Raw genomic sequence first — 58,410 nt, forward strand, 5'->3', positions numbered from 1 at the left:
CAAGCGACGTGAGCTGGCTGAAGGCGGCCGAGGTGGTGCTGGCGCCGCGCACGGCCAAGTCGCAGACCGTGACGGTGTCCACGAACGTGACGTTGGTGGACTCGGTGTCGTCTCGGTCTGTGGTGGTGGAGGTGTCGCACGTGGTTCGGAGTATCCCGGACCCTCGGTCTCTGGTTTCGGCGGCGATGCTGGAGCCGGTGGTGGTGGAGAGCACGGAGGACGAGGCGGCGCTGGTGTCCATGGGCGCGTTGGACGTGTTTGGCGAGTCGCTGGACAGCGCTGCGGTGTGGTTGGAATACTGGTCTGTGGACGTGGAAGTTCGCGGGCGCGACCTTGGCGCCTCCGTGAGTGGCTTGGTGTTCGACAGCAAGTTCGCAGAAGTTCAGGAGCGTGCTGGCGGCACGGCGGCGAACGTGTCAAATGTGTCCGCGGCGACGCTGGCATCAAACGGGTCGTGTGATTCTTCGGCGTGCGTGCTGGAGGTGTTGCCGGTGGCGTCATTCGCCGGCCGGTTCCGTGGCTCTCTGGTGCTGGTGTTCCGCGACAAGCGGAATGCGGCGCAGAAGGTGGAGGTGGTGCGTCCGTTGTCGATTTCGTGGCGGCGTGGCGACTTGGACGTGTCGGTGGAGCTGCACACGATGGTGTTCGTGAACGAGACAGTGTCGATGCCGCCGAGGCAGGCGGTGTCTGTGGCGCTGAGTCGCGCGTCTGGTTTGCTGACTGGCGCTCGGCTGGGTGTCCAGGGCGTGAGCATGGCGGTGCCTCGCTGGAGCGACTTCGCGCTGCTGCACCGCGTGGACAGCGGTCGCGAGTGGGTGGTGTCTGGCGAGCTGCAGTCAAGCGACGTGAGCTGGCTGAAGGCGGCCGAGGTGGTGCTGGCGCCGCGCACGGCCAAGTCGCAGACCGTGACGGTGTCCACGAACGTGACGTTGGTGGACTCGGTGTCGTCTCGGTCTGTGGTGGTGGAGGTGTCGCACGTGGTTCGGAGTATCCCGGACCCTCGGTCTCTGGTTTCGGCGGCGATGCTGGAGCCGGTGGTGGTGGAGAGCACGGAGGACGAGGCGGCGCTGGTGTCCATGGGCGCGTTGGACGTGTTTGGCGAGTCGCTGGACAGCGCTGCGGTGTGGTTGGAATACTGGTCTGTGGACGTGGAAGTTCGCGGGCGCGACCTTGGCGCCTCCGTGAGTGGCTTGGTGTTCGACAGCAAGTTCGCAGAAGTTCAGGAGCGTGCTGGCGGCACGGCGGCGAACGTGTCAAATGTGTCCGCGGCGACGCTGGCATCAAACGGGTCGTGTGATTCTTCGGCGTGCGTGCTGGAGGTGTTGCCGGTGGCGTCATTCGCCGGCCGGTTCCGTGGCTCTCTGGTGCTGGTGTTCCGCGACAAGCGGAATGCGGCGCAGAAGGTGGAGGTGGTGCGTCCGTTGTCGATTTCGTGGCGGCGTGGCGACTTGGACGTGTCGGTGGAGCTGCACACGATGGTGTTCGTGAACGAGACAGTGTCGATGCCGCCGAGGCAGGCGGTGTCTGTGGCGCTGAGTCGCGCGTCTGGTTTGCTGACTGGCGCTCGGCTGGGTGTCCAGGGCGTGAGCATGGCGGTGCCTCGCTGGAGCGACTTCGCGCTGCTGCACCGCGTGGACAGCGGTCGCGAGTGGGTGGTGTCTGGCGAGCTGCAGTCAAGCGACGTGAGCTGGCTGAAGGCGGCCGAGGTGGTGCTGGCGCCGCGCACGGCCAAGTCGCAGACCGTGACGGTGTCCACGAACGTGACGTTGGTGGACTCGGTGTCGTCTCGGTCTGTGGTGGTGGAGGTGTCGCACGTGGTTCGGAGTATCCCGGACCCTCGGTCTCTGGTTTCGGCGGCGATGCTGGAGCCGGTGGTGGTGGAGAGCACGGAGGACGAGGCGGCGCTGGTGTCCATGGGCGCGTTGGACGTGTTTGGCGAGTCGCTGGACAGCGCTGCGGTGTGGTTGGAATACTGGTCTGTGGACGTGGAAGTTCGCGGGCGCGACCTTGGCGCCTCCGTGAGTGGCTTGGTGTTCGACAGCAAGTTCGCAGAAGTTCAGGAGCGTGCTGGCGGCACGGCGGCGAACGTGTCAAATGTGTCCGCGGCGACGCTGGCATCAAACGGGTCGTGTGATTCTTCGGCGTGCGTGCTGGAGGTGTTGCCGGTGGCGTCATTCGCCGGCCGGTTCCGTGGCTCTCTGGTGCTGGTGTTCCGCGACAAGCGGAATGCGGCGCAGAAGGTGGAGGTGGTGCGTCCGTTGTCGATTTCGTGGCGGCGTGGCGACTTGGACCGTGTCGGTGGAGCTGCACACGATGGTGTTCGTGAACGAGACAGTGTCGATGCCGCCGAGGCAGGCGGTGTCTGTGGCGCTGAGTCGCGCGTCTGGTTTGCTGACTGGCGCTCGGCTGGGTGTCCAGGGCGTGAGCATGGCGGTGCCTCGCTGGAGCGACTTCGCGCTGCTGCACCGCGTGGACAGCGGTCGCGAGTGGGTGGTGTCTGGCGAGCTGCAGTCAAGCGACGTGAGCTGGCTGAAGGCGGCCGAGGTGGTGCTGGCGCCGCGCACGGCCAAGTCGCAGACCGTGACGGTGTCCACGAACGTGACGTTGGTGGACTCGGTGTCGTCTCGGTCTGTGGTGGTGGAGGTGTCGCACGTGGTTCGGAGTATCCCGGACCCTCGGTCTCTGGTTTCGGCGGCGATGCTGGAGCCGGTGGTGGTGGAGAGCACGGAGGACGAGGCGGCGCTGGTGTCCATGGGCGCGTTGGACGTGTTTGGCGAGTCGCTGGACAGCGCTGCGGTGTGGTTGGAATACTGGTCTGTGGACGTGGAAGTTCGCGGGCGCGACCTTGGCGCCTCCGTGAGTGGCTTGGTGTTCGACAGCAAGTTCGCAGAAGTTCAGGAGCGTGCTGGCGGCACGGCGGCGAACGTAGTCAAATGTGTCCGCGGCGACGCTGGCATCAAACGGGTCGTGTGATTCTTCGGCGTGCGTGCTGGAGGTGTTGCCGGTGGCGTCATTCGCCGGCCGGTTCCGTGGCTCTCTGGTGCTGGTGTTCCGCGACAAGCGGAATGCGGCGCAGAAGGTGGAGGTGGTGCGTCCGTTGTCGATTTCGTGGCGGCGTGGCGACTTGGACGTGTCGGTGGAGCTGCACACGATGGTGTTCGTGAACGAGACAGTGTCGATGCCGCCGAGGCAGGCGGTGTCTGTGGCGCTGAGTCGCGCGTCTGGTTTGCTGACTGGCGCTCGGCTGGGTGTCCAGGGCGTGAGCATGGCGGTGCCTCGCTGGAGCGACTTCGCGCTGCTGCACCGCGTGGACAGCGGTCGCGAGTGGGTGGTGTCTGGCGAGCTGCAGTCAAGCGACGTGAGCTGGCTGAAGGCGGCCGAGGTGGTGCTGGCGCCGCGCACGGCCAAGTCGCAGACCGTGACGGTGTCCACGAACGTGACGTTGGTGGACTCGGTGTCGTCTCGGTCTGTGGTGGTGGAGGTGTCGCACGTGGTTCGGAGTATCCCGGACCCTCGGTCTCTGGTTTCGGCGGCGATGCTGGAGCCGGTGGTGGTGGAGAGCACGGAGGACGAGGCGGCGCTGGTGTCCATGGGCGCGTTGGACGTGTTTGGCGAGTCGCTGGACAGCGCTGCGGTGTGGGCGGAGTACTGGTCGGTCATGGTCGCTTTGCGCGGAGTTGATCTGTCTCATGCGGTGCACGGAGCTGTGTTGTCGGGCTTGCCGTTGAAGGTGGGCGTTAGAGGCGGTGGCCGCCTCGTGGAATTGGCTTCTCTTCATATGTCTCCAAGTGATTTGTTGGATGGGGCTGAAGATGGCGAATGCACATTGGAGGTGCACCCGACGAAGTCGTTCGCAGATATTTTCAATGGCTCAGTGGTGTTTGCCTTCCACTCCAAGGTCGCCCCGCTGGGGACACTAGAGGTGGCGATTCCTCTTCGAATTGACTGGAGAGCCAAGGTTGTCGAGAAACCAACCAACGCCACTGTCAATGCGACGGGCTTCCTCGGCCCGTTCGAGTTACAATCCGTTGTGTTCGAGAATGATACACTGGAGCTGTCTCCAACGAGTGTTGTTAGTACTGCTTTTGATCGTCTCGTGTCAAAGGGTTGGCTGGATATGACATTTGAGAGTGTTTACTTCAGACTCTCGGATTGGTGTGAGTGGGTGCTGATGCATCGTGTTGGAAATGGACCCAACTGGTTCGTTGACAATGCATGGAATGCAACCAATTCCAGTTTTGTGAGAAAGTCAGAATTGGTGGTAACCCCAAGAGGACATTCGCTAGAACCGGTGACAGTGTATACAAACGTGTCGTTTGTGCACACAGTTTCTGGAGATCGTGTGGTTGTGCTAATTGAGCACGTCATTGCTGTTCTAATGGACCCAAGGCTGATCGTTGGTGCAACACTCAATGAGGCTGTGGTGTTCGAGGCAGAGTATCAGACCCTCATAAAGTTGCCTGCGGATCCTGTTGGTGTAATGCCGAACATGGCCAAGCGCAATCCTAACCCAGTGTGGATTGTCAATGGTGAACTACGAGACGTTAGATTCAACGGCATTAGAAACTTCACGGCAGGTGGGCGTAACTTAACTCGTCGAGTGCATCCCTATCGTGACGACAAAGCCTTGCTTATTCCTCGACAGGACATCATCGCAGGTAATTTCGTGCTGGTTGCTCCAGGTGACGAGTTTTCTGGTGTGATCAGTCAATCGTTTGCGTATATCTTTACGGAAGCTACAACTATGACTAAGATTGAGGTGGAGTTTACGATATTGCTGTATTGGCTGCCTCCTCCAAAGGAGGTCGATCCAGTTTCAATGGAATTGATTGGCGATGAAAGCCACAACACAACCATTTCGGGTGGAATGCTGGACGAGCTTATTTCAGCGGTATTTGTCGATGCGGCGTACAGAAGGGACTTCTTGTTGTTCATTTCGTCAACGCCTCTGACTTTTACTGTCAACAACAATACGCGTGATGGATACCAACTTGTACCGAGCAACCAGCACTTCTCTGGCTTTGCAACACTCAAGTTGAAAGCTGTTCTCCAGGATAAAAACATTCCGGTTGGACAGACATCCACCAGTCTCCGTCAGTTTGGAGCACTTCCTAATGTAACTCTCGTGGTAACCATAGACCTCTTCGTTGCTCCAGTGGCGACAATCCCGATTATCAACACCACAATTGTACAGTCCCTACCAAGTCTCGGTACGGCGATTGTCGTGTCAATCGACACCATCTCGCTGCAGGACGTGGACGGTTCGGAAGAACTGTCCGTCGAGTTGTCAACGGACGTGGGGTCGGATGTGGTGGCAGTGTTCTTCAACAGCCAACTGCTGTGGGCGGAACCTCCAGCTGATAGCGACAGCGACAGCGATACCGCTTTGCGGTATGCGTTACCAGTGGCGACGGCGTCATTAGTAGGCATCGTGAATGCTGAGGTCACACTGGTTGCGGTGGATACGCTGTTCACGGGAATGTTCAGCATATCCGTCACGGCGACGTCGCGCGAGCTTTACTTCACGAACGCGTCGGCGGCGAACGCGACAGTGGCGTCTGCGGTGATGACCGCGGAGGTGGGTTGGGCGCCGAAGCCTAGCGTGTATTACGCCAGGCCGCTGGACATTTGGCTGGATGCACAAGAAGACGCCGCCGTTATGGTCGCGCTGAGTAGTCTTCGCGACAGCTGGCTGGCTGACCTTGCGGTGACTGGCGCTGGCGATGTGGAGTTGGAATACGGTCCGTGCAGGCTCGCGTGGGACGCAGCTCAGATACAAGCGGTGTTCGTCGACGGCGAGAGGATGGAGCCGCCTGCATTCGTAGGTGCCGACTTCGGGCCCCTCGCATTTGCAGAGGATCAGTCGTTCGCGCTCGGGACATCGGACAACGTGAGCGTGGTTCTTGACCAGGGTTACTACGGCGAGGCAACCGTCGCGTTGTCGGTGGGCGCACATTCGCGTACGTTGAACCAGGCCTACGTACTTACTGCAAATCTGCGCGTATCGGTGGTTCCCGTGGCAGGTACGCGCTCGTTCTCTTCTGCTCCGAACGGGTCGGCGACGATTCACATGGGTTTCAACCGGGAATTGGCTGTGGGTGTGAGTGAAAGTGAGGTGTCTGGCGGGTCCTCTCGTGCGGATGCGGAGATTGTTTGGTTCCTTGCCGATGCGGCCGGCAACGTAGACGCCATGGTGGTCGGACAAGAGCCGCCGTATTGGCCTTACGGTCTCTCGCCAGACGCTGGAGCGCCGTGGCGATCAAGCACTGTGTTCGTGCTGGAGGAGGAAGAGCGGCGCGCGAGCATGAACAGCACCTTTACTGTCGCGCCTCCTCGAGACTACGTCGGCAGCTTGCCTCTCACGCTGCAATCTATGTCAGTGACGAGCAACTTGATTCCGTCTCAGTTGGTGGCAAGTGATGCGGTCGGTGACGCAAGCGGTAGTGAGCACGCGTGGCTAACGGTCTTCTCAACGTCCATCGTCGAGAGTGTGCTGCCGACGCAGTGGAATCATGCTCAAGCGCCCGTATTGACGGTGGCGAACGCGAGTTTGAGAGTGTACGAAGACGAGATGGGGGTGCTGTCGATCTCGGAGCTTGCGGTTGCGGCTCTGGATTCGACGGCTCCGGATGTGCATCTCTCTCTGGACGTGCTTCTGCCCGCGAGTTGCAACGTGGCTGTTTCTGTGAATGGCTCGACAATGTTGGCGATCGCGAACGAGACGCTGGACGGCATAGCCTACGCGGTTGTGCAGGTCTCGGTTGATTCCGAGGCCGTGAACATCACAGCAGGACCGAACCATTGCGTTCGCGTGGAAGGTCTGCTCCGCGCGTCCGTGTATGCGTTCAGCAGCTCGAACGCGACGGTGATTCCGGTGACGCTGGAATTCCTGACAGTGGCCGAGCAGCCGAAGCTGTCTGTTGCATTTGTGAATGCTTCAATTAGCGAGGGAGGCATGTTCTACGGCGACATCAAGATGACGCCGACGAAAGCAGAGCTGTACTATCGTATCCAAGTGTTTTACCCTTCGGATTACATAGTAGAAGTGGCCGACCGCAGTTGGACAGGTACAGTGAACAACAGCCAGGTTGCAGAAGATGGTATAGTCTCCGCGGCAAGCAACTCGAGCGAGACGTGGTCTACTGATGTAGAGGGTATTGCCGTACAACTTCTGTCGTCCCTTTCGACACAGTTGGGGTATGGGATTGGCGTGACTATCGCGACATCATTATCGCTGGTACCAATCGCGAAGATTTCAGGAAACCTAAGTGTGGATGTGGTGGTGGTAGCCTTCACCGTAGATGTGGACCCAGACTTCTTTGCATCCGATTGCTACCTGGGTGTTTCCAGCAGCAAAGACGCGTTTGATTGCCTTCCTTCCGAGCAGTGGAAGTCGATGACTATGGTGAACCAGTCGCTTGAGCTTTCGATTCTTCCGGTGGCCGAAGCGCCAAGATTCGTGGTGTCTCCAGAGGAGCTATCCATTGCGGAGAATGGCGTGGCTGCGGTCACAGTGAGCAATTGGACACTTGGTGATACTGACGGGTCTGAGGAAATGTACTTCCACCTTCGGTGCGAGAACAATGCTTGGGCGGAGGTGTCAGTTGATGGCATGCTAGTGCACGCCGTCAGCGATGATGTGGACAGTAATTCTTCATCAGCAAGTCAGTCGCCACCCCTCGAGGAAGACATTCTTACCATCACGTCTTTTGCGCTGCTTCCGCTTGCAGTGTACCGTCCTGCAGAGCATGGCGACTTGATGGTGCAAATGAGTCCACCAAAGTACTTCTCGGGGTCGGTTGATTGCCACCTCGTTGTGCACGCTATCGACCAAAGCGGAGCGCTCGTATCGGAAGACGTGTATGAGGCGCCGTTGAGTGTAGCGGTGACTGCCGAGGCGACGGTACCGCTCGTGTCAGTCGCGGCGACGGCTTTGACAGCGGTGGAAGATGGCGTGGTCGTATGCGACTCGGTTGAGGCGTCTTTGGTGGATGTGGATGGGTCGGAGGCGTTGTTCTTGGTGGTGGAGTTTGGCAAGTACGAGCAGTATGTGACTTCGGTGACGTGGCGATCCAATGTATCTGCGGTGGCGTTTTCGACGAAAGCGGACGCTGTCGTGCCAGCAATGGTGTACGGCGAGCAACCCCAGCGCATTGTGGCGGCGGGTGCGGGCCGCATGGAGATGCGCGGTAGTGTGGAGATTGGCTTGGTGGTGGGGTACAGCGGCGAGCTGCACTTCAATGTCTCGAGCGCATCGGTGGAGACGGCGTACTTGAGCTCGGACGATGCCAGCGACGTTGCCGTAGCTCGAACAGCCCCACTTACGATCGATACCATCGTTGCCCCTATCGCTAATATGCCGCTGGTGGATGTGACCGTCGTGCAGGGGGGTTCTCCTCTTGGTACGGCGATTGTCGTGTCAATCGACACCATCTCGCTGCAGGACGTGGACGGTTCGGAAGAACTGTCCGTCGAGTTGTCAACGGACGTGGGGTCGGATGTGGTGGCAGTGTTCTTCAACAGCCAACTGCTGTGGGCGGAACCTCCAGCTGATAGCGACAGCGACAGCGATACCGCTTTGCGGTATGCGTTACCAGTGGCGACGGCGTCATTAGTAGGCATCGTGAATGCTGAGGTCACACTGGTTGCGGTGGATACGCTGTTCACGGGAATGTTCAGCATATCCGTCACGGCGACGTCGCGCGAGCTTTACTTCACGAACGCGTCGGCGGCGAACGCGACAGTGGCGTCTGCGGTGATGACCGCGGAGGTGGGTTGGGCGCCGAAGCCTAGCGTGTATTACGCCAGGCCGCTGGACATTTGGCTGGATGCACAAGAAGACGCCGCCGTTATGGTCGCGCTGAGTAGTCTTCGCGACAGCTGGCTGGCTGACCTTGCGGTGACTGGCGCTGGCGATGTGGAGTTGGAATACGGTCCGTGCAGGCTCGCGTGGGACGCAGCTCAGATACAAGCGGTGTTCGTCGACGGCGAGAGGATGGAGCCGCCTGCATTCGTAGGTGCCGACTTCGGGCCCCTCGCATTTGCAGAGGATCAGTCGTTCGCGCTCGGGACATCGGACAACGTGAGCGTGGTTCTTGACCAGGGTTACTACGGCGAGGCAACCGTCGCGTTGTCGGTGGGCGCACATTCGCGTACGTTGAACCAGGCCTACGTACTTACTGCAAATCTGCGCGTATCGGTGGTTCCCGTGGCAGGTACGCGCTCGTTCTCTTCTGCTCCGAACGGGTCGGCGACGATTCACATGGGTTTCAACCGGGAATTGGCTGTGGGTGTGAGTGAAAGTGAGGTGTCTGGCGGGTCCTCTCGTGCGGATGCGGAGATTGTTTGGTTCCTTGCCGATGCGGCCGGCAACGTAGACGCCATGGTGGTCGGACAAGAGCCGCCGTATTGGCCTTACGGTCTCTCGCCAGACGCTGGAGCGCCGTGGCGATCAAGCACTGTGTTCGTGCTGGAGGAGGAAGAGCGGCGCGCGAGCATGAACAGCACCTTTACTGTCGCGCCTCCTCGAGACTACGTCGGCAGCTTGCCTCTCACGCTGCAATCTATGTCAGTGACGAGCAACTTGATTCCGTCTCAGTTGGTGGCAAGTGATGCGGTCGGTGACGCAAGCGGTAGTGAGCACGCGTGGCTAACGGTCTTCTCAACGTCCATCGTCGAGAGTGTGCTGCCGACGCAGTGGAATCATGCTCAAGCGCCCGTATTGACGGTGGCGAACGCGAGTTTGAGAGTGTACGAAGACGAGATGGGGGTGCTGTCGATCTCGGAGCTTGCGGTTGCGGCTCTGGATTCGACGGCTCCGGATGTGCATCTCTCTCTGGACGTGCTTCTGCCCGCGAGTTGCAACGTGGCTGTTTCTGTGAATGGCTCGACAATGTTGGCGATCGCGAACGAGACGCTGGACGGCATAGCCTACGCGGTTGTGCAGGTCTCGGTTGATTCCGAGGCCGTGAACATCACAGCAGGACCGAACCATTGCGTTCGCGTGGAAGGTCTGCTCCGCGCGTCCGTGTATGCGTTCAGCAGCTCGAACGCGACGGTGATTCCGGTGACGCTGGAATTCCTGACAGTGGCCGAGCAGCCGAAGCTGTCTGTTGCATTTGTGAATGCTTCAATTAGCGAGGGAGGCATGTTCTACGGCGACATCAAGATGACGCCGACGAAAGCAGAGCTGTACTATCGTATCCAAGTGTTTTACCCTTCGGATTACATAGTAGAAGTGGCCGACCGCAGTTGGACAGGTACAGTGAACAACAGCCAGGTTGCAGAAGATGGTATAGTCTCCGCGGCAAGCAACTCGAGCGAGACGTGGTCTACTGATGTAGAGGGTATTGCCGTACAACTTCTGTCGTCCCTTTCGACACAGTTGGGGTATGGGATTGGCGTGACTATCGCGACATCATTATCGCTGGTACCAATCGCGAAGATTTCAGGAAACCTAAGTGTGGATGTGGTGGTGGTAGCCTTCACCGTAGATGTGGACCCAGACTTCTTTGCATCCGATTGCTACCTGGGTGTTTCCAGCAGCAAAGACGCGTTTGATTGCCTTCCTTCCGAGCAGTGGAAGTCGATGACTATGGTGAACCAGTCGCTTGAGCTTTCGATTCTTCCGGTGGCCGAAGCGCCAAGATTCGTGGTGTCTCCAGAGGAGCTATCCATTGCGGAGAATGGCGTGGCTGCGGTCACAGTGAGCAATTGGACACTTGGTGATACTGACGGGTCTGAGGAAATGTACTTCCACCTTCGGTGCGAGAACAATGCTTGGGCGGAGGTGTCAGTTGATGGCATGCTAGTGCACGCCGTCAGCGATGATGTGGACAGTAATTCTTCATCAGCAAGTCAGTCGCCACCCCTCGAGGAAGACATTCTTACCATCACGTCTTTTGCGCTGCTTCCGCTTGCAGTGTACCGTCCTGCAGAGCATGGCGACTTGATGGTGCAAATGAGTCCACCAAAGTACTTCTCGGGGTCGGTTGATTGCCACCTCGTTGTGCACGCTATCGACCAAAGCGGAGCGCTCGTATCGGAAGACGTGTATGAGGCGCCGTTGAGTGTAGCGGTGACTGCCGAGGCGACGGTACCGCTCGTGTCAGTCGCGGCGACGGCTTTGACAGCGGTGGAAGATGGCGTGGTCGTATGCGACTCGGTTGAGGCGTCTTTGGTGGATGTGGATGGGTCGGAGGCGTTGTTCTTGGTGGTGGAGTTTGGCAAGTACGAGCAGTATGTGACTTCGGTGACGTGGCGATCCAATGTATCTGCGGTGGCGTTTTCGACGAAAGCGGACGCTGTCGTGCCAGCAATGGTGTACGGCGAGCAACCCCAGCGCATTGTGGCGGCGGGTGCGGGCCGCATGGAGATGCGCGGTAGTGTGGAGATTGGCTTGGTGGTGGGGTACAGCGGCGAGCTGCACTTCAATGTCTCGAGCGCATCGGTGGAGACGGCGTACTTGAGCTCGGACGATGCCAGCGACGTTGCCGTAGCTCGAACAGCCCCACTTACGATCGATACCATCGTTGCCCCTATCGCTAATATGCCGCTGGTGGATGTGACCGTCGTGCAGGGGGGTTCTCCTCTTGGTACGGCGATTGTCGTGTCAATCGACACCATCTCGCTGCAGGACGTGGACGGTTCGGAAGAACTGTCCGTCGAGTTGTCAACGGACGTGGGGTCGGATGTGGTGGCAGTGTTCTTCAACAGCCAACTGCTGTGGGCGGAACCTCCAGCTGATAGCGACAGCGACAGCGATACCGCTTTGCGGTATGCGTTACCAGTGGCGACGGCGTCATTAGTAGGCATCGTGAATGCTGAGGTCACACTGGTTGCGGTGGATACGCTGTTCACGGGAATGTTCAGCATATCCGTCACGGCGACGTCGCGCGAGCTTTACTTCACGAACGCGTCGGCGGCGAACGCGACAGTGGCGTCTGCGGTGATGACCGCGGAGGTGGGTTGGGCGCCGAAGCCTAGCGTGTATTACGCCAGGCCGCTGGACATTTGGCTGGATGCACAAGAAGACGCCGCCGTTATGGTCGCGCTGAGTAGTCTTCGCGACAGCTGGCTGGCTGACCTTGCGGTGACTGGCGCTGGCGATGTGGAGTTGGAATACGGTCCGTGCAGGCTCGCGTGGGACGCAGCTCAGATACAAGCGGTGTTCGTCGACGGCGAGAGGATGGAGCCGCCTGCATTCGTAGGTGCCGACTTCGGGCCCCTCGCATTTGCAGAGGATCAGTCGTTCGCGCTCGGGACATCGGACAACGTGAGCGTGGTTCTTGACCAGGGTTACTACGGCGAGGCAACCGTCGCGTTGTCGGTGGGCGCACATTCGCGTACGTTGAACCAGGCCTACGTACTTACTGCAAATCTGCGCGTATCGGTGGTTCCCGTGGCAGGTACGCGCTCGTTCTCTTCTGCTCCGAACGGGTCGGCGACGATTCACATGGGTTTCAACCGGGAATTGGCTGTGGGTGTGAGTGAAAGTGAGGTGTCTGGCGGGTCCTCTCGTGCGGATGCGGAGATTGTTTGGTTCCTTGCCGATGCGGCCGGCAACGTAGACGCCATGGTGGTCGGACAAGAGCCGCCGTATTGGCCTTACGGTCTCTCGCCAGACGCTGGAGCGCCGTGGCGATCAAGCACTGTGTTCGTGCTGGAGGAGGAAGAGCGGCGCGCGAGCATGAACAGCACCTTTACTGTCGCGCCTCCTCGAGACTACGTCGGCAGCTTGCCTCTCACGCTGCAATCTATGTCAGTGACGAGCAACTTGATTCCGTCTCAGTTGGTGGCAAGTGATGCGGTCGGTGACGCAAGCGGTAGTGAGCACGCGTGGCTAACGGTCTTCTCAACGTCCATCGTCGAGAGTGTGCTGCCGACGCAGTGGAATCATGCTCAAGCGCCCGTATTGACGGTGGCGAACGCGAGTTTGAGAGTGTACGAAGACGAGATGGGGGTGCTGTCGATCTCGGAGCTTGCGGTTGCGGCTCTGGATTCGACGGCTCCGGATGTGCATCTCTCTCTGGACGTGCTTCTGCCCGCGAGTTGCAACGTGGCTGTTTCTGTGAATGGCTCGACAATGTTGGCGATCGCGAACGAGACGCTGGACGGCATAGCCTACGCGGTTGTGCAGGTCTCGGTTGATTCCGAGGCCGTGAACATCACAGCAGGACCGAACCATTGCGTTCGCGTGGAAGGTCTGCTCCGCGCGTCCGTGTATGCGTTCAGCAGCTCGAACGCGACGGTGATTCCGGTGACGCTGGAATTCCTGACAGTGGCCGAGCAGCCGAAGCTGTCTGTTGCATTTGTGAATGCTTCAATTAGCGAGGGAGGCATGTTCTACGGCGACATCAAGATGACGCCGACGAAAGCAGAGCTGTACTATCGTATCCAAGTGTTTTACCCTTCGGATTACATAGTAGAAGTGGCCGACCGCAGTTGGACAGGTACAGTGAACAACAGCCAGGTTGCAGAAGATGGTATAGTCTCCGCGGCAAGCAACTCGAGCGAGACGTGGTCTACTGATGTAGAGGGTATTGCCGTACAACTTCTGTCGTCCCTTTCGACACAGTTGGGGTATGGGATTGGCGTGACTATCGCGACATCATTATCGCTGGTACCAATCGCGAAGATTTCAGGAAACCTAAGTGTGGATGTGGTGGTGGTAGCCTTCACCGTAGATGTGGACCCAGACTTCTTTGCATCCGATTGCTACCTGGGTGTTTCCAGCAGCAAAGACGCGTTTGATTGCCTTCCTTCCGAGCAGTGGAAGTCGATGACTATGGTGAACCAGTCGCTTGAGCTTTCGATTCTTCCGGTGGCCGAAGCGCCAAGATTCGTGGTGTCTCCAGAGGAGCTATCCATTGCGGAGAATGGCGTGGCTGCGGTCACAGTGAGCAATTGGACACTTGGTGATACTGACGGGTCTGAGGAAATGTACTTCCACCTTCGGTGCGAGAACAATGCTTGGGCGGAGGTGTCAGTTGATGGCATGCTAGTGCACGCCGTCAGCGATGATGTGGACAGTAATTCTTCATCAGCAAGTCAGTCGCCACCCCTCGAGGAAGACATTCTTACCATCACGTCTTTTGCGCTGCTTCCGCTTGCAGTGTACCGTCCTGCAGAGCATGGCGACTTGATGGTGCAAATGAGTCCACCAAAGTACTTCTCGGGGTCGGTTGATTGCCACCTCGTTGTGCACGCTATCGACCAAAGCGGAGCGCTCGTATCGGAAGACGTGTATGAGGCGCCGTTGAGTGTAGCGGTGACTGCCGAGGCGACGGTACCGCTCGTGTCAGTCGCGGCGACGGCTTTGACAGCGGTGGAAGATGGCGTGGTCGTATGCGACTCGGTTGAGGCGTCTTTGGTGGATGTGGATGGGTCGGAGGCGTTGTTCTTGGTGGTGGAGTTTGGCAAGTACGAGCAGTATGTGACTTCGGTGACGTGGCGATCCAATGTATCTGCGGTGGCGTTTTCGACGAAAGCGGACGCTGTCGTGCCAGCAATGGTGTACGGCGAGCAACCCCAGCGCATTGTGGCGGCGGGTGCGGGCCGCATGGAGATGCGCGGTAGTGTGGAGATTGGCTTGGTGGTGGGGTACAGCGGCGAGCTGCACTTCAATGTCTCGAGCGCATCGGTGGAGACGGCGTACTTGAGCTCGGACGATGCCAGCGACGTTGCCGTAGCTCGAACAGCCCCACTTACGATCGATACCATCGTTGCCCCTATCGCTAATATGCCGCTGGTGGATGTGACCGTCGTGCAGGGGGGTTCTCCTCTTGGTACGGCGATTGTCGTGTCAATCGACACCATCTCGCTGCAGGACGTGGACGGTTCGGAAGAACTGTCCGTCGAGTTGTCAACGGACGTGGGGTCGGATGTGGTGGCAGTGTTCTTCAACAGCCAACTGCTGTGGGCGGAACCTCCAGCTGATAGCGACAGCGACAGCGATACCGCTTTGCGGTATGCGTTACCAGTGGCGACGGCGTCATTAGTAGGCATCGTGAATGCTGAGGTCACACTGGTTGCGGTGGATACGCTGTTCACGGGAATGTTCAGCATATCCGTCACGGCGACGTCGCGCGAGCTTTACTTCACGAACGCGTCGGCGGCGAACGCGACAGTGGCGTCTGCGGTGATGACCGCGGAGGTGGGTTGGGCGCCGAAGCCTAGCGTGTATTACGCCAGGCCGCTGGACATTTGGCTGGATGCACAAGAAGACGCCGCCGTTATGGTCGCGCTGAGTAGTCTTCGCGACAGCTGGCTGGCTGACCTTGCGGTGACTGGCGCTGGCGATGTGGAGTTGGAATACGGTCCGTGCAGGCTCGCGTGGGACGCAGCTCAGATACAAGCGGTGTTCGTCGACGGCGAGAGGATGGAGCCGCCTGCATTCGTAGGTGCCGACTTCGGGCCCCTCGCATTTGCAGAGGATCAGTCGTTCGCGCTCGGGACATCGGACAACGTGAGCGTGGTTCTTGACCAGGGTTACTACGGCGAGGCAACCGTCGCGTTGTCGGTGGGCGCACATTCGCGTACGTTGAACCAGGCCTACGTACTTACTGCAAATCTGCGCGTATCGGTGGTTCCCGTGGCAGGTACGCGCTCGTTCTCTTCTGCTCCGAACGGGTCGGCGACGATTCACATGGGTTTCAACCGGGAATTGGCTGTGGGTGTGAGTGAAAGTGAGGTGTCTGGCGGGTCCTCTCGTGCGGATGCGGAGATTGTTTGGTTCCTTGCCGATGCGGCCGGCAACGTAGACGCCATGGTGGTCGGACAAGAGCCGCCGTATTGGCCTTACGGTCTCTCGCCAGACGCTGGAGCGCCGTGGCGATCAAGCACTGTGTTCGTGCTGGAGGAGGAAGAGCGGCGCGCGAGCATGAACAGCACCTTTACTGTCGCGCCTCCTCGAGACTACGTCGGCAGCTTGCCTCTCACGCTGCAATCTATGTCAGTGACGAGCAACTTGATTCCGTCTCAGTTGGTGGCAAGTGATGCGGTCGGTGACGCAAGCGGTAGTGAGCACGCGTGGCTAACGGTCTTCTCAACGTCCATCGTCGAGAGTGTGCTGCCGACGCAGTGGAATCATGCTCAAGCGCCCGTATTGACGGTGGCGAACGCGAGTTTGAGAGTGTACGAAGACGAGATGGGGGTGCTGTCGATCTCGGAGCTTGCGGTTGCGGCTCTGGATTCGACGGCTCCGGATGTGCATCTCTCTCTGGACGTGCTTCTGCCCGCGAGTTGCAACGTGGCTGTTTCTGTGAATGGCTCGACAATGTTGGCGATCGCGAACGAGACGCTGGACGGCATAGCCTACGCGGTTGTGCAGGTCTCGGTTGATTCCGAGGCCGTGAACATCACAGCAGGACCGAACCATTGCGTTCGCGTGGAAGGTCTGCTCCGCGCGTCCGTGTATGCGTTCAGCAGCTCGAACGCGACGGTGATTCCGGTGACGCTGGAATTCCTGACAGTGGCCGAGCAGCCGAAGCTGTCTGTTGCATTTGTGAATGCTTCAATTAGCGAGGGAGGCATGTTCTACGGCGACATCAAGATGACGCCGACGAAAGCAGAGCTGTACTATCGTATCCAAGTGTTTTACCCTTCGGATTACATAGTAGAAGTGGCCGACCGCAGTTGGACAGGTACAGTGAACAACAGCCAGGTTGCAGAAGATGGTATAGTCTCCGCGGCAAGCAACTCGAGCGAGACGTGGTCTACTGATGTAGAGGGTATTGCCGTACAACTTCTGTCGTCCCTTTCGACACAGTTGGGGTATGGGATTGGCGTGACTATCGCGACATCATTATCGCTGGTACCAATCGCGAAGATTTCAGGAAACCTAAGTGTGGATGTGGTGGTGGTAGCCTTCACCGTAGATGTGGACCCAGACTTCTTTGCATCCGATTGCTACCTGGGTGTTTCCAGCAGCAAAGACGCGTTTGATTGCCTTCCTTCCGAGCAGTGGAAGTCGATGACTATGGTGAACCAGTCGCTTGAGCTTTCGATTCTTCCGGTGGCCGAAGCGCCAAGATTCGTGGTGTCTCCAGAGGAGCTATCCATTGCGGAGAATGGCGTGGCTGCGGTCACAGTGAGCAATTGGACACTTGGTGATACTGACGGGTCTGAGGAAATGTACTTCCACCTTCGGTGCGAGAACAATGCTTGGGCGGAGGTGTCAGTTGATGGCATGCTAGTGCACGCCGTCAGCGATGATGTGGACAGTAATTCTTCATCAGCAAGTCAGTCGCCACCCCTCGAGGAAGACATTCTTACCATCACGTCTTTTGCGCTGCTTCCGCTTGCAGTGTACCGTCCTGCAGAGCATGGCGACTTGATGGTGCAAATGAGTCCACCAAAGTACTTCTCGGGGTCGGTTGATTGCCACCTCGTTGTGCACGCTATCGACCAAAGCGGAGCGCTCGTATCGGAAGACGTGTATGAGGCGCCGTTGAGTGTAGCGGTGACTGCCGAGGCGACGGTACCGCTCGTGTCAGTCGCGGCGACGGCTTTGACAGCGGTGGAAGATGGCGTGGTCGTATGCGACTCGGTTGAGGCGTCTTTGGTGGATGTGGATGGGTCGGAGGCGTTGTTCTTGGTGGTGGAGTTTGGCAAGTACGAGCAGTATGTGACTTCGGTGACGTGGCGATCCAATGTATCTGCGGTGGCGTTTTCGACGAAAGCGGACGCTGTCGTGCCAGCAATGGTGTACGGCGAGCAACCCCAGCGCATTGTGGCGGCGGGTGCGGGCCGCATGGAGATGCGCGGTAGTGTGGAGATTGGCTTGGTGGTGGGGTACAGCGGCGAGCTGCACTTCAATGTCTCGAGCGCATCGGTGGAGACGGCGTACTTGAGCTCGGACGATGCCAGCGACGTTGCCGTAGCTCGAACAGCCCCACTTACGATCGATACCATCGTTGCCCCTATCGCTAATATGCCGCTGGTGGATGTGACCGTCGTGCAGGGGGGTTCTCCTCTTGGTACGGCGATTGTCGTGTCAATCGACACCATCTCGCTGCAGGACGTGGACGGTTCGGAAGAACTGTCCGTCGAGTTGTCAACGGACGTGGGGTCGGATGTGGTGGCAGTGTTCTTCAACAGCCAACTGCTGTGGGCGGAACCTCCAGCTGATAGCGACAGCGACAGCGATACCGCTTTGCGGTATGCGTTACCAGTGGCGACGGCGTCATTAGTAGGCATCGTGAATGCTGAGGTCACACTGGTTGCGGTGGATACGCTGTTCACGGGAATGTTCAGCATATCCGTCACGGCGACGTCGCGCGAGCTTTACTTCACGAACGCGTCGGCGGCGAACGCGACAGTGGCGTCTGCGGTGATGACCGCGGAGGTGGGTTGGGCGCCGAAGCCTAGCGTGTATTACGCCAGGCCGCTGGACATTTGGCTGGATGCACAAGAAGACGCCGCCGTTATGGTCGCGCTGAGTAGTCTTCGCGACAGCTGGCTGGCTGACCTTGCGGTGACTGGCGCTGGCGATGTGGAGTTGGAATACGGTCCGTGCAGGCTCGCGTGGGACGCAGCTCAGATACAAGCGGTGTTCGTCGACGGCGAGAGGATGGAGCCGCCTGCATTCGTAGGTGCCGACTTCGGGCCCCTCGCATTTGCAGAGGATCAGTCGTTCGCGCTCGGGACATCGGACAACGTGAGCGTGGTTCTTGACCAGGGTTACTACGGCGAGGCAACCGTCGCGTTGTCGGTGGGCGCACATTCGCGTACGTTGAACCAGGCCTACGTACTTACTGCAAATCTGCGCGTATCGGTGGTTCCCGTGGCAGGTACGCGCTCGTTCTCTTCTGCTCCGAACGGGTCGGCGACGATTCACATGGGTTTCAACCGGGAATTGGCTGTGGGTGTGAGTGAAAGTGAGGTGTCTGGCGGGTCCTCTCGTGCGGATGCGGAGATTGTTTGGTTCCTTGCCGATGCGGCCGGCAACGTAGACGCCATGGTGGTCGGACAAGAGCCGCCGTATTGGCCTTACGGTCTCTCGCCAGACGCTGGAGCGCCGTGGCGATCAAGCACTGTGTTCGTGCTGGAGGAGGAAGAGCGGCGCGCGAGCATGAACAGCACCTTTACTGTCGCGCCTCCTCGAGACTACGTCGGCAGCTTGCCTCTCACGCTGCAATCTATGTCAGTGACGAGCAACTTGATTCCGTCTCAGTTGGTGGCAAGTGATGCGGTCGGTGACGCAAGCGGTAGTGAGCACGCGTGGCTAACGGTCTTCTCAACGTCCATCGTCGAGAGTGTGCTGCCGACGCAGTGGAATCATGCTCAAGCGCCCGTATTGACGGTGGCGAACGCGAGTTTGAGAGTGTACGAAGACGAGATGGGGGTGCTGTCGATCTCGGAGCTTGCGGTTGCGGCTCTGGATTCGACGGCTCCGGATGTGCATCTCTCTCTGGACGTGCTTCTGCCCGCGAGTTGCAACGTGGCTGTTTCTGTGAATGGCTCGACAATGTTGGCGATCGCGAACGAGACGCTGGACGGCATAGCCTACGCGGTTGTGCAGGTCTCGGTTGATTCCGAGGCCGTGAACATCACAGCAGGACCGAACCATTGCGTTCGCGTGGAAGGTCTGCTCCGCGCGTCCGTGTATGCGTTCAGCAGCTCGAACGCGACGGTGATTCCGGTGACGCTGGAATTCCTGACAGTGGCCGAGCAGCCGAAGCTGTCTGTTGCATTTGTGAATGCTTCAATTAGCGAGGGAGGCATGTTCTACGGCGACATCAAGATGACGCCGACGAAAGCAGAGCTGTACTATCGTATCCAAGTGTTTTACCCTTCGGATTACATAGGACAAGTCGAGCCTAACCGTACCTCGAGCTGGTCGACGAGTGCCATCGGAATTGACGGTCACTTGGTATCATCATCTTCGTCGTTGAAGGGATACGGTGTTGGTGAGGCTTCATTGATATCATTATCGCTGGTACCAATCGCGAAGATTTCAGGAAACCTGACTGTGAATATCGTGGTGGTAGCCTTTACTATGGATGTGGACCCAAATTTCTTTGCGTCGGAGTGCTACCTGGGTGCTTTCAGCAGTAACGGTGCATTGGCCTGCATTTCCTCTGGGCAGCAGAAGTCGATTACAGTGATGTCTCAATCATTTGACCTGGTACTTTATCCAGTCGCAGAAGCACCGCGATTCGGTTTTTCTCCAACAGCACAATCGATTGCTGAGAATGGAAACGCAACTATCATGGTAAGGAATTGGACACTCGGTGATACTGACGGATCTGAACAGATGTACCTCGAGCTTCGTTGTGAGAGCAGTGCATGGCAGACGGTGTCTGTAGATGGTAATCCCAGCAACGGTTCTGTGACCAAAACTGGTACGCTTTCCACAACTACATTCGCGCTGCTTCCGCTTGCAGTGTACCGTCCTGCAGAGCATGGCGACTTGATGGTGCAAATGAGTCCACCAAAGTACTTCTCGGGGTCGGTTGATTGCCACCTCGTTGTGCACGCTATCGACCAAAGCGGAGCGCTCGTATCGGAAGACGTGTATGAGGCGCCGTTGAGTGTAGCGGTGACTGCCGAGGCGACGGTACCGCTCGTGTCAGTCGCGGCGACGGCTTTGACAGCGGTGGAAGATGGCGTGGTCGTATGCGACTCGGTTGAGGCGTCTTTGGTGGATGTGGATGGGTCGGAGGCGTTGTTCTTGGTGGTGGAGTTTGGCAAGTACGAGCAGTATGTGACTTCGGTGACGTGGCGATCCAATGTATCTGCGGTGGCGTTTTCGACGAAAGCGGACGCTGTCGTGCCAGCAATGGTGTACGGCGAGCAACCCCAGCGCATTGTGGCGGCGGGTGCGGGCCGCATGGAGATGCGCGGTAGTGTGGAGATTGGCTTGGTGGTGGGGTACAGCGGCGAGCTGCACTTCAATGTCTCGAGCGCATCGGTGGAGACGGCGTACTTGAGCTCGGACGATGCCAGCGACGTTGCTGTCGCGCGTGGTGCGTCGGTTCAGATTTCCGTTGGCATTCGAGCGATCTGCCATTCCCCGGTGGTTGTTTTGAATCCGGTTTCTGCTTTTACGAGGCCTTTAGTTGTTGTTCCTATTCAAGTTATAGGCTCTACGATCGACACTGACGGATCTGAGGTTCTATCTACTCAAGTTTCAGTGAATCGATCGGCGGTTTTGAGTCTCTACGGTTCAAATTCGTCTGAAAACTGGCTGTCGAACAATGATACAGTCGTGCTTCCCCGCTTGGAAGCGGAGGCTGTATTCCGCGTGGAACACGTTTTTAATATTGTGGCTCGTGCTGACTTTGTGGGGTTCTTTATGGTGAATGTGTCGGTAACGGCTATAGAATTGGAAACTGGAGAAACAAAAGTGACATCTGTTATGACAACCGTTCTGGTGACGCCAATCGATCCAGTTGTACGTGCGAGCGCAATATCACGCGCATATTGGAATGAGTTTGTACAGCTACCCTTCGAGAGATTGGATGTTGAACAGGAAGTTGTTAGCCGCGAGCATCTGCTGCTCTATGTGGAGAATAGGACCCAAATCGCTGATATATATGCTGGCTTCAGGCGACTGTCACCTCTTACGCTTGGGGCCGTCGATGTATACACGATTCCGTATACCCTACGTGATGTAATTAGCGTACGACCTCGACAGTATTGGTACGGATACATGAAGCTGTTTGCTATCTTGACAACGGTGGCTTTTGATATTGCGGCGAGCCCAAATCGAACAGCATACCAAGGTGCTGGTGACGGTATTGTGATCATGGACATTCCTGTGGCGATTCATCCGCGACCACTTGTTCCGTCTTCGCATCTTGCTACATCTGCCAGTGGACACATTGTTGTGGCAGGAAAGCCGATCTCGCTTTCGTTTAGTGGTGTCTTCCCCAATGACGCGTGGGGCCGATCACCGGTTGGAGGAATGGCGACTCAGACGGTCCTCGCGCCTTTCAGTGCTGTGGACTCATTGTCACCAAACCTCTCTATGGCGGTGAGTAAGGCCGATCTGAGAGGTGTTGGAGCGTACGGATATTATTCGACGGGCAATATTTCGGGTGATACACACCTCTCGTTTTCATTGAATGCGAAGCCTGCGTATTCAGGGGCTGTGTTGGCAACTGTGGTTACTAAAACAACCGATGTCCTTCGACAGACCATGTTGACAAATATATCCAATGTCAAGCTACAGGTTGTTGGGGAGGCAGACGAAAGTGCCCTTGGTTTTGACAAAGCTGTTCGCTTGTTCCAAGTGGGTGATAACCAGAGCGTTAGTTTCCGCCTGGCCGACTTTGGTTTGATGAGCGAGCTGACTGATCTCTTCAGCGTGCAGGCTTTCATTGCTGAACATGTTGTTGATTCTGTGAGTGTTGGCTCAACGCTGGTTAATGGTGAGTCAGACGGTCAATGGGGTTCAAATGTGAACTTTGGAGATTTGAGATATGAACTTTATGGAAACAAGAGCCCAGCGTGCCTGCCTGCCGTTGAGCCTTCATGTCTTCTTGGCCGAGTTATGTCAGTGACACCGCGAAAATATGCAGCGCAGACTTTCAACGTAACGATGAGGGTGGTGTCGAAAGTCTCAGCCAACGCTACGGCATTTGGTTCCCTGTCGGCGGTCACAACTTTTGCGAGATGCCGAGTAGTTGTGTCCCCCATTCCAAATACCCCCACGTTAGTACTGAACAGTTCGGCATTGACAACATCTGAGGATATCGCTGTAGCATTCACAATCGTGGAAGCCTCAACACCTGATAGAGATGGATCGGAGGTTATTGAAGTGGAGATGAGTTTTGATCCAGCTTATCTGGGTGGGATCCGGGTGGATGGAGTGGCTGTAACGACGCCAGCAGTTGCTGCCACAGTATTGCTCATACCAAAGAGCTCTGCATTCTCCAGCACTACAAACAGAGTGGTGTCGCTTATCCCTCACTGGAATTTCGCCGGAAGCTTTTCGGTTCAGATTGCTGTCACAAGCATCGAGAGTGCAACAGGTGAAAGCAACCGAGTGTCGAAGACAGTATCTGTTAGCGTCGTCGCAGTTGCAGATGCCCCCGTACTGCGCACGAATACAACCGAAGTTCGCGTGAATCAAAACGTATCGGGCGAGTTTGTTATCACCTCTGTGGCTCTGACGGATAACGATACCTCAGAGGCACTTCGTCTCGTGGTTTTAGATCCCAGTGGATTGGCGCTGAAGTCTGTCGAAATTTCAGGGGGTGCACAATTCTTGAAATCCCCCTCGAGCGGGAGCTTTGTACTAGCCCAACTCCCACTGGTGTCGAGTAATCTTTTAATTCGTGTTACTCCGGTTGCTACGTGGTTTGGTTCGACGCAGCTTCAGATAAGCGCGATATCGAGGGAGTCAAGCAATGGTGACGAGTTTACAACCTCGATAAACATGCCGTTTACCGTCCTCCCAGTGGCTGAAACGGCAACTCTTGTAGTGGAAAACACCCGTGGACAGCTCGCTCAGCCAACGCGTATTGGTATCGTGACTGTAGGCCTTTCAAACGAAGCCAAGATGAGCGTGACGTCGCTGGCGGTTTACTTGATTCCACGGTCAAGTGATGCGATCGAAGTGAAGTGGGAGTCTCAAGCTCTGTCGCTGGAAAAGGTGGCCGATGTGCCTTCTTCGGCAGCGTATCATTTACCGTCGAACACTACGTTACAACAACCTACACTTGTCGTAAGTACTACGAAGTGGGTGAGTTCTGTATCTTTTGAAGTAGTGGTCGTGGCATCCATCGGTTCCTCAAGCACTTCGCAGCGCACATCACAAGTAACAACGGTTACGTTCGCAGCTATTCAGTTGTCTGCAACCAGTTTCAATCTTACTGAAGGCGCAACAGGCTCTCTTTCGCTGACGATGCTCAGTGCACCAGTCAGCCCAGTCACTGTGACGCTGACAAGCGCGTTAACTGCCAAGGCAGTCACTGCACCAGGATCTGTTACGTTCACTAGCACAGACTGGGCAGTTCCCAAGAGCGTTCAAATCAGCGCGGTGAATAATTTCCTGGAAGATGCAAATGCAGTTGCGACCATCGCGGTGGTCACTACTTCGACTGACACAATGTATTCCGAGTACCCTCTTTCGTCACTCATGGTGCAAGTTCTTAACGACGATACCTCTGGGTTCGCCGTCTACCAAGGTTCGACGAAAACGACTTCCCCCGCGTTGGTTGTAGCTGAGGAACGCGTATTCACGGACACGTACAACATTGTGCTGACGTCGCAACCTACTGCCGACGTCTCGGTAGTACTCTCGGCGTCTCTTACGCTTCTTGTTGTGTCACCAGTGAGCATAGTCTTCACGTCTACAAACTGGAATGTCCCTAAAGCGATCGCAGTAGCCGCTGATGATAATTTTGCGGTGGACGGCGATCGCACAGCTACTATTTCCGCTGTTGTGACGAGCAACGATAAGCTGTACGCTTCTAAAACGATTTCCGATTTAAGTGTTAAGATTGTCGAGACCAAGGATTCGACACCGCCCCCGAAAATCCTGGACGTGAAGTTCCTGGATACTGCAGTCGGGTTGATAATCACGTTTGACCGGGCTGTTAACCGTACGACGTTAGCGTCGGACAATTTCGCTTGCAGTGTGGTGTTTGATCTGCCAACGGCAACGGATTCGGTAAATTACTGCGGCGCATCTCCAGCATGTACGTGGCAAACTGGTTCTCTCTCGATTCGGTTCGTGTTCGGTCAAGGAGTTAATGTCGTACCAGGAAGTACTCTCGCATTACGAGGGAACCTGCTAAAGTCTACAGCAGCGGCGGAAATGGCTGCACCTGCGGCTACGATTACCATCAGTGCACCCGACAAACCACCACAGCCTCAGGTTCTTGTGAGTGGGTCAACATCTCTTGGTATGTGTGATGACCTCTTCCTGGACGGCTCAGCCTCGACAGGATCAGGTGGTCGCACTATGACGTATACTTGGATGCTGGTGAATACCACAAGCGTGTCTAATACCTCCTTCAACACTATCACAGCCCTTCTTTCTTCGGCAGTGACCACAAACAATGTCACCGTAAAGATTCCCACTGCTACCTTAGAAGCGGATGGCGCGTATTCGTTTGTACTTCTGGCAAAGAACTTTTTCGGTAAAACTGGCAACTCAAATGAGATTGTGGTGAAAAAGTCCGGTCTGGCACTACCGTCAGTCTCCATTAAGGGTGGCGGGGTACATGGAGCTTATCGAGCGAACGAGCTTGTGATCACTGCATCAGCAAGTTATCCTTCCTGCTCGGGAATAGTTACCACAGATTCGACAGATTCCGCTGCAGTTTCAGCAGCCGTTGATATGACATTTACGTGGCTACAAGTCTCTGGGGATCTTACCGCAGCACAGTTTAAATCCACGAGCCCGAACCCACGCATTCTCAAACTGCCTTCTGGAACGTTGAATGTGGGCGTGACTTACGTCTTCCGCCTGCAAGTGGCAATGGCTAGTAACTCGAAGGTGAACAATACTGCCGATGTGCAAATTGGCGTGGCACGCACAGACTTGGCTCCTGTGATAGCGGCTGGTAATCGGTCGATAGGCGTTGAACAGAATGTTGCTCTCGACGCTTCGTTGTCTGCGGACCCAGATGACCCTCAGAATTCTGTGCCGATGAAGTACTCGTGGACTTGCTTGACGCTAAACCCTACAACCCAGGCCTACGACGTTGCATGCTTAACTGTCGCGGGAGACGCGTTAGCGCTCGATGCGCAGGCCAAGATAACGGTGGTGGCTAACACGGTTAACCCGAATGCGGTGTACAAGTTCGTTGTCACCGTATCGAAAGACTCGCGGTCGAGTACGACCAGTGTCTTTATTACCGTGACTCCAGGATCACCACCTCAGGTTTCGATTGAGCCACTGAGCACCGCGAAGGTGAATGGGAATGATCGTGTGGTCCTGAAGGGCAAGGCTACATCAAAGCTTCCGATCACGAAAACAGACTGGTCGATTGTAGGAGCCACGGACGCGACGATGAAAACTATCTTCGCGGTACAACGAGACCGTCTTACGATGCTATTGAGCGAGGGAAAGCTCACAGCCGGAGTATCGTATATGCTTCAACTGAATGCGACTGATTCGTCTGGCCAGATGGGCTCAGCTACCATTAACGTGGTCGCCAACTCGCCTCCCAGCAGCGGAACGCTGACTGTTACGCCATCCCTAGGATACGCACTTGAAGACACGTTTTCTGTACTCGCAAGCAATTGGGTGGACGAGGACTTGCCGCTGAAATATACGTTCAAGTACATCAAGGGCTCGACGTACTCGGGGGAAGCTGAAATCGCGCTTGGGGCGTCGACGCCAGATGCGCTTTTCCTCTCTCAACTAGGATTAGGTGGTGGTGACAACAACACCATCACGCTCGTGGCCTACGTTCAAGATTCGCTAGGGGCGACAACTCGCGTCACAAAGGAGATCCAAGTCACGCAAATGGTCGTTGCTGCCGCTGACCAGACTGCATATCTGGCAAACAAGACAAACGCTGTTTTGGCGGAGGCACTGAGCGGCGACCCTGGTAAAGTGCTAAACACCATCAACGCACTTGCTGATATGGTTAACGGCAAAGAGGAAACGATAGCGACAACGCCCACAGCTGGCAACGCCACGACTCCAGTCCGGACGGCGTTAAAAAGCTGTCCGACTTCAAACTCGGTCGAATGCGCAGGAAACGGTACCTGTGTGCGAGAACCAGTTGGCTGTCTGACGTCGAGCTTGGATTGCATTGTGACGTGTGCGTGCAAAGATGGTTATTACGGTGATAACTGCGGATTGGACAAGGTAGCCATGGCTGCCAAGAGTGCGGCGCTGGGGAGCCTTCTGGGCGCTATGTCTAAGGCGTCAGCATCAGTGGATATGACAGATGTGGGCGCACTGGAGCAACAAGCTGCAAGTGTGGTGACGCTTACCAAGAGTGCCACAATTCTCGATACCAACTCGCAAAAACTGGTGCTGAGCGTCATGGACAACATCTTGGCTGCTCCAGTTCTTACACCTGCGGCTACTACCGCAGTGGGAAATACCATCTCAAACCTCCTAGAGGTGGACAATTCTGGTAAGAGTAAAAGCACAACCAAGACTACAACCAAGACTACAAAGAATCGGCGCCTAGCAACTGGATCGAGTAGCGGAAGCTCTACGGTTGGTACGACTAGTGGATCAACCACTGCTAGTGGGAGTGGCGGTAGCGCGTCGAGTTCGAGTGACAGCACCAATAGTTCCGATGATTTTGTCGCTGAGAAAGCGCGTGTAGCTCAAGTGGCACATACTATCAGCAAGCTGCAGTCCGCGATGATTTCGACTGCAGTTGCCGGTGAAGATCCTGTGACGCTGGTGACAAAAAACCTCCGACTTGTCGGCCAACGCGATACGGCCTCGAAGTTTGAAGGGCAAAAAGTTCAGCTACCGCTTACCGATGCTCAGATTGCAGCGAACTTCACGCCAGCGTCTACGACAATTCCAGCCGGCTTTGCGGCCTATGTAACTAGCCGCTCAAGTGGAAGTGGCAGTAGTGCTGGGGCCGTAAATGCGGGTGACGAAGACGACCCTGTCATTGATGTGCAGTCCAATGTGTACGCGAAGAATCCGTACGCGTTCGATAACACATCAGTCAACTCGCGCGTCATGACCGTCAACGTGACTCGCGATGGAAAAGATGTTGCCGTGAGTGGTCTGGACGCCCCCTTCAGCATATTCATGCGCAACCTTGTCCCTATAACCATGCCAGCAAATGCCAGCAGTGGAAACACAACATCGACTAGCGGAAGCGGTGGTAGCAGTTCGAGTGGTGGTGCTCAGCGTTATACGTTCTACTGCCTAGAGGGCACCGTCGATATCAAGTACTTTAACTGCACTGATATCGAGGAGCCCATGACGGTGGAGTGTAACGGCACAGCTTACGCGGGCGAGGCAACATGTCCAGTTCGCCAGCCATTGTGCACCTATTGGGATCTAGAGATTGGAACATGGTCGTCTGAAGGCTGCCAAGTCGCTGGAACTACCGACGACGGTCTGTACACGATATGCAACTGTACCCATCTTACGGATTTCTCCACGGAGGTGTCGCAATCAGTGAGCCTAGTGACTGAGCATTTCATGAACGTTGTCACGCACGAGGTGACAGCAGAAGATATCGAGCAAAATCTGCTCCTGATCCTTACCATGGCTGGCTTTTTCTTCCTGTACGTCGTTGCAGTGCTCTACGTGAATCGCTGGGACCGCCAGGATCGTTTCAAAGCAATGCGTACTTCTCGTCAGATGAAGAGAGGGTCAGCGCCGCCTGCAAAGGTGAAGCTACGCTCTCTCTTCCAAGAACCCGAGTACTTACAGGCGAAGACTTGGCGCTCTAAGCTGCGTGCGATGTTAATCGGCTTTGGTCGCGGCTTGAAGCAGAATCACAAGCTGCTGTCCATCGTGTTCAAGTATAACGAAGGCTTTACTCGCGCACAGCGTCTGACGGTTGTCTTCACGCTAGTGGCGAGTCAGATGTTCACGAATGCACTACTTTACCAGCTACGGAAAGGGCCCAAGACAGTGGGCTCGGCCGTCGTATCTGCAGTCATTACGACGGTATGTATGCTACCTGTTGGCTTCATTCTCATGATGATGTTCAAGAAGGCTGGACGCATGCAGAGGTATCTCATCCGCTATCAGGTTGAGGATGACGCTGGCAACATAGTGGACGTCGAGACAGACGCTTACGGTCGTGCGAAAGAATACTCACCAGCTGAGCAGCTCTCTATGGACCTTGCAGCCCTTGCTCGTGACGTGAATATGAGCTCCTTGCAACTCGTTCATGAAAAGCTTAAACAACCTGAAGGCGGGTCACGGAGAGACATACTGGAGGCTCGTAGCGGTCAAGTCTGTCGTGGTATCTTCCTAGCGCTGTACAACCGTGATGCAGATGCCAAGCCGCCGCAGCACCTCGAAGGAGAAGCGGGTGGTGACCCACTTGCTGATGTGCTGGTTCAGATCAAGGCGCAATTACAAGAGCAGAAGGCTCGGGAGCCTAGTGAAGATGGTCGCCGGCGTACGCGTTTGCTTAGCGCTCTACCTTTGAAGCGCAGCTCAGTGATAGCCAGCACAGACGGAGGGGCGTTAGCAGTATCTGTGGCAAATGCAAATACTGCGGTGGTTCCACCTGCCGCTCCTACGATGCTAGGCCCGCTCATGAATCCTTCACAAATCGAGGAGAATGAAGAGGAGGAGGAGAAAGCAATTGATCCAGCGGTTCGCAAAGCGTTGGCAATGAGTCAGTTGTGCAATATGCTAACACGTCAGAAAGGGGAAGCCCTGATCAACAGCATGCTCAAGTTCGACCCTCTGCTGGTTTCTGCAGCGTCAGCAGCAACTATCGCGGAGATTTGCGAGCGGCTTGACGTCCTCGAAGAAGAAGAGGAAGAGGAGGAGGAACAAAACGAAGATGCAGAGGACGACGAAGGCCGACAGGCACGTCCGCAGACAAGGGGGGAAGACGACGAGACCAAGACAGTACTTGCGCTACAGGCGTGGCTCGTAAAATGCAACGAGTCCTGCGAGGCCCAGCAGTCCAACGCACGTGTCGTAGTTGCTAAGGCTCAAGCTGAGCTGGAGCGTACTGAGATGCAGCTGAAGAAGTTGCGTACTGCTATCGGCAACCAATACGATCGGCGAGTCTCTGAGGCGATGGCTGTCGAGCTGAACGGTCCCAATGTGAACGATATCATTGCTAAGACGCGCCAGAGTGTACGGCGCGTATCACGACGACCGACGGAGGCTCGAAAGGCCGAAGCGGCTGTGAGAGAGGACAAGCGGCGTATCACTGTGAGCATCAAGAAGGAAACGCAGGCCGTTTTGCGAACCAATAAAGAGCAGGTCGCCGAAAAGCGCAAGGCAATCAAGAAAGCCAAGCATGCTGCTGCAACTGAGCAACGTCGGCTGAGACGAGAGGCCAAGCGCGAACAGAAGAAGCTCCTTGAAGGTCTGCGGGGCATTTCAAAGCTCAAGAAGCGCCTGGAGCTTTACGTGACAGCGCGGGAGGAGCGCAAGATAGCGGCGTTGCCATTGCACGAACGACAAGCGTACCTCACCGAGAAGGAGCAGCTGAAGAAGATCCGCCGCACGTCCCGACTGCTGTACAACGCCTTCCTGCGACGGCAGCCGGCGCAGCAGGCCAAGCCTCTCTTCCCGGAGTGGGTCATCTACTTTTCGTACACAGTGTGCGCTGTCTGGAGTGCGTGGAGCGTCTACTTCGTGCTCATGTTTGGCTTCACCATCGGGAGCTTGGAGGCGCAACTTTGGGTGACGTCTCTCCTCTCTGGCCTGGCGCTCACTTACGTGATCTCGGACCCGCTCAAGGTTTTCTTCCGCATGGGTCTCATGCCTATCATGGCAACGGGAGTGCTAGCGAACTCAGGCCTCTTCAGCGCTCTGAGCTCTGAGCCGATGGCGTTGGGTGTTGCGGCAGTCGCGGCAGGTGCCGGCGGCATGGCAGGCTACATTGCCAAGCACCGCGCAGACAAAAGGGAACGTCACTACCAGCGCAAACTGGCCAAAGCGAGATCGAACCGCTTGGTGCCGGTCGCAAGCGCGGCCGACGAGAATGTAGTCGTGACGACTGAAGTCGCTCAGAGTCCCGACGGCGACCAGGAGGACGTGGTGGAGGTCGTGGAAGTGGTCGGCAGAGTCGAGCCGTACGACAGCGGAGACGACAGTGACGGCGAAGCTGCGCGACAACCGCGCTCCAACTCGTTTACCGATATCGCGCGGCTCGGTGTGCGCGATAGTGTGTTTAACGAGGCTGCTGCGAGCACCAGTCCATTGCGCGTAGAGGTCCCGCAACTCGCAGTGAAGAAAGGTCCTCCTGTGCCGCGGTCGAGTATCGTGTCGAATCCGGAGCCGTCTGCTATGACTGCAAGGGCTTCGGTGCTCGCACCGGTTGTCCCCACACGCGAATGTGTCTGTGGCAAGAAGATGCTAGAGACGGAGTGGGCGGAGCACCAGACGGCACGCTGCTCACTGCGTTTTGTGGCGTGTCGTGCTGGCTGCGGCATGCCCATGCAAGCACGAGGCCGCGACGCGCACGAACGAAGCCACTGCCGCCTTGTAATGTGCATTTGCGGCAAGATGGTGTTGACGCCGTCACTGGAACTGCACCGCATGCACGAGTGTGCTGCTGTAGATGCAGCGGCGGCAGAAGATGACCGACTGAGGGCGATTCCAGTGGATCTGGACCCTGTGCTGCCTTGCAGACTGCCTGGTTGTACTGCGAGCTTGCTCGTGTCTCGACGTGAAGCCCACGAACGGTATGACTGCTTGTTCCGCCTTGTGCCGTGTCCACGCTGTGGCGTAGAGATATCAGCGGGCGAGATGGACACGCACGTGAGTAGTGAGTGCACACAGCGGCGGCAATCGATGCTCTCGCTGTGCGCATGCGGAAAGATGGTAAGGCGTGAGTCTTTGGAAGCCCATCTGCTCAACGAGTGCAGTCGTAGGAGGCCAAGCACAACCGCGAGTGTGCAGCTGACATCAGCAGCAAGTGGTCTGCCGATTCTTGTGGTTTGCAGGATGCCTGGGTGCGCTGCGCGGATGACAGAGATGCAGCGAGACAGCCATGAGCGGACCGACTGCGACTACCGCCTTGTGGCGTGTCCTCGTTGCTCGACGGAGCGTCCGGCGGTGGATATGGACGAGCACATGGCGAGTGAGTGTGTGCAGCGCCGGCAGTCGCAGCTTTCGTTGTGTGCGTGCGGCAAGTTGGTGATGAACGGATCCGGCCACAGCTGCGGCGCCGTTGCAGAGAGCGATGTCCCAACACCGTTGTTGGTGGCCTGTCGTGTGCCTGGCTGCAACGTCCGACTGCGCGCTGCCCTTCGAGAGGCGCACGAGCGCCACGACTGCCCCTTGCGGATGTCAACGTGCTCTCAATGTGGTGTGGAGAGGCATTCGGCGGATATGGAGGCACACGTTGCCACCGAGTGCGCGTTGCAGCGCGCACAGCAGTCAGTGCAGCGCTCCATGAGCGCGTTCGTACCGTCGACTGTCGCGGCCCCAAAGCTGAACAAGAAGTCCATTCGAGGACCTCCAAGCCCAGCCAGCAAGAAGAGCCCGGATGTCAAAACCAGCCCGGACGGAAAGAAGAAGAAGGGGTCTACTACCGTCTCCACGACGGTCATCGACATCGTAACGGAGGCGCCGCGTCGGTCTCCGCCGAGAGGAAGTCTGCTGGCCAGTGCTTTACCAGGTAGTGTGCAGACCACAGACGAAGCCTTGAAGGTCGCTAAAATGCGGGAGAAGGTGCTTGCTCGACGAGGCCCTCGCGCCCCGGATTTGCCTGTCTCTCATCGGTCGCAATCCGTGGCCGTGTCCCCGACGAACCGATCTCAGGTGAAGCCGCAATTGTCACCGCCCCGAGGCCGACCTGTAGGCCCGTTGTTTTCGCCGCCTACGGACGACGAGGTGACTGACAGCGCGGCCATTTCACCCATTCGACGTAAGATGATGTCGGAGCGCGGAGGTCCTCCTGGCCCCACGGCGCGAGTCGTGCCATCCCCTCGGGAAGACGAAGTGGCAGCGGCAGTGGCAGCGATACCATCGCCAGCCGCTGCAGAGTCGGTTGCGCCTGTTACGCGCTTCACGCTGGAAGAAGAGCTCTCGGCTGCAGAATCGGAGTCCAAGCCAGCTCCGTCAAGAAGTAACAAGGGCCCACCGAGGCCCAAACCGACCTAGTGGAAGGTGCTGATTTGCATGGTAAGCTAATACATGTATATATTTCACATTGTGAAGGAACTACAAAACCTACGCCGTGAAAACTTGTTCTTCTTGGTCGACGACTCGGCTACGAACTCTGTCGGTCTCTCGTCGTGACTCGGGGTTTCTGCTACCCAATCCGCCGTGCTCGACGTTGAAGTTGCCCTTCGCAGTAGAGGACATCGAGTCCAATCTCAAACCTTCATTGCATCGGAGTTGACGTCGCTGACGCCTGTTAAGAAGGCGAGCGGCCATATTCGTAGGCAGAATCCACTGATTGTTTCCGTTTTCAGTGAGGTCACTTAACTCTGTACACTAATGACTTGCGCATGAGGAAATTGAGAAATGTGGCCACGCGCTGCCGCTGGAGTTGTAGCTGTCCCGATCGAAAGACACGGTGTACTAATGTTGTTGGACGTTCAGTAACAGGGTGAGAGATCCGCAGTGGATAACACGAAGCAATGAAACTCAAGATTCGAGGTTAAGCAAATACGTAGAAGAGATTTCTGCAGCAGCAAAATCCAGTGGAGGATTGACGTATATTCCCAAGCCACTTCGTCATCATGGCGGCCATTGCTCACAAAAGTGGTTAGGACCGCCACTTACCTTTCTGATCGCTTCGTCAACTTTAAGAATTCCAGGTAGTACTCATAGTCCGGGTCCGCTTTTTGCTTAGCTTTGGACAAATCATCAAGCCCCAGCATTTCCTTCACGTACCAATTCTTTCGATTCGCCTTGGCCCAAATCTGTACTTTCACCTTCATCTCAGCTGCACTGCCTCCGTAGTAAATCGGGGGCTCGAAAATGCTGTTCTTGTGGTTCCATATCGCGTTGTCGTACTTGGTTGCATAACGCACATACATTCTGAGTTCGTCGCTACTCTTCCGTTGCACCTCCTTCATTTTCCCCAGCTCCAGTAAGTACCACAAGGTTTGCGTCGGGATTCCATGCGCAACCCAACCGTCCATCTCACGACCTTCGCGCTTGTACATGAATTTCTCCAGTTGCTTGTAATTCGGGTGGGCCTTCAAAGCAGCACCCGTCAGAGTTTCCATCTTCAGCGCCTTCTTGACTTGGTCGTCGGACTTGCCGACTGCCAGCCAATACTGTATTTTCCCCCAATTCTTGATGGACGACCAGACACCCCGCTCTTCGGTGTCGATGGTATTTGCCGTATCAGCGTCAGCCTTGCGCAGTAGCCTTCCACGGCCGTATGCAACATTGGTAGTAATGCTGGATCGGGTAGACTTTTCCGCGGTCACGGTGATCGCGAGGAGGATCAACAGACTTGCCAGGAAGGCATTGCAGAAACGCATTACGGGATGGCGCCAACGCGAGGGTTACCTGGACAGTTGTGGAGTGAAGTCGATCGAAAGGAGAGAAATACCAACAACAAACGATTTGTCAGTCTTAGAACACTAATGTAATGGCGACGGTGATCTGCAAGAGAATAATTGTTAACATAGCTCGTCCAAGGAAACATATTTTGATGGGACTTCTGACTTCAATCTGCCTCAGTCACGAACATGTAAGCCTTCTTTTGAAAACTGGCTCGACTTTTAAGTGCCGGCGCTGTGAAACGCTAGAAATGTTTACGGGACTTCCGTCGCGAAGCACGCTGTTATGATGGTGTGGTCACTGACGGGTCAGGTGCGGGGTCTGCATGGGCATCATCATTACTTGCTGAGCTGGCTGAAGGCGGCCGAGGTGGTGCTGGCACCGCGCACGGCCAAGTCGCAGACCGTGACGGTGTCCACGAACGTGACGTTGGTGGACTCGATGTCGTCTCGGTCTGTGGTGGTGGAGGTGTCGCACGTGGTTCGGAGTATCCCGGACCCTCGGTCTCTGGTTTCGGCGGCGATGCTGGAGCCGGTGGTGGTGGAGAGCACGGAGGACGAGGCGGCGCTGGTGTCCATGGGCGCGTTGGACGTGTTTGGCGAGTCGCTGGACAGCGCTGCGGTGTGGGCGGAGTACTGGTCGGTCATGGTCGCTTTGCGCGGAGTTGATCTGTCTCGCGCGGTGCACGGAGCTGTGTTGCCGGGCTTGCCGTTGAAGGTGGGCGTTAGAGGCGGCGGCCGCCTCGTGGAATTGGCTTCTCTTCATATGTCTCCAAGTGATTTGTTGGATGGGGCTGAAGATGGCGAATGCACATTGGAAGTACACCCGACGAAGTCGTTCGCAGGTATTTTCAATGGCTCAGTGGTGTTTGCCTTCCACTCCAAGGTCGCCCCGCTGGGGACACTAGAGGTGGCGATTCCTCTTCGAATTGACTGGAGAGCCAAGGTTGTCGAGAAACCAACCAACGCCACTGTCAATGCGACGGGCTTCCTCGGCCCGTTCGAGTTACAATCCGTTGTGTTCGAGAATGATACACTGGAGCTGTCTCCAACGAGTGTTGTTAGTTCTGCCTTTGATCGTCTCGTGTCAAAGGGTTGGCTGGATATGACATTTGAGAGTGTTTACTTCAGACTCTCGGATTGGTGTGAGTGGGTGCTGATGCATCGTGTTGGAAAAGGACCCAACTGGTTCGTTGACAATGCATGGAATGCAACCAATTCCAGTTTTGTGATAAAGTCAGAATTGGTGGTAACCCCAAGAGGACATTCGCTAGAACCGGTGACAGTGTATACAAACGTGTCGTTTGTGCACACAGTTTCTGGAGATCGTGTGGTTGTGCTAATTGAGCACGTCATTGCTGTTCTAATGGACCCAAGGCTGATCGTTGGTGCAACACTCAATGAGGCTGTGGTGTTCGAGGCAGAGTATCAGACCCTCATAAAGTTGCCTGCGGATCCTGTTGGTGTAATGCCGAACATGGCCAAGCGCAGTCCTAACCCAGTGTGGATTGTCAATGGTGAACTACGAGACGTTAGATTCAACGGCATTAGAAACTTCACGGCAGGTGGGCGTAACTTAACTCGTCGAGTGCATCCCTATCGTGACGACAAAGCCTTGCTTATTCCTCGACAGGACATCATCGCAGGTAATTTCGTGCTGGTTGCTCCAGGTGATGAGTTTTCTGGTGTGATCAGTCAGTCGTTTGCGTATATCTTTACGGAAGCTACAACTATGACTAAGATTGAGGTGGAGTTTACGATATTGCTGTATTGGCTGCCTCCTCCAAAGGAGGTCGATCCAGTTTCAATGGAATTGATTGGCGATGAAAGCCACACCGAACGTATGACACTCTAGATAGGAACTTCCTTCAACGAGTTCTACGAGCGTTTGGATTTCCAGAAAGTTTTATAAATGGTATTAGGACTCTCCACGAAGGAACGACAGCATAATTTCTCGTGTACGGAAAGCTTTCATCTGAATGGCTGGTCAATTCAGGAATTAGGCAAGGATGCCCGCTGGTGGTTTGGCTAGCCGTTGAGCGACTCGCGTCCACTCAGGCAGAGTTTTCGTGCAGTCGTTGCTCATTTCAGTTTAAACGTCGCAGCGAGCAGGCCACGCATGGGCCTTCGATCAAGTCATCCTGCGACTCAGCAACGTCACGCAAGCTCTCGACGGTCAACAGAGCAACAATAGTCTCCACCGCCTCCGAGTTGCGACATGCTCCGGAGTTTTCAACCCTCCCACCATCCCTTTATGGTTGCCTTGCTTTCCAAGCAAGGCCCCTCATGCCAATGGCCCACAACCGAAATGAGCCACTTTTCCCCAATGCCTGTTTGATTGATATGGAAACATTCAAAATCTGCTTGACGACGTCGAGCTCACACAGGGATCTCATAAACACAGTGCTATCATCCACAAGGCGGAGAACTTGTGGGCTGCACAGTTTGATCCAGGCAGAGTTATCCCTTGTAGTACTGGATGGTGTTCGATCGTTTGACCGAGCGTATCTACTGTCAGTATGAAAAAAAGTGAGTACAACCTCAGAAAAGCATTGCGATTGGTCTCAACCGACACGACACACCAGATAAATGGAACGGGTTTCCCGTTCTCAACCTCACAAGTACAACGCGCCAATTGGGGTACTGGGTCGGCACCACACCAGCAGTCACAGGCAACTGGGAGATTCGAAAAGAGAAAATTCAGCGCAGACTATGGATAGCAACCACGATCAGCATCACGGTGGTCCAGCGTGTGGAACTGTTCAATGCAGTGGCACTACCCGCTATTTTATATACAGGAAAACAGTTTGTACCGACGAAGCAGATACTTCGACGACTACAAAACCTTCAGCAATTCATATGGAAAGGACAGACGAGCACTGCAGCGATGAAGAATAAGTTTAAGTTTGCATGTATGTTTACCCCACGCCAACGAGGAGGACTTGAACTTCAAGACGTCAAATGGTAACCCGAAGCAACCTTGCGGAGAGGTGGCTTCAGGAAGAGCCTGACCTTTATTCGGTAGCACGGCACTCAACAGTACATCCATACGAATCTATGAGTTCAGGATACTGCTCGTTCCAGCCAACTAGCCAAACAATGATTGAGTCAATTTTGCGAGAGAAGCGTGCGTGAAAGCTAACGACAAATGTCCAACAATCGGGCAAATGTGAACTGTGGTGGGCACAGTCGGAGCGATTACTACCCAGTGAAAAGCAGAAACAATTCTTTCAGCTAGAAGCTGAAAGCTCCCGGCCGTTTCTAAAGCACCGTACTTCAGCTTGTAGACTTTCTGGGGTGTTTTAAAACCATTATTGCAAAAACCGGCGGTGACTACACGTGTTTTGTACGGATGTGTTCCAAATCGCTTCTTTCAATCACTTGGATTTTGTAAATAGCAAGCTCGTATGGGACGATCCCTCAAATGTGTGAATGTGGTCAAATCCCCCCCCCCTATCACTCGAAAAGTTATCCAATGGAAGCCAACCACTTGGGGTGGAACTTCACGGTAGTTTCCTGAGCAGAAGTAAGGGTGGTAAGGCGGCCTTCTATTTTGTAACCGGGTACACCGACGTGTACCCATGTTACATAAAGAGTGACGGGATGTCTCTCTTGTGTGCCCATGGTACGTGGTACCGGTTGGCGGTGAGCCAACCATTGGGCACTTGTTTAGCTTTTACTATAGTTGACTTAGAGTTTGTAAGGATCAAGCTTGACTCACCTATAAAATATATTCAGTCTTTAAACCTACCGTCTAAGTCGTAGTCGGTTCCCTTAGACCGGGAACCGTGAACTTGTTGTTCACCGAGAGCTTACGCTTTCTAGCACTTCCTCTGTGCAAGCTGCTGTGTGCCCCGTCACACTTGGTAGCACTTGTAGTCAATCCACGCCTACGCGGGTAGGATTGAACTACCTGAATCCTCTGTGACCTCAAAGCCTGAGCCACTATGGAACGAAGTGAGTTTCCTCACGTGAACGACTCGCAGTTCGAGTCCGTTCGAAAGATGGGAGGCATCTTTGGGAGGGATGTCCTCCGAGGCTTGGCGTCCTTGACGCCAGCCGAGCAAGTTGAACGCGTGAACGCGTTCGACACGTATGAACGTGAGCTCATTGCTCACGTGCAGAGAAACCTGGAGGCCTCTGTGGCCGAGCCGAAGCCGGTCCAGCCGAAGCCTTTGCGGCTGGCTGTGCCTGCGTTCGAAGGAAAGGAAGGTGAAAACCTTCACTTCTGGATCCGAGAAGTTGAGATCGCCATGAGGGCGGGTCTCATCTCGGATCAGGGACTTCGCATTGCGTTCGCGTTGTCCAACCTAAGCGGTCGTGCCAATAATTGGGCGTACACGCTGGAGACGACGTCTCCTGAATGCTTTGCATCCTGGGAACAGTTGTGCGAGCGGCTTCGCGCTGCGTTTCTCCCGGCGAACGATGGGTTTCGCCAGCGCTCACGCTTCCTCGCCTGTAAGCAAGGGAAGCGCGAGCTGTACGAGTACGTACAAGAGATGCGCACGTTGGCATCATCGTTGGTGGGGAACCCCCTGCCCGAAGACGTCAAGACGACGGTCTTCATGGACGGCCTGAAGGTCGGTCCCGCACGCACGCAGTTATTCCGCGTGCATGAATCCACTATGGAGGAGGCGATTAAGATCGCCCTCCAGGAGGAGTACAGCCATAAACACGCTGGCACTCCGGTTGTTGCGCAACTTGTCGCTGCGAACAACGAGCTAGAGCCTATGGACTTGAGCTCTGTTGAACTTGGCTCGGTCCGCTGCTATAAATGCGGCGGACTAGGACACTACCAACGTGTGTGTCCTTCGACTGGGGTGGGGAAGAACCAATCCCTCAAACCCCGAGGGCCTAACGGTCGCTGGCGCAAGCCGCGGCCAGGTGGCCGAGGGAACGCCGGCCACAAGTAATGGTGGGTTCCCCAGAGGGGGGAGAGTTGAGTCTCCGTGACGGGTGTGCGGGTAGTGCACACCATGGAGGCTTAGCCTACGAGAGACATTATGTCTCGAATCGGTGATGGCAACGCTGGGTTGCCGTTAGTACACGTGAGTGTACGGGGATGTTAATATCCCTAGGAACGTTTAGTTCCAGGGGCGCCGAATGCTTTCGTACACTGCCGGAGCGATTGCCAACTCTCTGTGAGAGAGCATCGGCAATGGTCTGCATAGACCTTGCTGTCAGGTTCACATACCTGAACAGCTGCGACCCGTACGTGGTCGTGGACAAGTAGGGCGTCCGCTTGGGTGCGCCGTGCCATGGACGCACGCACCCTGAAGCAATTGGTGTCGGAAAGCCATCTAGGCTAACCGGCACCCAGCTTCTGGCAGAGCATTGGTGAGTCATGACCCCACCTCTGCCAGAACACACGGTATCCGAAAGGATTACCTGGACGCAATGGCGTCCGCCGACGTACGGAAGTCGTCGGAGTAGTTGCAGCTGCAACAGGTGTTGAGACACCGTCCACTGCGGGCAATGGACCGCCACAGGCAATACCGGTGGACAGGACTAATAGTCCAGCGAGAGGAGCTGCAATGCCAGCAGCACCCACCGCTCCTGATCGTGATGCCATACAGGCCTCGACTGTATCAACGCCAGGGGATGTCAGCTCCCCAGTAGAACAAGTCCACGTGAGGCCAAGACGGTCGAGACCGTGGCCAGGGCTGAGGTTTCCGAGAGCACCTCCTGTGTGGGTAACAATGTGCCACACGGAGTCGATGAGACTCCCGACTCTTCCCTTGAGTCACCACCGGCCGTGGGTAACGAAGAACCACGCCGGGGTAGGCATTGACGACGTCGTCGCCGCCGTAAGCCGAGTCTGTTGAAACAGACTGGAGTCGCCACGAGCGACTCGGAGTAATCAACGCTCCTCAGGCACGGCCGGCTGAAGATGCTATCACATCTTCGACCGCGAGACCTGTCAGGTCAAGGCGGCGGTCATAAGTTTGACCGCCCTGCCGGAGGTGTCAGAGTTTTGACACGAGACTGAGTGCAATTTCTCGGTTGGAATCAATGGGTGACTAGTGACGTGGATATGTGCTGATATTTGATTGGCTACTGAAATTTTTGAGTACTGGTTATGCGCATTGCGCATGTTGAATGTGGAATTCGGCTGTGTTCCGCGGAGCGGATGCGCTCAGGCTTTAAGATACCCCCCCCCCCCCCCCCCCAGATTTGGAAGGTCAGATTAGGCTCCAAACAGCCTGAAACTGGATCTATGTCTGAATTAACCCCGTCCTTAAGCGGGTTAACCCAATGGAGTTGAAAATGCCTATGTGAATGTATCACATATGGTGTCCCGCCTTGCCTAAAGCCTGAGCGTGTGAATGTCCGTGTACCCGGAGTGCACCGTAAGTCACCAGACGCCAGACAAACAAAAAGCCCGTTGAAGAAATGCCGTCTGGACACTCACAATGAAGTATGATTTTGGTCATGAGACCTTGATCACATTAGATGTCTGAACGCGGATGTCTGAACGCATGTATTATACGTGCTCAAGACTACCCGGTGCTGTGAGGTCGTACACACTGGTTTCAGCTAAATGTCTAAGTTGAAGAACCCTGAGCGTGAGTTCGAAGTATCTACGTTCAAGAAATTGGAACCTGAAAATGATGTTCAAGGTCAAGTAACTTGAAAGTAGGTTTGAAGAACCCACGTTCAGACAACCCAGAACCCAATGCGAGGATTTGACTCCTTGAAGATGGAAAGTGAACCCACGAAGTGACAGCCAGTATACTCAAGTCAAGTCAAAGTCAGAAGGTCGCCAGGAAGAACACAGAAGAACACAGAAGAACACAGAAGAACGAAGACAGACAGATACCCTTTACGAAGAAGCTAGCGATCGGCTAGCAAAGATAACAATCAGAGTTCGTTTAACCACCTACTACGCAAGTCGCTCAAATAAGTTATCTTCTGACAAGCAGGACACGGGTCCGCCGTTCAGTTAAGGGCAGTTCGGTGCGGGGCTCTCTACAAGATTCAAGCCCAGTTGCGAGGGGATCATTCACGTAAGTATTTGACGTGATCCTTGCATTCCCTATATTAGTTGGACCCGCTGCGCGTATGGTAAGGGCGGGGTTTTCATTTCATATTAACAAGGCCTTCTTGGGTGATAGTAGCAGTCATCCCCAGGAATATTTGATAGACTGCGTTTGAGATAGGATTGTATTGGTGTGTATTATTTCCCTCATCTGAGGGTGGTGCGCGTGTGAAGAAAAGGCTTCAGGATTGACCAGTATCCTGGAATCAGCCTTAGTTGACTGGCGTTCAGACCCACCGTTCAAGGGTCTATAAGTATAAGTAACGGCAGTGTGTTGTATATAACTCTGTATTTGTATTGGGTATCTGAAAGTGGTGTTTGTTCCGAGTTCTCGATACCGGTTCCAGACATTGGAGAAGTGCGTTCAGAAAGTGGACGTTACGCTCAGCATTTCCAAGGCCTATTTGTATTTGACAACTCACTGTGGTGATATATCCGGGCTTCCTCCGAAGCAATCGACGCCGATAGGGATTACACAAGGTGCCACGCCACTCTCAATCACGGTTTCAAGGAACCGCGTTCAGGGTTTACACCCCCCAGACTAAGAGTTTCAGGACTACGTCGAGGCTACCGCTATACACTTGGGCGAGAAAGTATCGCCGACTTCGTCACAACTGGTGCGCGTGCCCGGATTCGAACCAGGGATTTCACCGGAGTTGTTTATATTAGTAGGAATTGATTAGTTGGGTCTCGTTAACTTCTAACTACTCTCTGATGGCGGGAGGACGAGGCAAACTGAAAGGAGGACGTGGAGACGGCGGACAAGCAACACGTGTGTCGCGCCGAGCGCAAGAACTGCCTGCAGAAGATCATAAGGACTTGGACACAATCGCCCGAGAACGACGTGCGCGCATGAAGGCAAATCGAGAGGCGAAGAAGGCTGAAACTAAAGACCAAGCAGTTATCGAACCGGAAGCTGCGGAAGACGTAATGCCGACTGCGGAAGCTGGTACTGGTAACCAGCGGTCAGAGGTCAAGCCTCAACGCATCTCGGTGGAGCAGTCTCAGGCAATGGAGACTGCACAGGCGTATATGGGAGGCGCCAACGAGGTTGAGACCCCAGCAGCAGATCGAGTTTCGGACACTCTGCTGCCGGTTGAAGAAGAGGAAAGTCATGCCAAGGAAGAGTCACCTTTGGGGAGATTGATAGCTGAAGACGTCAGGGACGCATTGCGTCCAGTACCAGCGTCTCAAAATCCCTCGTCGCACGACTTAGCACCCATGCCTGAAACGGCACCGACACACACACTGAGTGAAGAATCTGCGCGCCAGAACCTGAACGCGGATCCGCGTTCAAGCTTGAATGTGGAAAGTAACTCAGAGTTGGTGGCGAGAGAGCCTGATTCTGTAATGGGTCTGCTTAGACCCACTACTTAAGCTTACACGTGTGCGCACGTGTAGGAGGAAGCGTAGGAGTAAATTACTTAAGTTCAGTATACTTGTATCCACAAGTATACTTAAACCTAGATAAATGAACCAAACGGAAGCTTTGGTGGTAAATGAGAACTGTATTGATTGTAAATGGGGTTTCCTCCTAAAACTGATATTTCTAATGAGAGGTTCTGCCATTGGATGGCTGGCAGAACCCCTATCTATTGAATGACTCTCATTGGTAGAAAGGTGTTACTTTCTACCAGTCATATGCCTTTTGCTATGAATGTGGACCACCCTGTGGTGGTCACCTGAATGTATGCCTTAGTGCATGTTGCACTAAGGTAGGAGGTGAACCGAATGTGTAGCCCCGCTACACCATCCCCCCGTTAGGATTTGACGTGCCGGTCTTGACACGTCAATCCGTATTTTCTTCGGGAGAACACGTGCTCATTCCCAATGAGCACGCCAACGACGTCTTCGTCCAAGACGCCGGCCGCTTCGGCAACAGCAAGTGCTGTCGTCGCCTCCAAGGCGACGACGGCCGCTGCCTCAGCCACGACCGCTACTGGCATCGCCTCGACGGCGATGCCGACAAGCGCGGCAACAGAGAGTCGCCTCTCTGTTGCTGGATACCACTCGAGATGGCATGAGAAACATGCCATCCGAAACAAGACAGGCAAGATCATTGCTGTCGAAACCGGAGTGGGTATCTACTCTCCGGGTGGAGAGGGAGTTCCCCTCGACTACGGAAGCGAAGTCGAGGAGGGGGAACTCGAAGGAGACAAGGACACCTTGTCTCCGGGCCACACTGACCCCAATGTGGGTCTGCGTCGTCCACGCGAGGACGACCCGAACGCTTCGAGCTCGAAGCGTTCGTGCAGCGGCAGTGGAACACCGCTCGCTGCCGCTGGAGCCTTGTCGACTCCGCGGGATGGAGATGACTCCACTCCATCCGCTGCTGTTGCGGCCTCGCGCACTGAACCAGTGCGTGAGCCGTGGATGCCGTCTCAGTCTGAGATCGGCAGCCGATTCGGTGCGACCGCGCCACCGAATCTGTATGCGCTGTACTCGTGCAACGCCATCGTTGACGATGACGTCGCGAAGCGAGTACACTTTGATCCGTTAACGAATCAAAGGCGCGACTACTACATCGGGCTCTTCCATGAGCTCCGATGGTTTGCGAGTAAGAAGACTTCTCGCAGAAGCAAAGTGCCCGAGTGGCAGGCACTTTGTCAAAGTTGGAGTGCCTTTGTTGAGAACTTCAACAAGAACCCCGCTGGCTATCGCGACCGGATTAGCCAGGCGCGGGAGCGCTACGAGAAGTTCTCGAAGCGTGGTAAACTTGAATGACTGCACCATGGTGCAGTCGGTATTGGACTTCCTTGCGCAGTGCCTTATGACACTGCTTGTGAGTACTGCTACCCTGGAGCAGTACGCATCACCGAACGGGACGTCAACGGGTACACGTCCATGTGTGTACCTGATGACCTCAAGACCCTGCGCGCCAGTTTTCAGGCGCAGGCGTCTTCTAGTGCTGCGGATAATCGCAGCACTTATCCGAGTGCTGTAGGCGACTACAGCGCTCGCCCAAGTTTTACGCCCTTCGGCGGAGGTGGCGGTGGCGGCCTTCGTACGCCGTCACCATTTCCGGAATGTCCTCCATCAGGACATTCCGTGATTCCCACGTATCGTGTTGGGGAGGAAATCCTCTCCAACGAATACGAAAATGAACCGGACCTTGGGTCTGGTTCCGATGACCAACAATTCGCTGGACGATCCAGCGAGTTGCCCCGCGTGCGTCTCGCAACGGGGGTGGGGGGGGCGGGAAGACGCCCCGGGTTTGGTCAACCAAACTTTGAGTCTCGCTTGGAGGCTGTTGAGCGTCTCCAAGCGTCGCAGTTCGCTGCTCTGCGTCAGGAGCTGAGCTTGTTAAAGGCTCAGCTCGCGGAGGTTGCGCAGACGACCTCGAACGTAAAGGTCGAGGTCGGGACGAGACTCTCTGGCGTCTCGAAGCGCGTCGCCGCGCTCGAGAGTGCTTTGGCGAGTCACCAGACGTAGGTGACTCGTGCTGCACGTATGGCTTCAGTCGCCCAACGTAAAACGTTGGGTGCAGGCGCATGCTGGACGGTATGTCCAGTGTGTACGCGTTGCCATGCTTCGCCAACACGGTGAATGGCCCAATGAAGCGCGGAGCAAGCTTGCTTGCTCCGAAATCGGAAACTGCATGTTTAGCTAGGTTCTGCGTAGCTAACAGAACTAATGAACCAACTTTGAATTCATTTGTGTTTCCCCTGCCGGTGTTATCGGCATTCAGCTTCTGTCGATCGACAGAAGCTGCTATTGCATCTTGGACAAACCGAATTACGGCTTGTCGACGCTGGACAAAGTCCATTGCATCCGAGCTGAACCCCTGGTTCAGTTCGTGCTCCTTGTTCGCAGCAGGCCCGGCCTGCGCGTGATGTCCGTTGTGGTTTAAAGTGTCTACGCCCGTCGTAGACACTGTCTTTTCGTCGCCATGACTGCGCGCAGTACGTGCGCGAGTCGTCACAGCTGATACATTGCTTGTATCAGCGTGCTTATCCGGTTGTTTTGAATTAACCGGATATCCTCCCCCACTTAAGGAAGGAGCTACCGCACCGAGTACGCTCGGTACGCGTGGGTGCCTCATGGCATTCACGTAGAACGGTGTGTGTCCTGTCGAGACATGCACCGAGTTGTTGATGGCGAACTCCGCCATCGGCAAGCAGTCGCTCCATTGATGGAACGAGTGCGCGTAGCTCTTCATGGTGTCAACCAGCACGCGGTTGACACGCTCTGTTTGTCCGTCGGTCTGCGGATGATCCGCAGTCGACATGGACAACTGCGTCCCAAGAAGTGTAAACACTTCTTGCCAGAATCGCGCTGTAAAGCGCGGATCCCGATCCGACACGATGTCGAGTGGCATACCATGGTGTCTAAACACCATGTCGACAAACAGACATGCCGTCTGTTTGGCTGTCACCTCGGCTGGTACTGCAGCAAGATGTACCATCTTGCTGAAGCGGTCAACAAAGACCACAATACCAGTCCTCCGCTTGTTGTCTTGCGGAAGACCAAAAACAAAGTCCATTGAAATGGACTGCCAGCACTCCGACGGGGTCGGTAGTGATTGAAGCGGAGCCTGCGAGTTGGGCGCAGGCTTCACGCGCTGGCATACCTCGCAAGCACGAACGTACTTGCGTACCCACTTGTACTGGTGACTCCAATAGAAGTCACGCGTGAGAAGCAAATATGTCTTCTCACGGCCAGGATGTCCCGATGTCGGGGCATCGTGGTACTCATACGTGATCTTGAGCTTCAGCTCATGATCATCCGGCACGACAATGCGATCTGCGTTGTCGTCGACTGCGCTGTAAAGCAGCAGACCATTGTGTACACGATAACGGTGTACACGGGCACGAAGGTGTTTGGCCAGCTTCTGACGAGACTTGTCAGAAGGTGTGGAGAAGTACTCCACCAATTGCTTCGCATCCGCATCATGTGCGTATGCGGCCTTCACTTCGTCCAGCAAGGACGACGAGGGTGTAGTCGTCCTGACGACGCCAACTGCGTTGGCGTCGGCCTCTTGCACCGCATAATCTGGTCGACGCGAAAGCGCGTCGGCCACGACATTCAACCTTCCAGGTTTGTACTCAACCTGGAAGTTGTATTCAGCAAAGAATGACAGCCACCGTGCCATTCTTTGTGATATGTGCGGCGACTTGATCGCCGTACGCAACGATGCGTGGTCGGTGTAAACCACGAATGGTCTACTCCCAAGTAGATACACTCGAAACTTTGCGAGTGCATACTTCATGGCAAGGAGTTCCTTGTCATGTACCGGGTAATTGCGCTCAGCTGGCTTCAGCTGACGCGATTGGTAGTAAACCACACGATCACGACCTTCGTGATCGAGTTGCATCAGTGCGCATCCGATCGCGAAATCGGATGCATCGCACACCACGTGGAATGGGCGATCTTGGTCGGCCACCGCCAAGATCGGCGCCTCAGTCAAGCCCTGCTTGACTGCTTCGAAGGCCTGCTGACAATCAGCAGTCCATTCCCATGCAGCCTCTTTCTTTAAGAGCTGCGACAGCGGGCGAATCTTGCCCGCGTAGTTGCTCACGTACTTGCACAAGTACGTGGCGAGTCCAAGGAACTGCCGCAGTTCCTTTACGTTTGAAGGCGTAGGCCATTCATTGATCACTCTGACCTTTCCTGGGTCAGGGCGTACGCCGTTCTTCCCCACGAGACACCCAAGTACGGGTATCTCGGTTGCCCCGAAGATACACTTCTTCAGGTTCGCGTAGAGCTTGTGCTTTCGCATGAGCTCAAGCAACTTGCGGAGATGCTCTGTATGCATCTCCACATCCGATTTCCCATTCACAGCCCGGCTGTGAATGAACACGTCGTCGAAATAGCTCGGTGCGAAGTCGCGCACCGAGCGCAACAAGTGCGTGACGCACCTGTTGAACGTCGCTGGGGCGTTCTTCAGCCCCTGCGGCATCACGAGCCACTCCCAGAGCATGCCGCTCGGAGTGCTTACCGCCGTGAGAGGGATATCACTCTCACGCATGAGGATCTGATAGAACCCGTCTCTCAGATCCAGAGTACTGAAGATAGTACTCGAGGTCATCGAATCGATGATCACATCTTTTCGAGGTATCGGCGTTTGCGCCGGTACCGTCGCATCGTTCAGCTTGTTGTACGCATGAACGATGCGCCACCCGCCCTGTGGTTTCTTCACACAGAACGTAGGCGCGCTGTGCGGGGACTTCGATTCCCGCACTTGTCCTGCATTGCGACGACTTTCAAAGAAGTCGTCGATTGCCTTGACTTGCTCACGCGGCAGTGGCCACTGTCGCGTGACGCAGTACTTTGTTCCCGGCACGAGATCAATCTCGTGCTGAACACCCTTATCCTGCGGTAACTCCGCAGGAATGTCGTCCGGGAGTACATCCTTGTACTCACGCAAGACCTTGTAAAAGGGGCTCGCCTTGAGCGAGTCCCAGCCTTGCTCGTCGAAGCGTTCTTTCTTCGACTTCGCGCTGAGGGCGTCCGCGCCCTCAGAGATGAGCTGATTCAGCTCTTCTGCTTCACACGTCATCCTCTCGACGTCCGAGAGGATGCAGATCTGCTCGATGCGTCCATCGTGCAGTTCGCGAGCGAAACGCTTCCAGCTTGTGACTGGGAGCGACATCAACTCCGACGCTAACGTCGGAGGATTATTCAGCCTCATCTTCTTGTATTGGAGACCAATACTCGTACGCGTCAAGACATTCAATGTCTCGACGGTCGTCTCCAACTCCTGTGTCTGCCCGGCAGACACTGTTTGTAGCGTCTCGGTCCCTGACCGAGACTTGCGCAGCTTTTCTTGCTTGCGCCGTTCACTTCTCGTGCGGAGCCCGGCTCCGCGAGTTTCTTCTTGTCCAGGCCCGGCCGTGGACAGTTGTTCCTTGTATTCGCCGGCGGGTTTTACCCGCGGGCGCACGCGTTCAAGCCCGGCTTGATCGCGCACCGCTTCGTCGTGCAGCCCGGCTGCACGCGAGCTCGCAAGCATTTCCGGTGCGGGACGTTTGCAACCGTCCGCACTGCTTGCAGCGTCGGCTCCCAGAGCCGACGCGTCTTCTTTACCTCTACGCCTAACGGCGGAGTGTCTTTCGACCAATTGTGTGTCGACATTAGCTGTCGACACTACCGCGTCGCTCCGGACGCTTCGAGACCCTCTCGAATCGGATTGAACCAGGCCCTGCTGATTCGGTCCACATCTTCTCCCAACGACTCTCGCAGTCGTTGGCGTTCGCTTGGGGTGACCGGAGACAGCCGCATTCCGCGCTGTCTCTAGTGGAGTGCCGCATGCACCACGTGGTGCATGTGCTGCGCCGACAGGGCCATCGCTCTCTGTCGCGCTGCTGCTGCTCCCGAAGCGCACGATCGTGCGCTTCATCCAGTCGATCACCGGATCATGCCGTGCAAGCCACGGCATGCCCAACACCATATCGAACTTATCGTCCAGTTCCAGGACGATAAGCTCGTCGACGAACTCCTTCTCTTGGTAAGAGAAGCGTACGCGTACGATACGCTTCTCGGTTCTAACAACGACACCCGTTGCTAGCCTCACTTCCAATAGACTTCGAGGTGTTTCCACCTCCTCGAAGTCAAGCCTTGGAAGGCTCTGCAGTCGAACAAAGTTGTTCGACGCACCACAGTCCACTAGAGCACGAAGAGACTTCTCTCTCTTCGAGCTTACCTTCAGGATGACAAGGTTCGGCTTGTCATCTTGCTTCTTGCAGTGAGATTGACTCTCACTGGGGGCAGCGATCTTCATTGCAGCGTGTCCGATGTCGACACGCTCGATCGCATCACCAGCAGGGCGCCCCGCGCCTGCTGGTCCCTCTAGTTTTTTGATTGCCCGTGGCGATACCCAGTATCGCCACGACGGCTCCTCGCCGCGTGCACAGGTGCTGTGCACTCGCGGGCATAGTGACCGATGTTTCCGCAGCGGAAACAACGCACATTCGTTGATCCACGACGCTGCTGGGAACCAGCAGCGGTCGCACTCGAGAGGTCCATTGGTTCGGGACCTCCCGACGGCCTTGCCACCGGTCGTGGCATCAGCCGTGGGGCGTTCACATGCAGTTTAGCCTGCCGCAGGCTAAACTCTTCTTGCATTGCAAGCGCAATTGCAGCCTCGAGAGTATTTGGATACTCTCGGAAGAGATAGGTCTTCACAGGCCCATCTCTAAGGCCCTTCATGAACGTGACGACCTTTGTCGCCTCGTCAATCGGGTTGGTCACGATATTCGAGACCAAGTACCGTGCTCTTTGGGCGTAAGCATGCACGTCATGCTTGCCCTGTTGCAGATCGAGGAACTCCGCCCTCGATCGGAACTCGTTCTGCGGGGGCTCAAACGCTTGTTTGAGCTCCTCCTTGAAATCCTCGTACGTGCTAAAGCACGTAGGATCTGTGAGTCGGCGTCCGTACGCCCAACTCCTCGCTCGTCCGCCAAGACATGACATGGCGAACGCAACCTTCGACAACGGGTCGACGATACGTCGAGCCGTAATGGCAGTGTCGACCTCGACAAGCCAACGGAGGAGAGGCTCGCCCTCTCTTCCAACGTAGCTGCTTACGTGGAGTTTCAATGACTCCACGCGCGGTGTGGCCGATGGCGACACCGAAGTTCGAGCAGCGGTTTCACGCTGTTCCTTCACGATGAAACCCAGAGCAACACCGTGTTGCTCCGTCGGTGATAGCGTTCGCAACATCGTTGCTACCGCCGCTTCCCCAATGACTGTTGACAGTCGTTGGAGGGCCTCCCACTCTGGTTCCGACAGGTGGGGGCAGTCTGCACGCGCAACATGCGTTGCAGACGTGTTTGGGCTACCCACGGACATGTTACTGTCCGAGGGCAGGTTCTCAGCCCCGCGTTCGTATTCCATACGAACGTGTTAGTCGGTCGTTGGACGGACTACAAAGTGCTACCAGGTGTAATGGGTCTGCTTAGACCCACTACTTAAGCTTACACGTGTGCGCACGTGTAGGAGGAAGCGTAGGAGTAAATTACTTAAGTTCAGTATACTTGTATCCACAAGTATACTTAAACCTAGATAAATGAACCAAACGGAAGCTTTGGTGGTAAATGAGAACTGTATTGATTGTAAATGGGGTTTCCTCCTAAAACTGATATTTCTAATGAGAGGTTCTGCCATTGGATGGCTGGCAGAACCCCTATCTATTGAATGACTCTCATTGGTAGAAAGGTGTTACTTTCTACCAGTCATATGCCTTTTGCTATGAATGTGGACCACCCTGTGGTGGTCACCTGAATGTATGCCTTAGTGCATGTTGCACTAAGGTAGGAGGTGAACCGAATGTGTAGCCCCGCTACAGATTCAGCATGGGGCGAGGACACGTCGAAGGAGTTCATCGCGCGACAAGTACATCGCTGGGAACAAGTGCGCTCAGGGTTGGTCACTCCTCCGAATGTGGTGTACGAGTGGCCAACACCTGCACTGGACTTCTCGGTATGGTTGGAAACAACGATGAGGACGTCTGACTATCTGCGGCACCGTATGGCTCTGCCAAACATGGATGCTGCCTGGATCGTCGAGCTGAACCCTGAGCGGAGGACGTTTGGAATTGCTGAAGACCTGACTGCGGTCACGGTTTCTCCAAGTAGGATGACTCCACGTGAATGTGCTACTCTCGTGCAAATTCTCTTCTTCGAAGCTGGATTTGAGTTCATCAACGTGGTCCCAGATTGGTATCGCACTAGGGCCTCTCAGATTGAGGTTGGAAATGTTCGCTCGGTGGTTGAGGAAGTTCAGCAGCTGATCACGATGGAGCTCTTGGAGTGGAAACAACTCACTGTTGGCTTGCCGTTCAAGATTGTCCCGAACGCAGATGTTCTCAACCCGTCTGAAGTTTTGAATGCGATCAAGTATGAACCCACTTTGAAGCTGAATGCGGAAGGTGAAAGCGAACATCGATTGATGTCGGATTACGAAGTAGAACTGCTGGGGAATTCGTTTGCTTCACTATGTCGACTCGCGGGTATCACAGTGCTCAGAAGTCCTCGGGGCCCCCCTGAAAGTGAACCTGAAGCGAAGCGCCCTCAGCATAGACCTCCTCGTCCGCTCAGCATCTCGACACCTTCAGATCATTCATTGCGTCCAGCCGGAGATGTTGGATTTGACATTGAGGATCAAGTGATGACCAGCCACAGTTCAGGAACTCTGAACGCGTCGAGCAGGATTTCCGATTCTGTCCCAAGTGTGATTGGTCCTTCAGGCACCTCAAGTGGAACCGCATACGACACGTCACCAGGAACGCAGACATCCAGAGACAGCTCGTCCAGCTCATCCATGTTGTCGTTGGGGCACCCAGCCTCAGCGCATATGTCTCACTCAGGATCAGTCCCAGTGATGATGGCAATCCAGTCTCAGGGGTATCCAGGTACAGGATATGATGGTGGAGCGTTGGTGACGCGTACAGTGATCCCAGCTCGACCTGCCTCGGTGGATCAAGATGATGTCGACATGGCTGATTCAGAGAGTGCTGGCACTCAGGATGCTGAAACCGTTTCTCAACCGAGACACTCTCAAGCGCGATCGACGGTCAAGTACGGAGGCTCAGGCTCGGCACCAAGCGAATCAAGTTTGAGTGCTAAGGCACCTGCACGTTCAACGCGGACGAAGTCCAGTTGCACAAGCAGATCACGTCGGTCAGGTTCACACTCTTCAGCATCATCCGGAGCGGCACAAGTCGCCCTGAACATCATGCGTCAGCACCAGGAAGCAGTTGCCCAACTCAAGGAGCAGCAAGAAGCGTTTCACGATCGGCAGTATAAAGCCCAGCTGGAAATGCAGCGCAACATGGATCGACAACTTCAGGGTGCTGCGTTTGAGAGTCGTTCGCTGAATGAACGCACAACTCGCGCCGAGGAAGCAAGACATGCCGCTGAACAAGCTTTGCTGAAGATCGAAGAAGCTCGGATGGAGGCTGAACGTCGCGCTCAAGTAGCTGAAGAATCGTTAGCACGACCCACTCCCAAGACGGAAGAAGCTGCACCTGAATCTCATGAAGAAGGGGCTGCCCGGCTGGAGGAAACCATCCGTCTTGAGCGCCAACGTTTGCAGGCCGAAAATGCTGAACAGCTGAGGCGTGAACGGGAGCTGGTTCAACACAACTTGGAGCAGACTTGGCAACAACGTCTTACCGAAGTGAATGCTGAACGTGTTCACATGGAGAATGAGCGAGCTGAGCGTGGCAAGGAATTGAATGAAAGTCTGAATGCGCGCTTGGAACGTGTACAACAAGCCATGGAACGTTTGAACCTGGAGCGGGAGCAAGAACGTGAGTCCGCACTGAATCGCCAGAAATTTTTGGCCGACCAGAATCGCGATCTCCGAACTGTCCTCTCCCAGATTCAAGCTGGTAAGCTGACCACATCCCCTGAAGTGACAACCCCGGTAATGGAGAAACCCTCAGCTGAACCCCATTCGGCAACCAAGAGTTCAGTTGTCAGTGGCGTAATCAAGGATGGCGTGCGTCCTGATACAGAGTCGGTACCGTCAAAGAAGAAAGGGACGAGGGCTCAACTGACCACAACCACTTCAGTCGTCAAAGCGGAAGGTTCCAGCAAGGAATCCAAGTCATCTGTGCCTAAGAAGACTTCATCCAAGAAATCAGCGGTCAAGAAAAGTGCAGTCAAGAAAACGAGTTTCAAGAAATCTCCGCTGAAGGAAAAGAAAGGTGCAGATCCTCCATCTTCAGATCCAGATGAATCTGATTCAGACTTGTCGAGCTCAGATGATGATGATTCAAGCTCAAGTGATTCAGACTGATGAGGCGGGTCCAAACCTTACCACTATGTCCACGACGGATAAAGATGGTCAAACGATTTGGACCTATCGACCGTATATTAACTACAATGCGGTTGAGAAGTTTGATGAAGATGCATCTCTCGAAGACCGCGCTGGATGGTGGGAGCGTTTCACTGATATGGCGGATCAAGGTTTGTGGCCAGCCAAGATGAAGATCAGACAGCTGAGAGGGAGAATGTCATCAGCTCTCAGAGATTGGTATGCTCAGCTGCCTAAACATGTGCGTCATGACTGGAAGAAGTTGACACATCGTTTCAAGACCTTGTATTGCCGCACAACTTGTTCTTACTCGAAGCGCTACTACACTATGAAGATGCGTTCAGGAGAATCCGCGCTCAAGTTTTTCTATCGGCTCAACGCTGCTGCGGTCAAGGCTGAGGTGGAGTTTCAGAAGACCACCAAGTCTCGCGAGAGGCACATTCGTCGCTTCATTAAGAAGTTGAAGGACACTCAGCTGAAGACCGCGTTGCAAGGTCAGACATTCAAGAGCATGAGCGAGATGGAATGTGCGTTGAGACGTAGCGAGGACATTTGGCGAGAAGAAGGATATGACACGCCACCGGCCAAGCAGCAATATCATAACAACGCTCAATCACCGCGATACAAGTCTCGGAAGATGGGCAGAACGTATGTTACCAAGGCTGATCCTGAATCAGAATTGGAGGTATCTCACCATGTCCAGTTTGAAGAATCTGAAACGGAGGAGAAAATGTCGGTTCCTGCTGCACAGGTAGTGCTTGCCAAGGGACGTGGTGTTCGGCAAAATGAACCTGTCAACTCTGAAACACAACCCATGCTTAGCCTGGAAGATGTCTCAAACGTCGTTTATCGAGCTATGGAGAATGGCGGATGGAGACCTGGGTACAATCAGCAAAATGTGCGTTCAGACAATGCACGCTCAGGATATTCGCCACATTTTCCACCCTGTGAGAGTTGCGGTCGCCATGGACATTCGAAGGAGTACTGCTGGGCAGAAGTCATTTGTGATAAGTGCCATGAAGTTGTTAGAGGGTGCTGCGTGTGCATGTGCGTGTGTGCACCAGGTGTGGGTGCAAGGCGTGTGTGCGTGCGCGTGCCTCTACGCGTGTGCGGGGGGATTTGTGGCGGCGTCAAGTGCTCATGATGAGACGCGCAGGTTGCGTGCGCGTGAGAACAAGCGTGTGGGAGCGTGTCCAAGTGCTCAAGCGGCGTGGACATGCGTGTGGGTGCATAGTAGGAGTTACATATGTAGGAGTAGGGTGTGCGTGACTTTGGCCATGCAGTATGGTGTAGTGGGTTAAGTGCCGGGTCTTTGATCCGAAGGGTGTGGGTTCGAGTCCCCACATGGACGTTTTTCTTTTTGCCGACAAGAGAGCGTAGGAGGCAGGCTAGCAGCTAAAACTCACTCAATCAATCTCACTTTTGGTTTTGCAATCTCGGCCCGAAGCCGTCTTCTAAGCTTTCAACTCTCCGCAGCTCGTAGCCCAACTTCCTTTTGGTTATGAGCCCAAGTACCGACACCAAGTTCAAGGTCGAGCCTTTCGACGGCTCGAACTACTCGCTGTGGAGCTACAAGATGAAGATGTACCTGATGTCCAAGGGATTGTGGGAAGCTGTCTCCGGGGAAGCCGGATCGACGGCGAAGGAGCAACAAGCGCACGCGGCGATTGTGCTCAACCTAAACGACTCGCAGTTGATGCACGTGGTGACGTCCACGACTGCGAAGGAGGCGTGGGACACGTTGAAGAAGTTCCACAAGACTCAAGACATGGCGAACCGGCTGTGGCTCAAGGAAAAGTTCTCGGCGTTCAAGTTCACGGCGTCCTCCGTCGGCAAGCACGTGACGGAGTTGGAGAAGCTCGTGATGGAGATGAAGAACGCGGGGTGTGAGCCAACTGAGGAAGACGTCTGCGCGACGATGCTGCGGAGTCTGCCATCGAGCTACGAGGCTCTGGTTCAAGCGTTTCGCATGTCAGTGAGTGAGTTCAAGCTTGCAGACCTGGTGAGCAAGCTGATTGCGGAAGAAGTGCGTCAGAAGGACTCGAACCGCATCGAAGAGGCGACTGCGCTTCTTGCCGGCAAGGGCAATGGGAAGCAGCAGCAGAAGAAGAAGAACCCACGCGGGATGCGCAAGAAGGGGCCCTTCGGGAAGTGTTTCAACTGTGGCAAGCCTGGCCACTATGCGAGGGATTGCCGTTCCGAGGCAAGTCCCGATGAAGATGTCCAAGACCAGTCGAACGTTGCGTTCCACGCGACGGAAGCTTTTGCTAGCGAGTGCTGGGTGATGGACAGCGGTGCTTCGGCACACATGTGCAAGACACGCGACGCGTTTCAAGAGTACTCGGGTGTAAAGACTGCGCGCACCATATCGAGCGCAAAGAGCAGCGCGAGCTTGAAGATTCTCGGGGTTGGAACAGTTGTTCTGCGTGTCTGGACTGGTAGTGCGTGGATAAATGCGCGACTGGAAAACACACTGCACGTTCAAGATTTGAACAAGAACCTGTTCTCTCTCACGGCTGCAACGGCACGCGGCATGACCGTGACTATGGACAGCGAGCAGTGCGTTGTGAAACGCGGCAGGCCAAGTGGTGGCGACGGGCAGGAAGCAAGGCAAGCTGATGTTCCTCAACATTGAGGGCGGCGACGAGTGCCATGCGGCTGAAGACAATATGGATTTGTGGCACCGGCGACTCGGCCACGCGTCTTTCGGCACGCTGAACTCCATGATCAAGGACGGGAAACTCAAGGGTGCGCTGGCAGAGCCTGGAACCGTGTGTGGCGTGTGTGCGACTGCGAAGCAGGCACGCAAGCCTTTCAAGTCGACCAAGGAGGGACTCGAAGCCAGGGAGAGCGCACGCAAGGACACCACTGTGTGCTCTGATGTGTTGGGGCCCGTCACTCCTGCATCCAAGTCGGGCTACAAGTACATTGTGAGCTTCATCATGATGAAGAGTCGCTTTGTGACAATCTACCCACTGCACAAGAAGAGCGAAGTGTGTGAGGCGTTCAAGAAGTTTCTCAAGGAGGCAGAAACAAGTGCGGGCATCAAGGTCAAGGTGCTACGCAGTGACAACGGCGGTGAATACTGCAACGCGGGGATGGTGGCTCTGTGCGACGAGAAGACCATCAAGCAAGAGTTCACGGTGCCTTACAACCCGCAACAGAACGGCATGGCAGAGCGGATGAACCGTACGCTGGTCGAAATGACACGCTGCATGCTGGGGAGAGCGGGATGGACAAGTCGTACTGGTGCGAGGCCATCATGACAGCTGCAGACATTCGGAACGTGTTGCCTAACACGTCAAGCCCACACGCAAGCCCATTCCAGCTGGTTTTCAAGAGGGCGCCACGTCTGGAGCACATGCGCGTTTTTGGGACCGAGTGCTACGCCCATGTGACCAAGCAGAAACGCAAAAAGCTGGACAACTCGGGGATCAAGTGCGTGTTTCTCGGCTACGCCAAGCAACACAAAGCATATCGACTCCTGGACCCCAGCGACGGATCGATCGTGATTTCAAGGAGTGTGGCGTTTGCTGAAGCGCCACCGGTCACAATGGCGAAGACGCGCAACCAGGAGGTGATCGACATCATCGACAACGATGAAGAAGAGGAGCGCACCGAAGAACCCAGTGTTGACGACGGTTTCAGCACGCCCCCGACACGCCCACTCCACGAACCCGAGGAGCACAGCGGACCGACCGGATCTGTGCCAACGCGTGGCTCTAGCACGCCAGGGAGAGACGGCGAAGAGGAGTGGATGGTGCGTCCGGCACGCAAAAGGCGTGGAGTCGTGCGCTACCAAGACGAATTTCCCGGGACTCGAAGGGGTGAGTTCAACCTGGACGACTACGAGGCTGAGTTCGATTCCCTCTACTGCTTCCTCACCGAAGACGACGACGGTGAGCGCGCGGTGTCGTACGATGAAGTCATGCGGAGCAAGTACAAGGACGAATGGCTGCGCGCCATGGAAAGCGAAATGAAGTCGCTTGAGGATCACCGCACCTGGAAGTTGGTGGACATGCCGTCAGACAAGAAGGCGATCGGGTGCAAGTGGGTGTTCCGTATCAAGCGTGACCCGAGCGGGAAGATCATCAAGTTCAAGGCTCGTCTCGTGGCGAAGGGCTTCACGCAACGTCCAGGGGTCGACTACACGGAGACTTTCGCTCCTGTAGCACGCAAGGAGTCCATCAACACGGCGGTGGCGATTGCAGCAGAGGAAGACATGGAGGCTGAAAATGTGGATGTGGACACCGCGTTTCTCTACGGCGACGTTGAAGAGGAGCTCTATATGGACCAGCCGGACGGATTTGAAGACCAAGTCAACCCAACCAAGAAGTGCCTGTTGATGCAAGCGCTTTACGGCACGAAGCAAGCGGCACGCCAATGGAACAGCAAGCTGAACAAGCACCTGGAGGGCCAAGGTTTCCATCGGTCAGCGGCGGATCCGTGTGTGTATGTTCGGCGTTCGGACTCGAAGTTCAGCATCATTATCGTCTACGTGGACGACCTCATGATCTTCAGCAGGACGAAAGCGGAGATCGGTGAGATCAAGAAGGCGCTGAAGCGCGAGTTCAGCATCAAGGAGCTCGGTGAGCTGAAGTACTGTCTCGGCATCGAGATCCACCGCAACCGCGACGACAAGACCATCGTCATGAATCAGCGAGCGTATATTCAACGACTCGCGGAGAAGTTCGGCGTGGAAAAGTGCAAGGCAGTGCACACACCAGCGGACAGCAACTCGAAGCTGGTGAAGCCGTCAGAAGACGAAGATTTCGTGCCCAGGTACCCGTATCGCGAGTTGGTGGGGGCTTTGATGTACCTCGCAACTTGTACGCGCCCGGACATTGCTCAAGCTGTGGGTGAAGTGGCCAAGTTTTGCGAGCGGTACAACAAGTCTCACTGGGTGGCTGCGAAGCGGATTTTGAAGTACTTGAAGACCACTCAGGACCTGGGACTCGTGTTCAACGGCGGGACTAAGGGAGAGCTGATCGGCTACGCGGATGCGAACTGGGCAGGTGATTTGGACACCCGGCGCTCGACTACTGGCTACGTGTTCTTCCTGAACGGGAGTGCAATTTCGTGGAAGTCGAAGCGGCAACCGACAGTGGCAACCTCGAGCACGGAGGCAGAGTACATGGCACTGTACAACGCCACTCAAGAGGCAGTGTGGCTGCGTCAGCTACTACTGGACGTGGGGTGTGAGTGTGTGGGTGCGACTACCATTTTTCAGGACAACCAAGGTTGCATTGCGCTGGCCAAGAACCCAGCGTACCACTCACGCACCAAGCACATCGACTTGAAGTATCACTTCTTGCGCGAGAAGGTGGAAGACAAGGTCATCGTGCTCGAGTACAAGCCGACAGACGAGATGATCGCAGACGGGTTTACCAAGGCACTGGCACGACCCAAGCACCGCCAGTTTCTCGTCGGACTCGGCATGGACGCCTAAGACGGCAAGCACAGCGCATCAAGGGAGAGTGTTAGAGGGTGCTGCGTGTGCATGTGCGTGTGTGCACCAGGTGTGGGTGCAAGGCGTGTGTGCGTGCGCGTGC

General features: G+C 55.5%; 3 protein-coding genes across 3 annotated transcripts; 2 read left to right on the forward strand and 1 right to left on the reverse strand.

Moving 5' to 3' along the window:
- Positions 1–3,535: 3,535 nt before the first annotated feature.
- On the forward strand, positions 3,536–21,987 carry KRP23_53 (uncharacterized protein; the record flags this gene model as incomplete). Its single annotated transcript, XM_067890244.1, has 3 exons — positions 3,536–5,960; positions 6,024–20,969; positions 21,923–21,987. The coding sequence occupies 3 exons, from the start codon at positions 3,536–3,538 to the stop codon at positions 21,985–21,987; spliced, it is 17,436 nt and encodes a 5,811-aa protein (XP_067750607.1).
- A 1,522-nt stretch (positions 21,988–23,509) lies between these two features.
- Positions 23,510–32,701, forward strand: KRP23_54 (Sperm receptor for egg jelly; the record flags this gene model as incomplete). Its single annotated transcript, XM_067890356.1, has 1 exon — positions 23,510–32,701. The coding sequence occupies one exon, from the start codon at positions 23,510–23,512 to the stop codon at positions 32,699–32,701; it is 9,192 nt and encodes a 3,063-aa protein (XP_067750608.1).
- A 623-nt stretch (positions 32,702–33,324) lies between these two features.
- Positions 33,325–34,038, reverse strand: KRP23_55 (Secreted RxLR effector protein; the record flags this gene model as incomplete). The annotated part of the gene is made up of 1 exon (XM_067890467.1): positions 33,325–34,038. The coding sequence occupies one exon, from the start codon at positions 34,036–34,038 to the stop codon at positions 33,325–33,327; it is 714 nt and encodes a 237-aa protein (XP_067750609.1).
- Between the last annotated feature and the right edge of the window lie 24,372 nt (positions 34,039–58,410).

This window comes from Phytophthora ramorum (genome assembly GCF_020800215.1).
Source record: "Phytophthora ramorum isolate Pr-102 chromosome Unknown Phyram_PR-102_s0001, whole genome shotgun sequence".
Lineage (NCBI taxonomy): Eukaryota > Oomycota > Peronosporomycetes > Peronosporales > Peronosporaceae > Phytophthora > Phytophthora ramorum.